This window comes from Gambusia affinis, linkage group LG21 (assembly GCF_019740435.1).
Source record: "Gambusia affinis linkage group LG21, SWU_Gaff_1.0, whole genome shotgun sequence".
Lineage (NCBI taxonomy): Eukaryota > Metazoa > Chordata > Actinopteri > Cyprinodontiformes > Poeciliidae > Gambusia > Gambusia affinis.
The window spans coordinates 9,910,516-9,982,180 of NC_057888.1; the positions used below are offsets into that span (position 1 = coordinate 9,910,516).

General features: G+C 39.3%; 4 protein-coding genes across 4 annotated transcripts; 2 read left to right on the forward strand and 2 right to left on the reverse strand.

The window, feature by feature from the left end:
- Window positions 1–6,839: 6,839 nt before the first annotated feature.
- Window positions 6,840–9,809, forward strand: LOC122824665. Its single transcript, XM_044105527.1, has 5 exons — window positions 6,840–6,935; window positions 7,197–7,503; window positions 7,627–7,966; window positions 8,489–8,737; window positions 9,688–9,809. The coding sequence occupies exons 2-5, from the start codon at window positions 7,198–7,200 to the stop codon at window positions 9,807–9,809; spliced, it is 1,017 nt and encodes a 338-aa protein (XP_043961462.1). The 5' UTR covers window positions 6,840–6,935; window position 7,197.
- Window positions 9,810–15,991: 6,182 nt separating this feature from the next.
- LOC122824574 (Golgi reassembly-stacking protein 1-like) lies at window positions 15,992–22,068 on the reverse strand. Its single transcript, XM_044105382.1, has 9 exons — window positions 21,807–22,068; window positions 21,289–21,369; window positions 20,368–20,571; window positions 20,155–20,241; window positions 19,917–20,047; window positions 18,881–19,019; window positions 18,691–18,802; window positions 17,802–17,924; window positions 15,992–17,542 (listed from the first exon to the last, which is right to left on the reverse strand). The coding sequence occupies exons 1-9, from the start codon at window positions 21,870–21,872 to the stop codon at window positions 17,289–17,291; spliced, it is 1,197 nt and encodes a 398-aa protein (XP_043961317.1). The 5' UTR covers window positions 21,873–22,068; the 3' UTR covers window positions 15,992–17,288.
- A 551-nt stretch (window positions 22,069–22,619) lies between these two features.
- On the forward strand, window positions 22,620–25,468 carry LOC122824575 (elastase-1-like). Its single transcript, XM_044105383.1, has 8 exons — window positions 22,620–22,832; window positions 22,925–23,019; window positions 23,099–23,205; window positions 23,315–23,443; window positions 24,056–24,192; window positions 24,303–24,448; window positions 25,134–25,283; window positions 25,381–25,468. Exons 1-8 carry the CDS (start codon window positions 22,799–22,801, stop codon window positions 25,390–25,392), a joined length of 810 nt encoding a protein of 269 aa, XP_043961318.1. The 5' UTR covers window positions 22,620–22,798; the 3' UTR covers window positions 25,393–25,468.
- Window positions 25,469–28,383: 2,915 nt separating this feature from the next.
- Window positions 28,384–41,211, reverse strand: csrnp1b (cysteine-serine-rich nuclear protein 1b). Its single transcript, XM_044105384.1, has 5 exons — window positions 40,844–41,211; window positions 32,969–33,168; window positions 30,797–31,056; window positions 30,409–30,705; window positions 28,384–30,288 (listed from the first exon to the last, which is right to left on the reverse strand). Exons 2-5 carry the CDS (start codon window positions 33,147–33,149, stop codon window positions 29,305–29,307), a joined length of 1,722 nt encoding a protein of 573 aa, XP_043961319.1. The 5' UTR covers window positions 33,150–33,168; window positions 40,844–41,211; the 3' UTR covers window positions 28,384–29,304.
- Window positions 41,212–71,665: the final 30,454 nt, after the last annotated feature.

Here is a 71,665-nt window from a genome sequence, read left to right on the forward strand (position 1 = left end):
CTTTATCACAGAAGACAATGCTGTCGGGGAGTAATTAACAAGAGGTAGCTCTTTTTTTGTAAATTGCGACTTCAAGACAATAGGATGTGTACCTCTGTTTGAGTCCAATGAGGAAACATAAAGGATCTTATATTTATAACTTTATATTTTCCTCTTCTGCACAGTAGATGACTTGAACTCATACGAATATCACAGGTACAAGACAGCTGTTGTGTTACGATGACTAAAAAAAAAAAAGAAAATCTTGTTTCTTATTGCTTTTTTATAGAATTAATGGGGAAAGAAAGACAGTGTGTGGATCAAAACCGAATGAGGAGTCAAATGTAACTCCTACATTCTTTTACATTGGAATTGGTAGCTGGGCAAAAAGAGGCAACAGTTTGATTGAGTTTAGAAGTCAGATGACTATCAGCTATGGCAAATTCTTCGAGTTATTTGTGTTTATAACCAAAAGAGCCAGTCACTGACCCGAGGCAAACACCAGGTGGACATCTTCTCCAGCTGCAGTTTACAAGACAGATACAAACAGATGTCGTCTACATAGATGTAATAAGCAATATCACATCAGATTATTGTATCCAGAAATCTGAATCAATAGTGTAGCTTGTTCATGCAGTTAAGTTAGTGATTCCTAAAATGCTTTAAAGACTAAAACTAGTGAATGTTGGGACTAAACTAGACATGGCAGTTGCTTTACACCAAATGGCATGTACTACTAAAAATATTGTTGTCTGTCTTTTAAAAATAACAATAATTATTATTATTACACAATGTGAATGATCCTACCTTTATATTTCAGCCACTTAATCTTGAACACTACCAAATTTTACATCCCATATGGACATAATTTCTGAGCTGGAAACATGATATTTGCTCTCACATCATTATCTGTAATTGCATGCTGCTTTAAATGTCACGACGTGACTCAATGCAACAATCAGCAGCTGGCAGCTGGTTAACTTCTGAGCACAATGTTAAATTCCCACCCACCCAACAAGCTAAATTATACTGCAGGTGGAGCACAAGATCAAATAGAATCATATGCTTTAAAAGTGAACACCTTACAGGTGCTGCTCTGCTCCTCTGACAGTGTTTGGAAATGTTGTGGTCCTTAAACCGGTGGCCCATGAAAGGAAAATAAGGGGGATGATGTGCAGAAAAACATTCGGTTAACTTTTCATAAATTTTTAGACACAAAGCAGAACCCTGTAATTACGTCCTGTGTGGCAATTTTCAGTTGCCATAGGGACACAGACAATGAAATTAATTATAGCTTAGTGTCTCACCATTTTTTTCAAGAAGGTAAAGGTGGAATACTGGGGAAAGCTGCTCTTCTAATATTTCAACACATGTCCCCATCTCCCGCCTGAATACTTGAAAGCTAATTTAGATGACAGGGAAAGATTAACATAAAGCAGAGGAATTAGTTAACCTCTTTACTGCTGCTGCTACCAAAGCTCTCCATATGGAACATGAAGGGAACATTAGGTCTCCAAGAGGGATGCAGCTTAAATCAGTGAAGCGCTCCTTTCAGTGTCTTCCTCACGTCTGTGTGACTCGTGTATCTGCAAACAGAGATGAAGAGCTGCAAAAACTCGCAGCTGTGCAGTCAGACGACACTGGATGATCACAGTGGAAAGTTGCCATCAGCGCCTTAAAAAAAAAAAAAAAAAGAGTGAGAAAAAAACGCACACCTACCCACGCAGAAATTCAAACACACACACACACATTGAGATGTAGGCAGATGCTCAGTGTTCCTCTTCAAATCATGTTTTTTGTTATTGACAGTGGGTCATCTGCTGATGATTCAGTACCAGACAAGAGATAGTCCGGCTCTCTCTGATTCACCTGATCCCCGTCTATCACTGTAAGTGGAGACACGAGTCTAGGCAGGAAGACAAACCCACCTGTCAGATCCTGTTTGCGGGTCGGTAGGTAAACAGAGTTGTCACTTTGTGTGTTTGTTTTGTCCTGACACCAATATGTGAGCTTGGCTGGTTTTGTTAGGAAAAATATAAACTATTCACACCTATTCATAAAGCAACTTAGCAGTAGCTAACTGTGTGACAGCTCTTCAGACTTAGACTAGCATGGACTTTAATTGACTAATCAGTTTAAATTTAATTTTAAGCAAATAACAGTCCTTATATGTTAAATAGCACTAAAATATAGAATTTTTCTTATCACATTCCACACCAAATGTATTTAAACATTTATGTGTCAGAGTTGCTTATAAGTCCTTTTGACTTTCAGTTAAAAGAATAGACTGGAAAATAATTTGAGAGTCTTCACTGTTCATAGGACATGAAAAGTATTTATCTCACTCTCGGACTTTCAAGCATGAACTTTAGTCAAAGTGCAAATAGCAAAAGTAGCACTTATCCATTTCCACCATTTTGTCACATTGCACGGGCAGCAGGATGACTCACGCCTGCCAGATCAACAGAGAGGTTTACTGCAGTGCCTGGGACCTTTTTGCATTACAGTCACACTCCAATGGATTCAGGGGGGATTTCAAGTGATAGATCAACACAGAGAAGCATGCAGTCTTGACATGGAAAGAATCTGATACTTGGTCTTTGAAATGTTTAGCAGATATTTGAAAACTGTGCCTTGCATAGATATCTACCCCACTTTGCTTTGATACCCTTAAATAGAATCCAGCTGCCAAATGCCTTTCAAAGCTTTGCTCAGTAAATAGTGTCCACATGTGTGTAATTTAATGATTTGTGAAGGCTTCAAAGGTTTATTAGAGAACATTAGCAAACAAACGGCCACATGGACACATTTTACAAGGCGCTGCTCAATACAAGAAATCATGAAAATGGAAAGAGTATAGCAAAAGAGGACAACAACTTTTCTGTCCACCTAAACTAACAGACCGGTAATGGAAAAGACAGAAACCATGCAGGGGACACAACAAGGATGATGATGCAAAATCCTAAATGTGGAGGAAAATGAACATCGAACAACCAACACTATAGAGCAGTGACAAGTGGTAGTGGCAGCATCATGATGTAAGGAATCAGCAGATGATTTTAATAGTGAGTTGCTATTTTAAATGGCTGGTCTGAAAAGTCCTCCAACATTGGTTTGATCAACATTGCAAATGTGTTTCTTTTAAGTATCAGAGGAACAAAATAAAACAAACAAAAAAGCAACAATGCACACCACTCTCCAAATCGATATGATTAATAATCGCAGAAAAAGTATGCGCTAAGGAGGATGTCAGTGTTGCTTTGGTCTAACAGTTTTCCACAGAGCTGCACTTATTTTGGCCAGGATTTTTTAGAGTCTCTTTTATGTGTAATCTGGTTGTTTGCATTTAAATTCCCACCCTGCATCAACCTGATTACACTCTCCATGCACACTGAGCCACGTCAACAACTCTGTAAATCTAATCTGTAAATCAAAACAATTTTCAACAGAGCGGGCAGACGGGTATTTTCTTCTCCCATCTGCACACCTCTGATAACGCCATAGCATAATTCTGCATTTTATTTATCTGAATGCACCCCGACTTCCTCTTAATTGCCCTTTCATCCTGGCATTAAACATGCTTCCAAAAACCCGATGTTCTTCACCCCTCACCATACTGCGACGGCCATAACCTGCAGGGACAGAACACACTTACACACATACACACGCTCACTCTACTCATATGACGTTGATCAGTGATTTACCGACACGGTAAGAAAGCTGTGTGGTGCCCACGCTGTCAGAATCAAGCTGTCGTCTGGTTTTGAACACAGGGCAGAACCAGAGCTGCAACTGGAAGCCAAATACTGGAGCTGTTTCTGTAAGCAGGCGATCAATCACACAGATGCAGAAGGATTTTTATGTCAGCACAAAACAAATGGCAGGTTGTTTCCAGAGCAGAGGTTGGTACGGGAGTAAATGTTTCAGATGTAGGCTGTGCAACCACATCATCCATAGGTTTTTACACAAAATTGAAGTTGATTTATTTGACTTGAAGGCAGAACTTTGTCAACATCTTGCAGCCCTCCCTGGAATATGAAGCTTGTAAAATCTATCTTTTCTCTTTATATTTGATCAGCTTGCTAATGTTTTAAAACCCCCTTAAAATCAGCAGATTTTCACTTACACAAAACGTCTCAGTCCGACTTTAAATTTGGCCTTTGAAGTCAATAAAAGATTAGATATTTATTTTTGAGACATTTTTCATGGCATTGTCAATGTGCTGAGGATAATCACGTTACCAAACCATTCCATTGTTTTTAACTTCATCCGTCAAAGCGACTGCCTTACTTTGCCCCCACATACTCTACGCTGTGACGCAGAGTTCATAAATAAATCACATAGCCAAACCTTTGACGTAACAGGACAAGCCTCATCTCCTGTTCTGGCTGTTCACTAAGCACACAGCTTCAGTGGTGGCTGTATTTGTTCAAGTGGCTTTGGGAGGTGATTGGGCACCAACTGACTCTGAACGGCATCTGCATAAAAGCGAGAAAAAAAAAAAAAGTGTTCATTGTAAAAAACAAAAAATAAAAATAAATAAATAAATAAAACTGCTGTATTTTATTTTCCAGAGAGAACAGTTTGTATTATGTAAGCTGTCTGTCAGAGAAAGCTATGCTGTATCTCACTCATGCATGTTCCTTTTTGTATGTTTTGACTCAAGAAAACCATAACCAAGCATGCCTTTCCTTTAAGGGTTGTGGTTAACCGTCAAACAAAGATAACTCTCAGAGACAGCGCCCCTTACAGGGTCCAAACCCAGAGTGGGCAGTGGTGGGCATGTCACACCAACTATGTCACAAACAGCAGGAAGGGTGCCGAGTCGCGTTTCTCCATCTACTCGCGTTCACCGTGGGAGGATGAGCCAGACCTTTATGTGTCTGCCTCATTTGCTGCTTCTTCTATCCAAAACATAACATTTTTTCCTCAACAGTCAAGACTACTTCAGTGGAAAAAAACAAAACAAGTTCGGACTTTACTAGACTGGAACAGCATGAGATTTAGTTGTACTCAAGTTAGTTTTCCTGATTTTGTTTTCGTAATCATCTAAATTCTGCTGTGACGTTGACGCGTTGTCTTAAGGAGCCGTCTTTGGGGCAAACTAAAGAAACAAAACCTCCAGATGATTTAAAAATTTAGCAATTTCCGACTGCCATGATTTGGACTGATCTGAACCGTAGCAAACCCAGAGAGCAACAGCGAGATATGACACATATGATGAAGATTGTTTTTTTCTGCAGGTTGACAGGCAACCACAGCAGCAGATGGGCCTGGACTTGACATCAGCAGGGACATCCAGACAGCAGAACACTGTCTGCTGTCTCCTCACCCCAGCTGAATGGCAATCAGTAAAGCAGGGCGCTCTACTGAACTTTCCCACTGACAGCGACTATCTGATCTATCTCTTGCTGTCTTCTCTGGAGGAAAATACTGTCAATTAGACAAGATTACTGGTCTGTTGTACAATTTACATGGCTGTGAAGAGAGAAATGTCAGAATTTTGCTATTTTATTCCAAATAAGTGCCGTGTGATTTCACATTGTTGCTGTTAATGATTTTTGCGATTGTTTGAGGGTGTTATTGAGGTTTCATTTAATCTTAGTTACACTAACTACTAGTTACACTACTGGACATAAGTTACACTATCTATCCAAGCAAAATAGATGCACTCAAACTATAGTCCATTGTAAAAAAGACTTGTCTCTTTCAGGGTCTCTATGTCGTTCTGTTCTTGTCACACTTACCTGTTACACATCATAAAAATCGGAATAGGTAAATGCAAAAAAGATATTCTCAATTCATTAATTAATGAATCAAAATTAATCAATTAAATCATTTAGTCAACCTAGCTCTATGTGAAACGTTGATGTCATTGACAGCAACAACTGCTTTTAGAGATTTGTCCAAACTTTGATTAGGCCAATTCAAACTCTGCTGCAATGCATCAGAGCAAGATGCCATTATTGCTTCCAAAGTTGAGAAACTGTTTTTGGATTCTTGGATCCGGTTTTTTGGGGGATTTTGCCAACATAACTGAATTGTGTTCAGAACTTTTCTACGTTGGAGTTACTGAGCATGTTGTTTTGATATTGATGATTAATTGTCAGCTTAACAAAGGTTCCACCAGCACTGAGCCTGTGTGTTGGGTAAATTGTATTATTGGTATTATCAAATTATTTGTTGTTCATGTAGTCTTATAGTTATATCTTTATAATGCTTTACTTATATGCTTTTACTTCATTTTAATTTTAGTATAAAGAATGTTTCTGTGTATTGAATAACTTTGATTCCTTCCTGAGGCCTTCCTGAGATAAAGCAGTGACAACCGCTTCCAGCAGAGTTTGCGGCCCGGCCGGAAACTCTGCTCTCCTTGACCTGTTAGATAGCAACAAAGCTGTCACCGTGAAGACATACAACTTGTTCTGCTCGACGCCGTGCCTGGAACAGAAGAATCTAGTGTGTAGATAACATGTGTCTAGATAGTGATTGTCATTAGCGCTGCAACTATGTGATGATTTGTTTTCCCCGCCCTTTGAGAGTTGCAGCGTCCAATGTGATAGGGATCCTAAATGCAATAAAAGAGAGGAGCAGGCATATGTGATTTCAGAGCAGTAGGAGATTGTAACTGAAAGCACATCTCTGTCTGTTCTCCTCGCGAGTACAAAGAATCCATCTCTCTTGTCTTTCTTGTGTTTAATTAATTTTTGTCTTTGATAGGTGTTTGAACCTGACATTAACTTGGTCCTTCGAGAGCCGGAGGTCAATATAGGGGAGACCGGGTATGGTTGTAACATAGGGAGAGTTGTAACAGCACCATTTACACCAATCAGGGATAAGATAGGAGTCACATGATCATTTCAGTGTTTGCCCGCTTCCTCCCCAATCCCATATTGTGATTGTCAAGGCTGGAAACAGGCACATGAAGATACTAAGGAGAAAAAACTGATTTTGAGGTAAGAAAGTAAATTTTTTGACCATGACTATATTTTGTTTGGTACTTATACTGTTGCAGATAAAACCATATGACTTACATTAGATGAAAGTGTAGTTTCTCAGGCAAAATGTGATGCATTTTCCCATGCTAATTTCAAACCACTTTGCTACTACAGCTAGCTAAACATGGCTGACAGGGTTGGGGTGGGTTGTAACACATCTTTAAAAAGTGTTACAACCATCCCCTTACATACAACCTTTTGATTTTAACAATTTTACAGAATGCCTAGGCAGTGGATACGAAAGACTGATAGAGGTGTGCCTGCAGATGTTTTAAAAAAGGCATCTAATGAGGTCACAAAGGAGAGCAAGTCAGTCAGATCAGTTGCGAAGGCGCATGGGATCTGCCATGTAACACTGAGCAGATACTGCAAATCACTGCAGAAGCTGAGAGAACAGGGGTCCAGTGATCTTCCCAATGTAGGTTATTGGAGCAGCAACAAAGTCTTCTCTGAGGTGCAGGAGGAAGCGTTGGCTGACTATTTGACTCAGGCAGCAGACCTGTATTATGGACTGACCCCACGTGAGGTAAGCATATGACTGGTTAGTCACTGGAGACAAGAGAAGAATTGAATACCAGCGTAGGTGCTAGACAAATTTAAAAACTTTTTGTGTCTATGTACTCTAATTTTCTATTCCTCTTTCTTTTAGGTCAGAAAGTTTGCATATCAACTGGCAGTAACATATAACATCAAACACCCACAGACATGGGATGAGAAGCAGATGGCAGGGCCTGACTGGTTCACATTATTTATGAAGCGGAATCCTAGCCTGTCAATAAGGAGTCCTGAGGCAACCAGCCTTACACGGGCCACAAGTTTTAACCGCCCAAATGTGGAAGGTTTTTTCAACAGCCTTGGACAGGTCATTGAGAGATACAACTTCGACGGGAGCGATATATGGAATGTAGATGAAACTGGTGTAACAACAGTCCAGTCACCAGACCGTGTTGTTGCTCGTGGTGTCAAGCAGGTGGGTGCGATGACATCAGGTGAGAGAGGTGTGCTCGTGTCAGTAGCATGCGCTGTGCAAGCGCTGGGAAATGCAATTCCTCCCTTCTTTGTATTCCCCCGTAAACGTTACAAGGAACTCTTCATTCAGAGTGGGCCAACAGGGAGTGCAGGAAGTGGTAACGCCTCAGGATGGATGCAAGAGGAAGACTTCCTCTTATTCCTTGCTCATTTTGCAAAACACACAAAGGTGAGCCCAGAGAAGAAGGTTTTACTTTTGCTGGACAATCACTGTTCACATATATCTGTTAAAGTTATTGATTTCTGCAAAGAAAAGGGAATAGTGCTACTTACCTTCCCCCCCCACTGTAGCCATAAACTTCAGCCACTGGATCGCAGTGTCTACGGCCCATTTAAGAAAATGGTGAACACCGCAAGTGATGCCTGGATGAAGATGAATCCTGCCAAGACGATGACGATATATGATATTCCAAGTATTGTGAAGACTGCTCTGCCTGCAGCTGCAACACCGAAAAACATTCAAGCTGGTTTCCAATCCACAGGTATTTGGCCCTTCAATCCTGACATTTTTGAGGAGTGTGACTATGCACCCTCACAAGTCACTGACCGTCCCGACCCAGGTACATCACTGACATCTGGAGCTTTCCAGCTGCAGTCTCCACCTACACACCTGGGGATTGCCTCCTCTCCTCCAACTCACCTGGAGACTACTACTTCTGGCTCCTCTCCAGTTAATGATGTGACCATGTCCTGTGCTCCAGATGAGCCAAGCACCTCGGTGGTGTCTCCTGGTCAGGCATTCAATCCTTTGGCTATGCGGCCATTTCCAAAAGCAGGGCCAAGAAAAACAACTGGCAGGATCAGGAAGAAAAAGAAATCTGAAATTCTCACTGACACACCAGTGAAACAAGCACTGGTGGAAGAAGAACAGAGAAGAGGAAGCAAAAATGTAAGGAAGAGTTTCTTTGCAAAGAATAAAGGCAAGCAAAAGAGGAAGGAGAGAAAGCCTGCCAAGAAAATGTTAAAAGCAAATGCTGAGGATTCTGAGACCTCAGACAATGAATATTTTTGTGTTGTCTGTATGGAGCCATTTGGCAACTCAAAGCCACAGGAAGTGTGGTTAAAATGTGCCCTATGCAGTCTCTGGGCCCACCAAGCGTGCACTCCTGGGCTACCATCATTCATTTGTCATCACTGTGACTCTGATTAAGGATACACACACATAGACACAAACACACACATTGACATTGTTTTTTGTTAGATCTACATGTTTGTTCAGTGTTCATTAAGCATACATTATACATGTTAAGGAAGTTTGTTCTAGTAGAATAATTTACACACATGCACACACACAAACAGAGTATATTTGAGTTATGGTCAGTCACAGAGAGAGAGACATTGTTCTTGTATTGTTCTTTTAATTCAGTAAACCTCTTTTTGAAGCATATCACATGGTGTGGCCTCTGTTTTTGCTTCTTTTGTCTAATTGTTACAACTTACCCCAGCAGGTGTTACAACCTACCTCGGTAGTGGGGTAGGTTGTAACAAAGGAACACCATGTATTTGACATGAACTCATGAGGTCTGTGATATTCTTGCAGAGGTTTGAATTGGTGCCATTTGTAGTAGACAAATGTGGGTATTTTGTATAAAAGTTTGAAAACTCTAGCTCAAAAATTCTGTGAGTTACAGGTGCTGGAGCAAAAAGTGTTTCAACCATACCCGGTCTCCCCTACCGGAAGGATTCCAGCAGGTATGGTGGACCCCAGTAAAGACCGTGCGCACGGCAGGTTTCCTAGTGGAAACTTATGAGAACCTGTTCAAGGGCTGGCGCTCGGCCTGCCTGCTGGGATCTGAAGGTTGAAGACTCCGAGGGAAAGACGGAGGGTGAGTGGATTCTTGGTTAAAAAGTGTGGCGAATGACTGGGGGTCATTGCGCGAATAGAAAAAGTGTGGCGAATGACTGGGGGTCATTGCGCGAATAAGAAAACCCTGTGAATTCTAGACCCTAATAGGTAAAAGATAGTGCACAAAATCCGTGAAGGACGAACGAAGTCCTTGCGCAAAATTTCGTGGAAATAGGTGGACGGAGCCTGGTGCGGTCCTGTTGTAAACAAAAAAAAATTTTTTAAATAACGTTAAATTGAGTTCTTACTAAATTGTAATTGGAAAGGATGGCGGAGTCCTGCGAGAAATAAACGCTTAAGTTCCGTGGAAAAAGGACGGCGGAGTCCTGCGAGAAACAGGCGCTTAAATTCCGTGGAAAGTGTGACTGTGAGTGTGATTGGAGGTATAAATACCACTTGGTGTTTTACCTCATATAAAACAGTAGGATTGTAACCAGCAAACCTGTCTTGGATGCAGAGGCGAAGAACCTCCCACTCGAAAGAGTAGAAGTGGAGGTTACCACTACAGGTATTTTTAATTGCTGGCCTACTGAAAAGATCTCCAGTTTTTAGGATTCCCTAGGAGTCGACAAACTGGACCAAATTTTATTTAAAAAAAAATAAAAAAAACAAAGTCAAACCCAAAGAAAATGCGCAAAGAAGGGTATGATGATGTCAAATTTTGGTTAGAATTAGCATTAAAAAGAGAAGAAGAGATCCAATTAAATCTTCAGGATTTATTATCTATGGACAGTGTAAGACCAGAAAATAACTCTTTTCATAAATGGTAGACCTGTAGATTTTCTTTGCGACACTGGTGCATGCAGAACAACATGTAGAAAAAACATTCCTGGGGACACGTAACTCTTTGGTACAAGAATATGCCTGGGTCTGATAAGAACTAAGACAGACTCAACAAGGTCACTCCAGCTAAGATCACAGTGACTTATCTATACTTGGGGACAAAACACACCGCTGTTGCAGCTGTCGCTCTCCCTGATTAATTAAAATCTTTAGACAGAACGTGGACCTCCCCGCACGTGTCTCTGTTTAAACAAAAAGGTGAACAGTGGAAGCAATTAGGTAATCTTGTTGAGGAAGGAGAAGCAGCTACCGATTGGGTGGCTACTTCCTCAAACATAGAAACTAGTGCTTCCACTGAGTTAACTAGAAAAGCATTGTTCTGGACAGCATGGGTGCAGAACGGGCAACATTTGCACCCCAAACCGCACACAGCACAGGGAAAGATAAAGTGTCTCTAGGGAATGCCTTCGCTGACAAGATGGAAAAAATAAATAAATAAATAAATAAATAAAAAAGAAAGGCAGAGGAGGGACAAATAAACGTCTTACATATGGAAAAAATCAAACTTATGAAAAAAAAATCCTAAAAGATGAAATCTATAAGTGACCTGCAAACAAACCTATCCTACCAAAAAACTTGTATAAGTGGGCTGCAATATTGAGCCATGGCGTTTCGCATGTCTCAACAGGGGGGATGGTAAGACAGATACATCAAAGTTACACTACTTATGGATTTACTTATTCAAAAAATTTTTTTTGTAGAGCCTGTTTAATTTGCACTAAACACAACCCTAATTAATAAAAATTAAAAAAGGGTACATTTAATACATTGCAAAAAGGTCATTTCATTTCAAAAGTAGCTAAAAGAAAAAAAAAAAAAAAGAAGAAGAAGACAAGCTTGGGACGCTCACTGACCTGCAGGGCAAAGCCCAGGTAAACAGGGGACTAAACTAAATAGAGGTTTAGCCGTCTGAAACTGGTGAAGATTGTCCACAACCCTGTAGTGTCTTTAGGAGCTGAACAAGTTTGCAAATTTAGCAAAATGACAAATAAATGTATTGTTTTGTTTTTATTGTTTTTGGTTTTTTTGCTGTGTTTTCATGTGGAGAAACTTTATGCAAGGAAGAACTCTTGTAGCACTACTCATGGAATGAGAGTAGGGATTCAAGTGTGTATTCCACCTCGTTCTACTACTATTGTTTCAGTCTCCTGGGTATAATAATAACTGGTTGTTAATGGTAGACCAAGCTGCAAAATGACTAAAAAATAAATAAAAAAATTGTGTAGTCTGTATGGAACCAAGGCCTCTACTTTGTGTGACTCCAGCCACCATCACAATGTTTATTAGAGGTAATGACTAAAACTAATCCTAATAGCACCTGTGTGACTTATGATTCTATATTTCCCCTTACTGCAGCAGATGACAAGAAACCTTTATTTTCTAAAGAAAATAGCTCCAGCTAACTTCACATGTGTAAATATAACAGGGACGGGAAAAGATTGGGAAATCTGTCTGAAACTATGTGTACTGCTGTACTCACTGTAAACAATGATTTTAACCCTGTTTCTCATGCAGATGTTTGGTGGTGTTGTGGTGATGACAGACTTTTTGATAGATTACCTCGAAAGGTAACAGGGTTCTGTGCATTAGTTTCTCTGTTATTACCTGTATCTGTCTATCCTATATCTGCTAAAGACCTAATTAACACTTTGTCTAGTGTTTTACCTCAACAGTGGCATCACATACAGAAACGTGAAGTGACATGGAAAAATACAGATGCTGAACCTACATACATCGATGCCATCGGTGTCCCTCATGGAGTACCTGATGAATATCGACTAGTCGACCAGGTTGCGGCTGGCTTTGAATCTACAATTTGTTGGTGGTGCACGGTAAACAAGAACGTGGACAGAATTAATTACATCCATTACAACGTACAAAGGCTGGGCAACAGGACACAGGATGGTTTCGAGGCAGTCCATGAACAGCTGGCTGCTACCTCACTGATGTCTTTTCAGAACCGCATCGCTCTTGACATGCTGTTGGCCGAGAAAGGAGGGGTATGCACAGTTTTCGGTGAAAAGCTGCTGCACCCTTTTTGCCAAACAACACAGCGGCTGATGGGAGCTTGACGAAAGCCATTGCAGGGCTCTGTACCCTGAATGGCAAAATGAAGGAACTCTCTGGAGTGGATACTTCCATGTGGGACGCATGGATGGATGCTTTTGGGAAGTACCGAAACCTTGTGTCCTCTGCCTTGGTATCAGTTGCAGTCTTTGCTGCAATTTTAACCTTGTGTGGATGTTGTTTTATTCCTTGCCTGCGTTCTCTGTTTAACTGTCTCATTACCACAGCGATTTCGCCCATGGAGGACCCCGGATGGCACAGATGTATCCTTTATTAGCCAAAGATTCTGAAAAGAATACTCTGATGAGGGTTCTCCTGACAGGTATCCAGATCCTGGCCTTTGGACTGAATGTGACCCTTGAGTGTGAGAATATTTGCGTAAAAAAAAAAAATAAATAAACTCCCAGTTGAAAATTGTTTGAAGTGGAACAAATATGTGATAAACAGGGGGGAAATGTTGGGTAAATTGTATTATTGGTATTATCAAATTATTTGTTGTTCATGTAGTCTTATAGTTATATCTTTATAATGCTTTACTTATATGCTTTTACTTCATTTTAATTTTAGTATAAAGAATGTTTCTGTGTATTGAATAACTTTGATTCCTTCCTGAGGCCTTCCTGAGATAAAGCAGTGACAACCGCTTCCAGCAGAGTTTGCGGCCCGGCCGGAAACTCTGCTCTCCTTGACCTGTTAGATAGCAACAAAGCTGTCACCGTGAAGACATACAACTTGTTCTGCTCGACGCCGTGCCTGGAACAGAAGAATCTAGTGTGTAGATAACATGTGTCTAGATAGTGATTGTCATTAGCGCTGCAACTATGTGATGATTTGTTTTCCCCGCCCTTTGAGAGTTGCAGCGTCCAATGTGATAGGGATCCTAAATGCAATAAAAGAGAGGAGCAGGCATATGTGATTTCAGAGCAGTAGGAGATTGTAACTGAAAGCACATCTCTGTCTGTTCTCCTCGCGAGTACAAAGAATCCATCTCTCTTGTCTTTCTTGTGTTTAATTAATTTTTGTCTTTGATAGGTGTTTGAACCTGACACTGTGTTTGTTGAATGATGTAGCTTTGAAAAACTATATTAGAAATACACTGTTACACAGAAAGCATTGTATTGTCCCTTTCTCACAAGCATCTGTATACCACAGCTTAACTCCACTCTACACAGTTTGGGTGGCTTTCCATTACAGTCACAACTGTGGTGGGTGGGCTTGTCATATAATTGGGTGATCCTACAGTCAGCATCTTGAGCTGTACATACAGACAAAAAGCAACAACAGAGGACATGGAAGGTATGTTGAACATTCTGTCATTGAACATTTTGATAAGCTGTTTTCAGCAACCTTGTAGCTCAGAAAATGAAGTCTCAACAGCCAGTCCCTTTCTCAAAAATGCATTCCAAATGCTTTAGGAGTATGTGAAGTTGTCACCAAAGGGTAAATCTGAGGAGAGCTGGTGTTCAATGGGAGTGAATCCAAAGCTTCTCTACAACACGAGCAAAAACGCTGTCCTTTGGAATCAACTGCAAGATATGCAAACAACCTCCAGATGAATTCAGGACCCCTCACAGCGACAGACCTTGTGCATGAATGCATCTAATTATAGCCTGTACATTGGTGGTCTGACACAGAGAAGCACTTACTCAGATCATTCCCTTTGTTGTGCATGTTGTGTGAATCTTGTATGCAAATTTAACTCTCAGCACTTCCAAATAAAGCTTCCATCTTGTCAGAGTGTCTGTGATGAGGGCGGGGAGGTGATAGAAACAGACAAAAGAAGCCTGGAAGTGTGGGGTAATTTGTCCCCTCGCATATGGAGAAAAACAAAATTTTTAACAGTTTTGTCAGGTTTATAAACTGCATATACACAAATTACTAGACAAACACTCAAAGGTGCCAATCGAGATTTAATTAACGCTGAATGTTAATCGAGCTGCTGGATGAAGGACTTCAGCTGCATTTTTCCCGTGTTTCAGCCCCCAACTGTGTTTACCCCCCTGTAGATATTCCGTTTCACGATTTGTCATGCTGCAGCGCGATGCTGAACGTTGGTGCCTGTGAGCTGAGCCTCTCAGAGGGCTGGGATAAAACCAAGCTGACGTGTGGGTTCAGCTGCGTCACACTGTCCTCTGACTGAAACAGTCTCAGAAGAAAAAAAAAAAGGAGAGCAAATGAAGGGAAGACATGCTCCTCCAGTTGTGGCCTCCTTTTTGTAGTTCCCTCCTCCCGGCTTCTCCTGGCACACAGATGCTGGCTTTTTGCTATGAACAGCTGCTTAAAACAAAGCTGTTATTAGGGTTGTCGTATCTAATGCAGGTGTATGAAAACACAGCTGAACTCTGGACTGAAAACAGATTGATTTGGTAAGTTTAAGAAGCTAATCTTCAAACATCTCACCACTGAAGTTGAGTCTTCAGACAGACTGAAAGGCAGTTCTTCGCACAAGAACTATAATCATTTTTAAAGATCCAGAAGACTCACAGATTCATCTTCCTGAGAATGCTGCTCCATCACTGGAGGAGAGAGATAAATCCATCTTCAGGCTTTCCTTACCATGATGCCCATCCCCCTCTAACTCCGTTTCAACTGAGGATCTCCTTGGTAAATAATTGAGGTACATCCCCCTCTGCTTTGGTGGAGCTTCTCAACTTGATGATTTTTCAGCTCGTGCAGCCAAAATTTGGCTCTATTCTGTTGAGACTTTGAAAAAGTTTAAAGGGACATTATTCATTTTAAGGTTACGTACTGATTGGGTTGTATGTAAAGACAGTGCTGTGTGGTTGCAGACTGCTGTACAAATTTGTGGTTGTTTGTTGTTTTTCAGATCTCTCATTTCTGCAACCAAGAACTGACCAAATAATATAATCAGCACTACATGCCTTAATTATAATCTTCAGCTTTCAAATGTACAAATTTTGTATCCAAACACTTGATTTAACAAGCAGATTTCTTTATTCTGCAGAACTGATCTAAATCTGAACATAACATTCAATGTGCTACTCCGTTCATGACATAAAAACGTGGGTCTTGATATGTCATCATTTTTCAAGCTGCAGTGGAGGAAAGTGGCATCAACCAGGACGTGTTTGCTGACCCCTGCTGTCGAGATGCATAATCTCACTCTTAAGCCTCTGTTCAAAACCTGAATTGTAAAAATTATAACTAAAGTTTGAAGGAAAATGTTTTAAAAGATCAGCCTCTTTGTTTACAGCTCATGCTTTTAGCTCTATTTCTGCAACACAAAGCAGAGTCCATGTAGATCCAAGAAGTCTGGCAGAGAGGGTCGACTTACAAGTAATAACTCTACATCAGGTTTTTGATTATAAACAAAGCAGATGCTGACTTAGTCAAAATTATTATTTTAATTCCAGATCCTAACCTGGAAAGGGATTCCTCAAAACATTGCAAACAATAAAAGTGATACTGTAGACTGTAAAAGTGGAATGATGTGTCTCTTTCCTGATTCCCCATGTAGCAGAAAAGCATCAATTAATGATCAAGTTTTACTGCATTATTACATTGACCATGCAAATATACTACTGAACATAATAGTGAGACCTTTCCTAATCCTGCCTGTATTTTCCAGGAATTAAGAAACTACTTTGTAAAACTTTTCAGGGAGATTCATAATATTTACCAGGTTCTTCCTGGAATTTCCAAGGAAAGTAAATTCATTGAAAGTTTCATGAAAGTACTTCAATAATTCTAAAAAAACCAAACTTCAAATTTCAGGAAAGTACAGACTGTAGTTTTAAATTATGTCGGAATTTTAGAAATAAATGACATCCTGCTAACTTCACCTAATGGACAGAAAAGAGTTTTTAGTTCTTTTGGGCATGCGTTGCAGTGCTTGCTCACTAACTTCTCCCAGTCTTCTTAGATTAAGAATTGTGTTTTTGCATAGATCATTAGTTCTGATGTTTCCTAGCTGGAAAAACAATGTACCTCCTGTAGAATAATGTAGCCACTTCCATTTTTTAAATTATAATTTTTTTAATATAATTAAAGATTGAAACATTATTTGACATAAAAACCTCCAGAAAAACAGGAGCAGCATCCCAAACTCTGATGTAAGCACTTGAAGGCAGAAAGTATAGTAAATGCCTGAGAATAAATAAAAAAAACAACTAATTTTCACACTTGCTCCTCCCTAATGAAAAAATAAAACCTGCATTCCACAATGCCCAAAATAAAAATCCTAGCCTTCTTCTTATGCATACAAGACAGCTTTTTTGCAACAACTCAACTAAGGCTTCATTTAGTGAAATCTTAAAACAAAGTTAAGTACATTCACAATGCTTTACTGTCCCTGTAATCCTTAACAGTCGATACAATCGTTTTCTCTTTTTTTTTATGTGCAATGCAGCATGGAACCCTGGCACTGGTAGAAATAAAAAGTGTTTCAACTTAAAAATAAGTCCAGTGATAAGAGTTTAAAATGAAAAAAATAAAAAGTAGCACTTTTCCATCACCGTGTGCTCTTAATCCTCTTTCTGCATCATTCTCTTTGCGGCTGCAGCTATTTAACTGCCTGATGGATCAGGCTCAGTCATCTCCTGTTCTAAGTGATGGCCTGAGCTGAAAGCTTCTGGGTTAGGATTCTGCATCTCTGGGATGATCCCCACGCTGTCTGTGGCGCTGTTGAGGGCAGCAGAATCCTCTGCATCCTCTCTGGGACTGCCGCTAAGATTTGCAACACTCTCTTGCAGTGCTTGATGAGTGTCTCCTTCTTCCTCCCTCTCTTGAGATAAAAGCTTTTGGTCAAACATGGAATCATCTAGAAAGGATAATCATGCATGTAGTCAAACTGTGGAAAAAGTTTAGTACGTCAACTAAAACATCAATTTTCATCCGTCTGACTATGCATAAGTATTAACAATCGGGAGTCCTTACATTAAATGTAAATGTTACGTAATGACTTGAGAGCTGGAAGCTGCTTAAACTGAGTTCTTTTTTTTTTTTTCAACCAAGACTGCATAATAAACATGTAATTGTTCCATCTAGTGGCACAATGTGATTGCGAGCGAAGTGCTTACCCAAGCTACATTGGTCACGCGTGTCATCTCCATAACTAGCAGCCATAGAGCTGTGGCCTCCGTCATTGGTGGAAACAGCTTCGGATAAATCTGAGCTTATGGCTCTAGGAGAGATGGAGGCATCTGAAAACAGCGCAAGGCAAAAGCAAATTATTTGGTGTGAAACTACGGAAAATATTGACTTGATCAGCATTTCTAATTGTAAACATACAGTGGTTTGAAGAAAAATTCTTTGCCACATTTTGCCATGTTAAAACGACCTACTGTAATATATTTTATAGGGGTTCCATGTGATAGACCAACACAAAGTAGTGTGTAATTGTAAAATGGAAAAAAAAAAGATTTTCAATAAAAAAATGTGCAGTTAGTATTCAACTGAACTCTCTTAAACAAAAATAAATAAGATCCAGTACAACAAACTTTCCTCACAAAGACGTCCACTATGCAGCGTTCTCTCTCCCACCTGTTGAACTACGCAAGGTAAATTTTTCATTTAAATACATGAAAAGCAGGTAGAGACAAATCCCAGCTATAATTAAGAATAATTTCATTTTTTAATTAAATATGTTAGCCGATATTAATGGCTAAAGTGTTTATTTACTTTTTTAAATATTTGCAGTATCCATTTTAAGAGTGGGAAGGTAGGGAGTTGCGCATGTGGTATTTGTTTGGTCATGTGACAGTGATAGTGATGCAGCACAGGATTGTGGGTGTTTAACTCAAAGCAGAAATGCAATATGGTCACTTTTGCAGAGATACATATATTGATACATATCAGTTATCAGCCATAACAGCAGTCGGATATCAATATTGGCCCAGATTGTCCTATCAGTTTATCTCTGGAAAAATTTTTGCAGATGTGAATACTTTGTCTAGGGAAGGTGGCTACCAATGTCCGCAGACTCCTGTGGAAGTGAGATTTTGCTCAAATCGAGCATAACTCTCTCAGTTACAGCTAAACCTGCTTCATTAGTTGGGCTATTTTCACTCAATAGAGGCACCTGAGGAGACAGAAACACAAACATTAAAAGTCACATCAAATGGAAAACAAAGCTATAACAGGTAAGAACAACCTGTACCTCACTCTGACCAGATGGAATCTTCACTTCTCTGGTGCTTGTATCTGCTGGATGAGGAACATTTCTGTTCTGGACATTTGGGTGAACTGGATTAGACGGGATTCTGTGCAGATACCCATAGCCAATCCCACAGCCCAAGCTGGAATAAATGTAAAAAATGGAAAGACAAGTCATGCATGTGCTTCTATACATACATAAGAAAACCCAGCCAAAATATATTCACATCTATTAAAAATATATTTAGACTTCATTTTACATTAACAAAACTATTTATTCTTACTGTAAGAGATAAGAGCTAGGAGCAAACAGCAATGAAAAACTTTTTATTTTTCTCTTTTGGCCGAGAAAGATTTCTTGGTGCCTCACTGGTTTGTAATGTAGTTAATTTTCAACTGATCAAATTTAGATCTGGACTCCACCAAAGCTGCTCAAAAACGTTGACCATCAATGTTGCTGCTTAATCAGCTTGATGGAGGTTTAGCTACAAGGTTTGGAGCTGCTGAGAGCTATGAATTTCAACATGCATGGCATCCATATTTCATCACCTTTTTCTAATGTGAAGAGGGTAACAGACCTATAATGAATAAATATATCAGTTTATGATGCAAAACATGAAATATCTTGAATATGTTTCCTCGCTAAGGTTTTCTTAGGCTAAAATTATTATGGTACTACCTTTATGTACTTATAGGTTCATGTTCAATAAATATGCATGTCAATGAGGCTTGTTTTTGTTTCAATGGAATAATGAAATATGAATCTGGCTAATCTTAAATGTTGCATTTTCATTAACTGTAACAGAAACAAAGACTTCAAAGTAGCAGTTTGGTTGTAATTAAGTAATGTACTTTAGTCAGTGAATAGAGTTACTGAAATAATTCACACTCTAATTTATTGAATAGGTCCATCTACACTATATATAAAACCTATTTCTTTGGGTTGTTTCAATACAGAAGAGTCCTATTAGTCAGCAAGCATTCTTAATTGATACAAGTCTGGTTAATTTTTTATATCAATCAAAAAGCTGATCACCCACCTTCCCTCTCCTCCCCAGGCTCCATTAGGGGTCACTACAATCTCTCTGCACTGTTCGGTCTGCGTGTTATAAACTAAGAGCTTCAAAGGCTTCCCCTCGTTGGCTTCAATTAAAGAGAAGAAATCTTCAGACTGTAAAGGTACATGAAAAATAATTGTGCAACTTGAGTTTTTTTCATTTTTAAGCTTTTCTAATGTTTCTTCTTCTTTTTTTAAAAGTAGAACAGATAAAAACCTACATCTTGTAACACTTGGTCAGCACCGACAATAAAGTCGTCATGTGCAATAAGGCCAGCGAGTGCTGCAGGGGAATTCTCCTCCACATCCTGAAAGGAAAAGGAGATTCAATGGATCCAATCATTTTAAACAAAATATGTTTGTCTTTGTAATGTTCACGGGATGGCCAGAATTGAAAAGACGAATCTCAAAAACGAGGAGTACTCCCAACCTACCAACACATGCCACACATTCTCGTTGACTCCTTCAAAGCTGCAGAAGCGAACACTGGCGCCCAGCAACCCCTGACCACCCCACATGTTACTGGGTGTCACATCCAGCTCCCTCACCCGCTGGGTTTTGGAGTTGTACACTTCAAGCCTGACTGCCTTCTCCACATTGGCCTTCAGCAGATCTCTCAGCAAGTCGCTCTCCTTATTCTGGGGGAAACAAAGGCACCACCTAAGTTAGTGCTAAAGGTAAAAAGTTACAGCTGTACAAAGGAAAAACTGGACCCAATTTATATGTAACACGGATGATACATTCCTCAATAAGTTATGAGGACCTCATCAGTAACTCATTACTTACTGATGAGTTAAGGGATGGACCTTAAACAGGCCAATTCTCAAAGAAAACCTGTTAGAAACTAAAATATTTAAGACTGAGTTGGAGATTCCAGCCGTTCAATAATACTAATACATTTCAGTGTAATTTGTTTAGCTTAGCTTTAAAGTTAGGTCTAAAGATGATGTTCACTGATGCTCTCTATCCGATTTCAATGACTTTCAGCAATCTACAAAGAACAGGGCAAAGATTTTAGTCTATTGATGTGCAAGTAGATGAAGCTACTCAAAAAATATGTATCATTGTGGTTTCACAATTAATTTACTCCAGGGCGCTGTATACAATCACCCACCTTTATTTCAAAACCATCTTCCTTCCACCATCACACATTATGCAACACTTTCTCTGTATTTCAATACACTCGAGTTTGTTGATGAACTGTATGGGAAGTTGGACGGATACTTTAAGACAGTTGGATAGTAAATATCATTATTCAAGTTCTTTTTTTCTATTTTTATCCACTGCCAATCTAATTCTATCATTGTCCAGGCTATATAGAATGTTTCTGTTGATATAATATGACATTTACTCACAAGTCTGGTGTTCCCTATGGAGAGGATGAAGTCAAAGAAAGGCTCCAGACCAGCCTTCAAAGCAGGCGAGTTTTCTTGAACCTGAAAGGTAAAACAACTCATTTGTCGTCCTCGTGTGTCTGTTTCAGATATTGCATGTGTCAGAAAAAAGAAAGTCTTTGCTGGAAGTAGCCAACACATAGCTGGATTTTCTCGGGTGTTTGCGCCTTGGCTTACTTTATTATTTATGCCAGGTCATTTTTCGGAAGTTGGCACAGAAAACAATGAAATCATATCAGGGCAAAATAACAGGTTTGGACTGGTGCCAAGTGCCACCTCATCATAACGACAGTGTTGGGCGGCGGGTAACAACAGCAAAATTAAAGAAACATCTTCAGTTTTTTAAGATAAATAAAAAATACAATACAATTAAGCATATTCAGAACGCTCTTAAAGCTAAACTGAACTGTAAACCCATTAGCAACTAAATTTGCCGTAATGACATTTATAACCTTGCACTACACGTTACAACAACGTACTCCGTGAACATGATAGCCACTGTTATTTCCACCGTCCGACAGGAGGGAGCTCTGAGGTAGTCCCATTGTCTTCAGCGGTTACAGTTCGTGTTAACTGTCAATGAGGTAGAGTTGTGATAGAGACCATTATAGGAAGACAAACAGTACACCAGGATGCAGCTAGCTAACACTACTAGTATGAGGCAGTTTAACAGCAGGTGCAACACAGAGTCAGGCAAAGCTAAAAAAGAAAGGATAGCAGATAAATCGAACTAATCTGTGCTCGTCTGCAGCGTGTACAAAGAGAGGAGAACATCTGTACTTGATTAGCCGTGACTTGAAAGGTTGCTAAGGAACGGACAACAATAGTTTCATTCATTAAAATGGTCACTGTGAAATTAGAAATGTAGACTGTGCATAAAAAGATATATATATTTTATACTATGTAAAATATATACAATAATTCGGAGCTAAATTTTGGAAGTGAACAACACAAACATACTGTGGTGTTAAATCTTGTTGACCTTACAATGGAGAACATTTTCTTTACTTTAGCTACTGCTAAAGTAAACTCTTATCTTGTTGGACCTTTTTTTGTTTGACTCACCTGTCTCACAGAGGGTTTAGCAGAATTTCTTGTAATGTGACTGGATGACATCATGTGACTTCATCTGGTCTTTTCCCAGCATATCAGAACATTGATAAAAAGAAATCAGTTCTTGTGTAAAGTAATGATACTTCTAAGTATAAAAATGCATTAATATGCAAGAACATTTGTTGTAATTTGGAGCTAAATTTTGAAAGTGAACAACACAAAAATTTCTTATTTTGTTAACCATTACAGCTACTTTATGTTGATCACCCAGTTTGTGTGTGGAACTCACCACCTTGGCTGCTGATTGGCCAGGTATCTCAACATTTGTGTAACTCAGACAAATATTTTGAAGGATTTCCCTTGTGAAACTGATATAAATACTTAGAGGCAAACTGCATTGAGTATTCAATACTACAAAATGATTTGGCTGGTGGTTCTCCTGTCCTGCTTTGGTATGCATAGACAACATTCTCTTTTGTTTTTAAACTGTGAACATTAACATTGTCACTATATCCTGCATTTATGATTGTGTGTTTTCCAAAAGGTCTGATTTGTGCGAATGAACCTTTAAACTATAAGGTAAAGAATGGAAGAGTTATAGGAGGCAGTGATGCTAAACCAAACACCTGGAAATGGCAGGTAAAGTATTAATTACGCTTCTGCTGTAAAATAAAAATCAAATACTGCATACAGATGTTCTCTCTTTGGTTTCTCTCAGATTTCTCTGCAGCTTGATCTATACAATGAAGGATCCTTCAGCCACATCTGCGGAGGCTCCATTGTTCATAGTTTCTACATCATGACAGCAGCTCACTGCATTTTAAGGTGGGAGTTTCTTACACTGGGCATCTGTAGGTCTACCATATCCTCTTTGGTGCTTGATAAATAAAGCGCATCTGATCACATTTTGTCTTTTTCTCTCTGTCTCCGTCAGCTCGGATGTCAGTCAGTACCGCGTGGTGGCTGGTGAGTACAGCCTGTTTGAATACGAAGGCAGTGAGCAGTTCACCTCTGTGGAAGAAATCATTGTCCATCCTGACTGGAATGGCGATCTGGCCAACGGGTAAGGGAGCAGCTAGCAATATTTAATCTCTCAGTTTAACCTCAAACCTGCACATATAAATGTGAGCTATGCTGCAATAATGAAAAAATGTAGTACATGAAATGAGCAGCTTCTAAATGGTATGTTAAATATTTTTTAGTTATACAAGCTCATGGGGGTAATCTACATTGTAGCCACAGCTGCCTTGGAGCAGACTGACAGAAGCAAGAATCCCAAATGGCATTCTGACATAATGGCATTTTTTCCACACTTATTCGTTTTAGTAACTTAATAAAACACTGGACATGTGCAACATAAAATATAATTGAAATAATATTAAATGTATTGGATACAAAACATTTTTAGGTAATTTTCCATTTGAACAGCCAACAGAAAATACAACTGTTGAAAAACCTTCATTTGCAACATTTAATTCACTCTGGGGTTAAGAACATATATTTGAATTGAACTGAAATTAAATTGATCAAATTAAAATTAAATAAAAAACAAACAAGCCAATAAGATAAAACTGGAATTAGTATATTTTATATTTTCTGTAGTTGCTGCTGATGTCTATTTCTTTATATATATAATTGCACTGGTAAGGCTAGTTAATTTTTCTATTTCTCTCAGCAATGACATTGCTCTATTGAAGCTGGCTAATCATATCTATGACAACGGTTATGTGGAAATCGCAAACCTTCCCTATCCGGAGCAGACGTTGCCTCATGGCTTCACCTGTTACATCACAGGCTGGGGATTAATGGACTGTGAGTACACAGATCAAATAATCATGTACAAATTACAAATGCACAAACAGCCCATAAAAATAGAAAAAAATATGTTTAAAAAAATATGTATTTTATGCTTAATAACTCAGATACTGGAAGTGTTCCTGACAAACTGCAAGTGGCTCCTTTGGATGTAGTGGAGCATGCAGTCTGCTCCCAGCCAGAGTGGTGGGGTAGCATTGCTCTTAAAACGATGGTGTGTGCTGGAGGCGATGGCGTCATATCTGGTTGCCAGGTTTGTAGACAAAGACGTGGTTTGTAAGATATATACACTAATAGTTTTACTATAGAGGGGAGCGGCAAGATCATCAATAAAACTAAAAATTTTTGTAAGGGCTACTGTTTAACATCTGGCACTTTGGTTCTCCAAATTGGAGGTGGAGCCCCACAGTGTAGGTCGTGAAACATGATATGAGGCAACCCAAGGCAAAAGCAAATTCTGTGTCACCCCAGGTGTCAAACAGCAAATCAAAAGTTCATACTGATGTCAGTATGACAGGAAAGTGCACCAGTTCATTTTTAATCTTTAATTAACCTTAAAAGTTTTGCTATAAAATTGAATTGAATAGAGATTATTGTTATCCTATTGTGGAACTGTTCCTTCTACTTTGACATGGATTTCAGGTCAACAACCAGATCAAAATAATATTCAAATCTAATTTGCGTGATGTGATTAAATATAATATTGGTTGTAGGTTTCATGTCTAGCTGAGTATTATGCCTTTATTTCCTTTTCTAAACAGCAATGCTCATATGTGTCCACTATTCGTATTTGGGGCTAAAAGTTTCTGGAAAGGATTTTGTGGGGTAGAAGCTGTAGCGTTTTGGAATCACCGGTCTGTGCAGAGTTGTGCACTTTATGAGCTAGAAGTGTATAGAGTTACTGTATGTAGTGCATATGAATGATGATAATTTCCCAGGGCGACTCTGGAGGTCCCCTGAACTGCTTAACCGATGGAGTTTGGAGGGTCCACGGTGTGGTCAGCTACGGTCCGGCCGGCATGTGCAACCAAAGCTTCAAACCAACCGTCTTCACCAGAGTTTCTTCCTTCCTTGACTGGATGTTTTCGGTAAACAACATGAAGCCACCAGAATGAAATTATATTTACCCAAATTGATGAATCCTGGATCTATTTGACTTTTTTTTCTTTGTTTTTGTTTTTTCAGGTGATGGATTAAGCTTTTTAGCTAGAAATGTGTGGACTTCTAACATGCATGTGGCATTAGCAAAATAAAAATCATCTTATGTCTCAAATTTTCAAATTCTTGAAAAACTCCAAAGTGTGTCATGTTTTCACCATACAGCACAACATCCCTCTTTATATTGCTGCAAGAGCCTGACACTCCTTTTACAGTCTTAGAAATACATTCCTTATTGAACTTATTGCATGTCCTGTTGCTGTTTTTGGCACACAACCAGAATGCTGTATAAATGTTCATTGGTTCAGGACCAACAACGTTATTATGATCCTGATCTCCTGACTTCCCAAGCTGCAGCCTGAGATGATGGAAAATTCCAAAGGATGTTTTTAAACCAAAGATCACAGGAAACTGGCGATTTTCTCTTAAATGGCAAGTAGGTGAAATGTTTTTTCTTGAGTTGTCAGGATCAAGGAAAGCTAAAAGATTTGTGCAATTTTCGCCTAGGATCCAAGCGATCCTAATTGTGACCAAATGTGAGCTAAAAGCAGTCACATACTCCCCCCGCCTGGAATTTCTGGCCATATGTTTGCGGTACTCTGGGAGACTACAGAATGACATCATATAGGGAGTTTTTCCATTTGCTTCAGACATGGAGATCTTTAACAACAGATTTTAGGGTATTGTGTGAAAAATAAATTTAAGAAAGGTGAAAGAAATTCTGAAAATGTTTAAAATGGCTTGTGCACAAAATGGCTTCTTGACCTCATAAACGATCTGCGTTATTAACTTTTATAGGTCAGGTTGACGTTCGCAGTGAAACTTGACATTTTACATCTGTTACATATTAGCGTAGTATATATTTTTTGCTTGTGGCCCCCTCGGTTATGTCTTTTTCAGCTTTGAACATCTAGAGACGAAAAGTTTTGCCCATCCTTTTTTGGAAAATAGGTCAGCCTCAGCCTTATTAGGTGTTTGTTAATATCAGGATTTAATTTTTTACCACATCTTTTCTCTTCTTGTAAACCGGGACCATATAGAATAAGTTCTGGTTGTATGTTTTTGGATTGTTGTCCTGTTTAAAAGTAAGCTTTCTCTCCAGCCACAAATCTTTTGCAGCCTCCAAAAGGTTTTCTTTCGTTCTTGTTTATTCTGAGATTAATTTATTTAGTGGTATCAAAGTAATGGGAACTTATTATACATGCACACTTTTTTTGCTAACATATATCTTCTTTTCACTTCTATAATGCACTACTTTTTGTTGGTCTGTCTCATTAAATAATTAGAAAAGACATGAAAGGTTGTAGCTGCAAAGTGAAACTATAAACAAAGTTAAAGAAGGTAAAATAATGTATCCAACACATGACAAATCACACAAACAGTTAGGCATTTACAAAAGAATGATTTTTTTATTATCATTTGGAGGGACAAGCTGTCAAAATGGCTTAGATGAAAGAAAATGTTTTTGAACAACAGATTAATGTGTGAATATGTAAAAAATAAAGCAGCTTTGTTTGCTCTGCAGGACCTTTTCAAGCAGAAATATGCACAACACAAAAAGGCAAGAAAAAGTAAGACACATTCTTTTGAAATAATAATAAACTGTACTGTAATATATTACACTGATAAACACTCACTGATGTCATTTCTTCATGAGATTGAATGGTTTTTTTACAAGAGAAATTATGTTTGCTGGCAAAGAATGGTGCCAATCTTCGTGGCATACGAACATATACAGGATGAAATTATTTTTTTTTTAAAAAGGCAAAAAGAGAATAATACATTTCCAATGTGCATTCTGCACTTAAAAAAAAAATACAATTATTCAGAAGAAGTTTTAACAAATAGGACCTGCATGCATAATTTCTAAAGGGTCCAGAAAAGGCTGTTGAAACAGCCGTGGAAAGGGCGAGGATATGTACATCAGCTCTCTAGTGTCCCTCAGCTCAAAAAAAGTCTTGCTTGATACTCAATGAGGCAACTTTTCAATTTTCAGGGTTCGGGATAAAAAACTGTATAATATATGCAGTTTTTAATCCACTAAAATACAAAAAAAGAAGAAAAAAAACAAAAAACCTTCGCATTTGTGTAATTTCTAACATATTTTAACCCAAGTCACAGACTTCCAGAAATACTCAGAGTACAATCAAATAGATTTTTTGCAATTTACGTTTTAGTGGCTTTTCTCTAAGATATTCAACCATTTGGCTGCCTATTAAAAATACTTCAGAATGCACTAACCTTCATAAGCATACATTTTCTCTATAATTCATATATTACAAAGGTCGTCTCAGATTGAAAATTATTAATTTTGCTTTCTTAATAAAATATTCAATTTGTCAGTGATTAGAATTCTTTCATCCTACATATATTAGAAAATATTAGTGTAATTTTTCTATGGTTATGTTAGAGGCAGCAATACAAATAGAACCATAATTTTCTTTATTTGTTTCAGTGATTAGGGAGATTCCACAGTTTTCAGTCCCAAAAGCTTAAACGGAAGCACTGAGCGCACACCACTGCTCTGCATGGCTCCCCTGATAAACAGGCACATCCAGTAAACTTCACGACAGCCCACGTTATTGCCAAAATGTCTTTAAATTAAATAACTCATAAAATAAAAGGCAGAATAACTTAAAACAAAGTGTTAAGAGAATAGATATTAAATACTTTCGGATGGACATGTGGTCCCATCAGTGGCGGTTCTCGAATGAGTGACGTTCTGTGCAAGCTCTTCTTTCTGCCAACCAATCAAAAGTACACAAGTCCAGCTGGATCAAATGCACTGCAGTTCTTCATAAAGCACGTAAACGAGTCACCCTAAAGACAGCAGGAAGAAGGGGGCACTCTCCCATGACTACACATGCATAAAAACAATATAAAACTTGTTCAGGGTAGAAATGTGATATTTCCTAACAGTTTCTTGAGTGCTCCCCTTTGTAATGTCACCCTGGGCAATTGCCTATATGAAACATCAAAAACCACCACTGGGTTCCGTTTCCCATAGCAATACCTTAATGTGATATTGGGAAAAAAAAAAAAAAAAAAAAAAAAAAAGGAAGATTGCACTTTAAGGTAAACAAACCACAGTGCTTTGTGAATGGAGGCTTCATCTGAAATAAATAAAACCATAAAGGAAATAATTTAAAACAAAATAGAATACAGATACAGCTTCTTTTTTTTTTTTTAAGAATATGAGCAACAATACCAGCCCATAAATAAGAAACTCCATATTTTAGCATCAAACTGTTGAATCCATCCCAAATAACCAAAACAATGCCTATGCATAAATAGTTATTTTCACAGATAAAGTGCTGATCGAGGAGCTCTGAGAGGAATTTTTTTTTTTTCCTTGTACCTTAAAAAGACCTTTTGGGATGAAGACCTCAGCTTTTCTTCGCTCAAGTCATCTCCAAAAAGGAAGGGGGGATGCAAACAGAACTACTGTACATCTCAATCTGACTCGGGTTTATGAAGGCAATCACAGCAATGGTCACCACACATTGCCTCCAAAAGCTAGAAAGCTAGAAAAAAATTGAATTCCCTGAGGTGAACATTCAGCTGTGTTGAGATTAACACCCAACCTGGAAACAGTTTTAAGGGTGATTCCTGCTCAGCGAGCGGTTGGTGGTCTTAGTTTGGTTAAAAGAGCTTTCTTAGGATTCTCTGGTTTCTATTGGCCTGGTCAAATTGATCTCTGTCCACTTTTAACCCCTAGCTGCCATCTCACACAGCAATCATCCCAAACTGCTTTGCTAACATTTTGAAGGCAAGTCTGGAATCTGAATATTTAATAGGCAAAAAAAAAAAAAAAAAAAAAAAGAAGAGGGAAATCACAGCTTCCTCATAACACATTGACATCTTATGTGCATTTTTCAGTCCTCTTCTACCCCCCACTCCCATCTCTTTCTCTGGTGGGCTTTTCCTTTCTTACATCATTCACATATTTTGTCAAACTTTCACAGACTCCATCACAGACAGTTTCATGGCTTCCTCCATCAGCTGATTGTCTGTAAATGTAGCAGGGGGCTCTGGGACGGATTCTGAGAGGCCGATCAGAGACTCCAGCAGGCAGGTCCCTGTGTCGCTTGCTGCGGGAAAACTGGGGTAGCTAGGCAGCTGAAACTGGAAATAGTTGTCCATGTGCTCGTACTCCTTCAGGGAATTATAAAGCGAGCTGGCCCCCAAGCACGGGAAGCCATCAAAGAACTCCAGGTCTGACTCCGAGGAGAGGCTTAGGTCCATGTCGTAGCTTGCTGAGCGATCAATGCTGGGAGAAGGCGTGTGCGGGACGCTGCAGCTATGGAAAATGCCGTTTCCCTGGTTGGCGTTTTCATCCAAGAGTTCTGAAATGGACGTTGCTCGATTGTCTATGTGACTGTCTGTGGATTCCAACAGTGCAGCATCTATGTTGTCATTTTCATCAGCAAAGTCCACGATGCTAAAGCTACTGAACGCCTCTGTTGTTGGCTGATGCTTCTGTTGATTTGGGCAACAAGTGTTTTTACTGTCCTTATCCTCGCTATCCCCGCTGTTCGTATCGTTGAAACTCAATATCCGGCTCAGACCTTTCTCATCGACCTCCAGCTGGCTGTGATGCTTGCACTGGCTCTCGCCTACCTCAGAGTCCTCACTCTGACCAGATGAGTCCGATGAGTCGGTCATGTCACTGCTGCAGCTGTTCTCTCCGCCTGCCATCAGTTCTGAGCTGAAAGGGAAGGAGGGCACCGCTGGTAGCTGGGTGTTTGGGTCTGTAGTGTTTTCTTCCTCCTCTTCCTCTGTGCTGGACTGCTCCTCCAGCCTCTTCTCCAGCTCCAGCTTCATTATAGTGTGGATGTAATGCGTCTGTACACGGTTAGAGTTGAACTCAATTCGGCCCTCTGTGTTGCCGCAGCCGTCTTTGGTGCAGCCACATGGGAAAGAAGAGTGATCCATCTACAAGGAGCAGAAAGAAACTGTGAAACATTTGCAACAAAAACTTTCATTTGAATTCTCTTTGGTAGCAGTTACCAGCAGGAAATTTTAGGTAATCTTTTACTGTTTTGTTGTTTTTACCTGACATTTGATGCCCGCCAGGCTGCAGCTGCACGTTTCAGGCTCGCAGAAGCCCTGGCAGTCACAACCGCAGTTCTCCCTGGAGAGCCTCAGCTCGTGCAGCTGTCTCTTCTCCTCCTTGTCAATCTTCTTCACACCAGCTGCTTTGAGCAGTGCATAACGCTTCTTAGATGGGAATGGCTGGAGGAAAGAGCCCTCGTCCAGGTTGGCACTGCTGATGTCTATGTCTTGCTCGGGGATGTCGTCTAATGTAAGCCGATCTGCCTCCTCGCATTCCTGGGTTCCGTTTTTTGTCAGCTGTAGCAGACAAAAGGAATCATGTGTATTTGCTACCACAGACAGGAGGCTGAGCCCCAGTTAGTAGATTTTAGCCAGAGGCATTTCTCACCTTCATTTTCATAGCTTCCAGCTTCTCTTCCCTAAGCCTATTGAGGAATTTTTCCCTGCGCAGGACCCGTTGTTCCGCAGCAAATTCTGCAAGAGTGTATGTACGCCGCACACTGTGGCGCTGCATCATGCCAAGGCTGCAGCCTCCTCGACTGGGAACACTGGTGAAGCCCTGGCACCGTGGGAAGAAGAACACAGTCACCTGGTCGAATGTGACGTTGCCCCGGCGTGCTCTTTTGGATTTCTTCAGGATGGATGTTGCTATGGAAGGACAAAAAGAAGAAGATTAGAACATATAAAGGGTGATCCTGCATCACTTTCTACCACTAGATGGCATTCTGCTCCACATCTTTGTGCTGATTCTCCTGGACAAATTGTAAAAGGACACCTCTGTGATTCATTGACCTGGCCTTATCATCTACCCAATTAAAAGATACTGCCAAGAGCAGTCTGACATGCGTACATCCTGTAAAGTGAAACCCAAACTGCTGGGAATCCATCCAGCTGTACACTAGCGTGCGACCAAAGGACGCCCAGCTCAGGAATTTCCCTTTTGTTAGTGGTGAGCGCGGTGGAGGAAGCACCAAGGATCACTACATGATCAGTAAAATCCCTGGGGCTTCCAGGTGGGATGGAAACCTTCTCAACTGAATCATGATCCACACATTTAAAGGTCATTAATAAGCTATACCTAGAAATAAACCACAGTGGGGGGGATGAGTGCAGAGCTGAACTTTAGTGTAAATTCCACTTATTCCATCAAGGGATTTTCAACTTTTACGTTACCTTTAAAGTTAAGCAACCTTTCCCACTGCTTAAGCTCCAGCAGCCATTTTTAATAAGAGTAGCCTATGTGTTTAAAGAAAAGTCTGGTAATCCCCTGCCCATCTGGTCCCCATTACCTTTGTTTTATGGAAGGGAACTCCATACAGAGTCCCTGTCCAAAAACAAAGAAATGTACAAAAACCAGTAGCTTTTCTGTGACTTTTTTATGACAGTTAAAGTGGAAAGTTTGGATGATTTTTTAAGTGACGTTCTTAAAAGATATTACCCATTATAGTTCTCTTGTATCTAGTAGAGAGTTGCTGTATCAAAGTGAGTTTGTAGAAAAGTGGAAAGTAATGTGAAGAGTTAGCTGGTTAGGTTGCACAATTGTGGATTGCCTATGGAAAGTTTTGCACTTTAAGACTACATGTTAGCCTTTTACTACCAGGGGATTTTGTTCCCAAAGGAGACAGTAATTCTGTCTACATTAGGTAAAGGACATATTACAGACAACTTCAAAGCACATTAAATTATTCCAATAATGTGAAAAGTTTATGTGAAAAGTGTCCTTTTGACTCAGTGTGGGCATCCAATAAACACAACAGCCTTACTGATTCGTCTGATCTGCTGCCAGGGTAATGCAGATCAACCCGAGTGCCAGGTTCAGCTTCATATCCATCCATCCCACAAAGGACAAACAGCACCCACTCTGTAGCTTCCAGATTAACTATCTTTGCGCAGTGTTCTCTAGCAAACAACTTTCTGTCCAATACAAACACCAAATCATAATAGTCAACTCAATCAGATCTTCTAAGTAGGCTTGCATGTCTGCTTCCTCCACCGCCCCCACACCTTTTCTATCCCTTCACCCAGTTTCTTCCAGCACCTGTGTTGGGTGCACGCCCAGGCTTCAGACAAGGCGCTGTGTGTTCCCAGCCTTGGCAACCTGCCATCCTTCTCTTCCTGGCTTCCTGCCCCACCATCCTGGAAACCTTGCAACCTTCTCCCCAATACACAACACAATCCCTTCTCTCCCAACTCACCACCAGTCCCCCTAAAGACTCAGTTGGGTCCAGACAGACGTAAACACCCTGAAGCTGCTCGACCTAAATCTCTGAAAGGAAAAGTGAAGCAATAGGTCTATCTGCAAGGTTCTGGGAGGAAGGTGGAAATAAAACCGAAGTGAGCCGCCCCCGTGCTTAATGTGATTAACCGTTTTGCAGCTTTAGGGCATAAAAATCATCAGAGGTGTTCATTGTAAAAGTCTGGACCCATTTCTGCAAAGTGTTTCATCGGATGCCAGTGGCATAAATTGCCAAAGGCCGTCTTGTAAAATGTTTGGGTTGCAATCAGAGTTTAAACGGATGCTGAAGACAAGCTGAGAGAATGCTTGAGAGAGAACACTCACTGTTGAAATTTGTTGCTGGGGAGCACGGGTTGCTGGGATTGGAATCCAGGGTGTCCGAGTAACAGCTCTCCCCCTCCGAGTCCCAGCCCGAGCAGGCAGAAGAGAGGGAAGAGGGCGAGGGAGACGAGTAGCATGGGTCCTCGTCCACCTCCTCAAACTTCCTCTTCAGAAGCCCAGTCATGGCGTCTAGTGTGAAGAATCTGCGTGAATAGGCAGAAAGACAAGGGTTATTAGCACATTATCCACACCACTTAATAAAAAGCCAGACGGTTTTCATCTTAAGAACAGGATGTACTGCGAGTATCTGTTATGCTTTTGTGTGCACACAAGACTTTTGCGCAGCTAGAGCAGCAAAACTGAGTTCTGTGTACTGCCATCTGAGTGTCCAGGGATCCAAGTCTCATGATGCAAATAACGGGAGCTAGCCAAGGCGCAGGAAGCAATCAATCAGTCCTTATTTGCCTAAGTCAACAATTACTAGACCCTTCACCCTCTTACAAATCCCATCAGCTCAGCATTGATTATACAGACAGACCACACAAAAGTGACCCAATCATTCAACCACCGATATTCTCTTCAAGCAGGTCAAGGCTAAGAGGAATTTGCCACTCGTCTTTTTTGTCTTCATGTGGAATTTTTACATGCACAATGATGCATGGAGGAATTTTGTTTTTTTCTTTTTTTTCGGATTGTTGGTATGCAACTCATGGGTTTCTTCACAGCTCCCATGAGAGAGTCTGCTGGCTCAGTGATAAGAACAATAAATTCTTTAAAAATAAAAAGGGAGGAGAAAAAAGGAGAAGAAAGAATGCCATTTATTCACTAATCTTCCATAATATTGCCTTGCACTGGTCAAATCTGGTTGATGTGTTTAATTCTGAACTTGGACCGGCTAATAAGTATCTCAGAACTCGAGCAATTGTAGAAAAATATCGAAGCACATTAAAAACTTGCATTATTTGCTGAGATGGCAGGGTACAACTTGTACATTTTATATTTATGCGACAAAAAGATGTCCCAGGGGTTCTCTGCCGATTCTGAAAAGGCAGTGGTGGACGCTGTGTAGTACACGTCATCATTTTCACAATCTGGGACTGAGCCTAAACTAGGAGGGGAGGAGAGAGGAAGGAAGAGAGGGGAGTGGGAAGACACCATTGGGCTCTGTTCCAGTGTGGACACTCCCAACAACTATGTGGGATGGAGAAGGAGATAATTCATCAAACTGTTTTCCCTACCATCACCCAAAAACATATATAGGACTCTGGTTGAGAGTGTGTTAAAGCACTGGTTGGGTTTCAGCTACAAGAGTGCGATGTGGAGGACAGTGAAGGGAGTGAAAGAGTAATTGAGGGATCCCTGCTTCTGTATCTGACTCAAACTGATACAGAAACATCATCAGAGACTCCTCACACGCCATCTGTCACATTTTTTTTTGTCAGAAGGCAAACAGTAGAAAAACCTCAACAGTACAAGATTGCTAAAGCAGCTTTCTGCGACAAGCAGTTGCATTGCTGAACACCTCTTAATATTATACCGTACTTCATATGACTGCTGTCATTTCATGTTGGTTTGACTATTGTCACACTAATCTGTGAAATGATCAGAAACAATATTTCTTTATGATTATCAATTGTATCTAATTTTCTGCCTGTGCAATCACTGCAGATCCTCTTCCAGCTGCTCCAGCTGGATGTGCCTCAATTTTTGGGTTATTTTCAGCTCTGTTTGCTCAAATGTTTTCACTGTAATACCTATAATTTAGCAACAAAAACTCAATTAAAAGGTAAGGTTGTGATAATTATAGAGAAGGGATCCTTTGCATTTGCAAGTGAGCTAAATTTAAGTCTTACTAGGCCAATTATTGCAGGCTCAGCAACACAAACGGCAGACCCGTCATGTCAACAAACTAATGCAAGTCGTTGCTCTTTGAAGGTGCCACAAAAAGGCGAGACAGTCGGTTTACAGGAACATCCACTCCACGTGCCTGTCTTATCTTGTATGAACACGATACAAGAGTCAACGCTCCAAGAAGGAACAGAAAAAAATAACTAAGCAGGTAGAGGAGAATAGAGTCTTTTTTCAGCATACTGCAGAGAAGAATATGCAAAATCAGTGGTCAGTGGTGACAAAGATAAAGATGCTAGAGTCAAGGGCAAAAGGCATACACTTTTGTAGTAGTAAGGGGGGATACTATTATTGTCTTTGCTGTGGTTGTCCGAAGTACCCACATGATGAATGATTCACCTTGCAATAGGTCATGCCGGCTTGCAACAACTACAAAAAAAGGCTTCCACCAAACAGTAGCTAGTGAGAACACAAGCCACTAATTTCCCCCTCTGCGAATGTGTTGGAGCACAAAATAATCTCCAAATGCCTCGTATCCAAAACGTAAGGGGCCCGGGGGGGGGGGAGTGGATTTGCCTTGAAACAATTTCCAAACACCTGGATGCAGCATCTGTTGCTTATGTGTTCACTTTATCAGACAACATGTGTGTTCCAAATGTTGCGCGGTATCAGCTCACCTCACATTTTACCATCAGTTCCACCCCCCAATTTTCTGCAAGAAAAAAAAAAAAAAAAAAGGAAAACAAAGCTATGAGGCATCCTCCAGGGAGCACATAGCGCCAGCTAAGCAAAGTCTTTTTAATTAAAAGCTGCAGTGAGACAGAAGGGGGGGAGGAGAGGGAAAGAGGTGGGTGGATGAGGAAAAGGGGGGCAGTGGTGTCAGAACTGGGTCATTGTCTCTTGACTGCAGTCTACCTGACACATTGATTTGTTAATCCTGTTCAACGGGCAGAAACAATGGCGAGAGGTTAATCCCAGCAAGGGACGGCTTGTAGTCAATCTGGAGCTTCTCAGCCGCTGCAGCCACAGAGCGAGGCCAAGAGAGCACGGATGGAGCAGGAGACCAGGAGTAAAAGAAAAAGAAAAAAACAAATCATATCTGTCTTGTAATGACTATTTTGCAAGAGGGTGGAGGGCAAGGAAGGAAACGAACAAAGATACAAAAAAAGAGGGAAATCGAGAAAAGGCAGTGCCTTTGAATGCCTACCGCTCTAAATAGAGAATGGATGGGATCGGACAGCTGAGCCAGAAAGAGGGAGCGCAGCACGTTTTCAGCGAGCACTAAATTATGCATTGCTGTCATTCCATCAAGCCACATGCGGGCAGACAGATAAAGGACGCATCCGCCGAGGTGCTCCCCCAGCCAAGTTGTCGCAGAGTTGGGGAGATAAATCTCTGGCGAGGAGATTTGTCACCAGAAGTACTACACAGCTCAAGTGAGACGCAGAACTATGTCAGTGAGACGAGATTATCTCGATACACGCACAGCTGTGTGCTGTTCGTTTGACTTTAGAACCCCTTTACCTTATCTGGAAACATAAGTTATTGTCCCCCTAAAGGACAGTGGATGACATCTGGATGCAAACAAAAGGCTCCAATGATGAGCACAACGCATATCTATGCATTTCATTCAAGCAAATTCCATACAAATTTGAAAATGGCATTTAATAACTTCAATTCTAGATCAAATTTCAGAAAAAAAGTACTTCAAAAACAACCAACTTAATCTTGGCATTTGTGGGTAAGAAAAACTTAGGGTTAAAACATTTCTCCGTGTCTAAGTTCCATACTTTTCCAGTCTCAAATTATCTGGAACCTCGGTCCAAAGTATACTGTATATTTACAGGAGATATTTCATTCGAGATGGATGGATAGAGACACTGAATAAAATCTGGAAATACAAATGTTTTCCACTCCCTTGTGTCTTTTCCCATATTTATGCAGACAGAAAATCCTGAATCAAATTCCAGACCTTTCCAGTATTTCTGCTTGTCACAATAACTCCAGTACTAGAAGCCCGTTGAACCCCTGACCCCCTTACCCTGCAGCTCAACAGGACAAGTCACAGTTGACTTTGTCCCTTGCACCGTCTGTCCAGCCCCCTTTGCAGCTGATAACAACATGGGTGGAAGCGACAAGTTGTGCTAATCTTGGCCCGCTGAGAGCATTTACATGGCACACTGACAACCTCGCAGCGTCTGAACGACTGACTGAGTGCTCATAAAATGTGATAATGATGAGCCCGTGTGTCCTTCCTGCGTGTGCGGGAGTTGTGTCTGGGCAGGTCAGCCCCCTTCTCCCACAGGGCTTCAGGGTACAACACCTCTCAGGTAACTGATCAGAGCTGCGGAAATGAAGGTGGCCCCGACTCCTGTTCCTGCCCAGCTGGGTAAATTCTGGCTCATTATTTAAAGCCCAAGCTGTCAGTCAGAAGTGCTCCACCTGCTGGAGCAAAGCAGAAAAAGCACATCTGCTGTTTTTTTTTTCTTTTTTCCCCCCCCTCTTCCTCCTCTTTGAGCCTGTTGTTCTCACTGAGGGCTCGCTGTGTGACTGTGCCACAGAAACATTCTGTTCCTCTGCTTCGCCCCGTGCACATAGCTTTTCCAAAAAGGAGAGGTGGTGGGAAGAAGGGGGAAGGATTGTACAAAACAAATAAATAATGTCATGTCTCCAATCCGCAGGAATTCCACTCTGGCAGCGCAGCTCCAGCTGTAACAGTGGGAGAAGAACACAAGCTCTATCTAACCCAGATGTGCCTTCTGCTGCTAAACGATGGAAAGTCCTGCTCACTGAGAAACATGAGCTTTTTGCTTTTCAAAAGCCACACCTGTCAGGTTGTGGGCTTGCATATGTACCTCACACATGCCCTCAAGTTTGGTGCAAATTTAAAAGGAACGGTCCAGTGATGCACACAAAGTGTATAACCATGATAGTAAACATTACGGCTGGCCGGCAACTTTTGGCAGATTATGACATAGAAGCTGAGGTATGTGAGCATTCAATTTCAAATTGATCTATTAAAAAAAAGGCAGTGTTCATTAATAAGCACATAAACAAGTTAAATGTAAATGTATCCAAATTAGGGCTTCAGACAGTTGTAATTGGTAGTCTCTGTGCCGGATATAATGACTAGTTTCAGAACTTTAACTGATACAAATCTGTTTTCTGAAGTTTTCCATTTGATTGGTTTCCTGGATGATTCACCTCTTGCAAACTGAATGAATAGTTCCATGGTTTGCTCACACAGATAATCTAAATATGCTTTGCTGCAGTTGTACAAAATAAAAGTAAGAAATTTGATTAAAGCACACAAATAAGGAGGAAGAATGGGGGGAATAAATGCTCAAAGAAAAACGTCACATCTAATGTGATTTTGAGGGATTTTACCAAGTAGTTTGACTAGTAGCTTTAAAATCTAGGGAAGACTGTTAAGGAACATGCAGACTTGAGAAAATTTCTATTGCTCTGGGTGTGTATGTGTGCAGGGAGGAAGGGAGGAGGAGGTTGTGGGTTCAGGGGTCATGCTCCAGTCTGGGACACTTGCCGTATGGAATGCTGAGAGAGGACAAAGCCAGATGGGAGCTCTCTCTGTCTCTCCCCGTCTCTCTCTCTCTCTCTCCACTGCTGCTGTGTTCAAGACTGTCAGCCGACTCCCCTCGCTCCTCTACCCATCCCGTTCCCGTCCCTCCTTCTCCTCTCTGTGCTCCCAGCACAAAAGCGGGGGGGCCCAGCGTCGCCTGAACTCAGCCTTCTTCTGCTGCTTCTCTCTCCCAGCTGGCATGGAGTGATACCAAAAGTGTGCGAGAGCTTCCTGAGGTTGTGAAACAAACAGAGAGCGGTGCACAGGAAGCGGCCATCCAGATTGTCTGATGCGCCTGACAGCTGCAGCCACCGCAAGGTTAACTGAATACAAGATAACAAGATGGACATGAGGCAGTTAGACGGTGGATGATATTTGCCTTGGTAGATTCAGGGATGCCATTAAGGGGATCCAGGGGAAGCAACAGTCACCTCTATAAATTTGTTGACCTCTTTCCACCTCTTACAATGTACATAATTTTTATGCAAGAAGTAAAAAAAAAAAAAAAGAAAGACCATTGATAAGGATTTTTTTTCTTGAGAATTTCAAAAGACTCAGTCTTGATATGCTACATCATTACAAGAATGAGTGTGAATTCCTAATGGGGCTAAATTGATGATCCAACGAGACCCAATTATGACTTTCACAATAATGCCAACTGATGCGCTTCAAAATCATAGATCTAGTGTTTTAAATGTTAGATTATTGCTAGAATGGGTTTAAGTTTTTACTGGATCTTAACCGTAAAAAAAATCAACAATTAGGAAAAGCACAGCAATTAAAAGCTCATCGGCACTAAACTTTGTGATGCATGTTGTAAAGCAACAAGAAATTAGCTTAGAGTATTAATTCTAGCTTCCACTATAGCATGTTAAATAAAAGAAATGCCAGAAGTTCTGTTATGGCTTAGTTTTGGTCACCTTTCCAAGATTATTAGTGGCCCCCTTCTGGCCACTTTTTGTAAAATTCTCTGGCTGCACCCCTGGTTAGAAGTCAGCCAGCATTTGGAAATGAGACCCATATGGAATAGAAATTGCTTGAAAATGTGGGCCCATATGGATCTGATGTGTTGTGCTGCATGAACTAAGACATATAAGGTGGCCAACCGGTGTTGTCTGCAAGAGTTGTGTTCCCGCTGTGAACCTGGGACCACTGAGTGCCCGTCCAGATGAATGTTCAAATCCATGTAGTCTACACATACTGGCAGAATACTTTCCCTCAAAGACACAGAGCTTTTGTTTCATCACTGCAATACTTTTTTTGTTAATTTAAAATATGTATATTTTATTTTTCTACAAGATGAGACAACGAATTATTTAACACGTATGTGCATTAATATCAAAAGCATGTGTCAACCAGTGCTGAACAGCAAGGACTAGAAACCTTTCTTGTAAACAAAGGATCATTCAGACCAAGTCAAAAAAACATGATTCCAAAAATGATCCGGGTGAGGTCGCACTAGAGACGATTTAAACTATCTCTGATATACATATGGCTCAGATAGCATTCGGGAGAACAATAAGCGACATGAAAAAAACCAAACAAAAAAAAAAGGACAACAAAACACATCCACCACATGTAAGCTGATCATCTGCAAATTAACTCACACATTCAGAAATAACTGCTTGTTGTCATGCAAAACTGTTAGTTCAGACAAGAAAGTGCTCATTGAACGTCCACCTGCCACAGATCATTCACTTTAAAAGAAATAATATCCTAATCAAATTAATCAAAAATCAATGATCAAATCTACTCTGCACATGCGCAAACAAAGTGCCCCCCCTCCCCTCCAACCACCACCCCTCTCTGACCCGATCATTCCTCGTGATTAATGCTAATTCTAATGACAGCAGCCCTGTCAGCTGGGCGCTCACATGTAGTGCCTTCAGGAGTCGCTCTCGTTACAAGAAGCGCACCAGCACCACCGAGGTGAACAACTCCACACACACACACACACACACCACACAGAGACTCAATACACAAAGCCAACCTCATCAACAGTTCATATAAATGAAGCCACGAGCACAAAATATGCTATATAGTTGCGTTCAACCACTAAATGAGAACTGTAGAGTTTATATGAACCAGAATAAGAGCATAAAGAAAGCAAATGAATGAATCCGATTGGCTGGAATCGCGACTCGGTCAACTTAGTATTTTTAAAATCTTTGCCGCTACCTTTGCTTGTTAATTGTTGCGTCGATAAAAACAAAAATATGTTGCTAGATTATAACTCACTTTAACAGATTAAGTGTCCAAGCGTGTCACAACAATAAATCGCCAACTTGAGCGACAGTCGTTCTTTTAAGACATGCAGCAAAGACAAAAACCCTTAAAATTAACCAGTCACAATGGTTCCCTTACGCAAACCATGTGGAAATACTTGAAACCGATAAAAACATTCAAACAGAATAAACAGATAATTTACACCGCTCAGTAGCCATACTCACCAATTTAAGTATCCGATCACCATTGGGAATCAAAGAAGGACTGGATAATCAATAGATGGGGAGAGTAATCCGAATAAGCACAAGAAATAAAATATGTGAATTTAGAAAAAAAAAAAAAAAAAAGGAGGAACAAAAATAACAGTGCGCGAATCCCCGCATATATGTATGTATAAATTTGTGTGTATGTATAGACAGCTCTCGCTGCTATTGTCTCCTGGGCTCCGCACCAGCCGAAGCGCTTCCCTTGTCTGAAGCAGACTGCCGAGAAGCGCAGCCTTTTTCGTCAGTGGAAAACTCCCTCCTGGCGTCTGGTCTGACGCAGGCGGTGACACAGGGAGACTGCCCACGCTGCTTCCTGCCTGGCTGCCTGTCCTCCCGTGTTACTGTACCCCGATTACCTACGTGAGAAAATGAAAGAGCCATGTATATTGCTTCATTTTGCTGCACACAAACCACACCAGAGGATTGTTTTTATGGGGGGTAGGATATCTTAATAGGCAGGCAGCATTGTGTGGCTGATTTGCAGTTAAATATTGAGTATGAAGCCGTGACTCTAGTGGTGAGTTTGTACAATCATTTACAGATTTACAGCTAAATTATCTTTAAAGACTGATGCGATTACTCAGCAGAATACTCTCCACTCCATTTGATACGTGAGTTGCTAAATTATTATTGGTGTGGCCAATGGCTACATTTCAGGGAAAACACTGACTAAGCTGTCTGAGAGTATGACTCACGTTCTTTTTAGTCGGCGCGCACAACTGAAGACTTGTTTTTTTTTCAGGGGAAACGCAATCGTTTACCATTACAAACAGGAATTGAACATTTTAGGGGAAACAAAGTGCTTTAACAAGAATTGAAATTTTAAATAAGTGAAGAAATTTACATTGAAAGCAAGACATACTTTGTAAAAATAACATTTGGATTTATGGAATAAGTGTTAAAATGCACATTTGAAACATATTTTTTTTAAAATTACTTGACAGGTAATGTTTTAGTTCGTGAACTAAAAAGGTTTTCCAACTGATGGGCAAAAGTTGATCAGTTTTACAATACCTTCCATTGTTTCTTTGCCAAATATCTTATGAAAAGTATCAGAAAAAGCATGTGCATGTGACCAAAAGTGTAACTTTAATTTATAAGCAAGAAGGTTTTGTTTTATTTCCTAGAAAGTTGTATATTTGGATACATGAGGTTTTCTTCTGACAGTGTCAGTATGATTCTAGAGCTGAGAAGAATAAAAACCACATGCTGACAACATAGTTTTGTTCCATTTATCCTCCTTATGTCCCCAAACATAACTAAAAAAATGTGAGTAAATTCGTTTTTTTAACTTTACTTTTAATTGATCACTGTCTGGTGACTTTTAATTAGCTACCCCTCCCTTTCTTTGCTCTAAATGTAATGTGACAATGAAGTTTATTACTCAAAGCCACTCTTTAAATCAAGTAAGACAAGAAAAGAAGATGTCATTCTCCATGATATTTTCATGCTTTTCTGTACATATCTCCCATGAATGACAAACAGTAAAACCATTAAAACTGCAAACACACTCTAATAAATAACCAATATGGTTAAATCTGCATCATCCTTTGCTTTTGTTTTTGTCTTTGAGCATATTTCCTGTTGTCAAACTGGTTAAGTGATTTTTTTTTTTATTCCACAGGTTATGCTATAAACAGAACTGAGTGTGAGAAGTTGAATTGAACTCAACTTTCCTAAAAGGTGGTTAATCATAGTTAATTCATGGCTTAACAAAAGAAAACTGTCACGCAAGAACTATATTTTAATTATTTGTATGACTACCTAAAACATGCAAGGGTGACAAAACAAAGCAAAGTCTCGAATAAAAAAGTCAGCAACTTTTTTACAGCATTGCAAACATAAAAGCAATTTAAAATTGCAAAAACATAGACTTTTAAAAAGAAATTTTGAAATTTGTTTCAAAGACAGGAAACAATGCTGCTTGTTTGTCATATAAGGGACTGACAAACAAGCAGCCAGTCTTCTGTAACGTCATAACGTGATGACGATACAGTAAGCCAGCATTTGTGCTTTCGTTCTTGCTCGTCCTTCCTCATTATTCAGAAGGGCGTCAAACGGGGCTGATGCCTATTATTGAGTGAGAGGCAGAGTACACCCAGGTACAGGTCAGAGGTTTATCACAGGGCAACACAGGAACACACGAGGACAAACATCAATGAGTGCACATGCTCACAACTGAGGACAATTTAGACAAACCAGTTCACCTCACAGTCATGTTTCTGGACTGTGGGGGGAAGCTGGAGTACCTGGAAAGAACCCACACAAGCAAAAACTCCTTGTTTTAAAGAGCCAGGCCAGGATTCAAACACAGGACTTTTTTTGCTGCAAGATAACTGTGCTACTAGCCAGATTTTGCAACGAGATAAATAGATAAAGCGAGCGAAAGAGAGAGAGAGAAAGAGAGAGAGAAAATTTCCACACAGTCTAGTTAGTTGGGTTTCTCAGCATTAGCTGATTTTCAGCGTTTACTTGGAAGAGCTGCTTATAGGTCATTGAACTTGACATGTTAGCTAAAGAGTCAATTAAAGAAACACATATTTCCTGAGTGTGATTTAACAAAATTTTACTTCAAATCCTGAATATGTCTGAATCTACTATTTCCACTTACAGTTCTAAAGCCATTGTTTTGGACAACTGTAATTCACAGTTGTGTTGTTCAAAAATGTTCATTAATGCACACATAACTCTACTAATGCACAATAGTAGTTTATTTGTTAAACACTTTCTGTAACAAATAAATACATATAGACAACACCGTACTGGACTGTAAAGCACTTTGAAATGCCTTGCTGCTGAAATGTGCTATACAAATAAAGTTTGATTTGTTTTGATTTGATTTGATTTAAAGTACATCTGTAGATCAACAGCAGTTTGCATATTTGGCATTCTACAGTGTTGTAACATACCGACGTGATCCATTTGCAACGCTTTCTGTGGAAATGACAGCGTCACGCATCCATCCCTCCTCTGATGTGCTCCTCCCAGGTATTTTTGACTGACTCTTTCTCAGCTGGACCTAAAAACACCCAGCAATCTAGGTGCCAAAATCAATAGAGAGGTTTTTGCTCTGAGATGTGGGGAGATGTCTCCCAAAGTTGTGTTCTTGGCCTCTTGCTAATTGCTCCCTGCTAATAAGGGAACCTTTTTCTCAACAACTTGTTGAGCCTGAGGGTTTCCTTGTTTAGGGCGTCACCCTCAGAGGCAAAATAAGCACCAAAGCTGAGTAAGAGCAGAAACAGCCCCCGACAGGGAGCGACAGTGTTTGAAGTGCCTTTACAAATTAATAAGCGGCACAGTATTATCACACAACAGGATGCAAGCATGTTTCACTGGATGTCAGCTGTTTTCTTTGGTAGTTTCACTGGAAACATAAATCAGCGTTTATGCAGGTTTCTGTGGTAATCGATAGGTCAGGTAGAGTTCACGGCTCATCTGGAAATGTATTTTTTAACAAATAAAAGTGGGCAAAAGTGACGTACAATGCTAAAAAAGGCATAATACTAACTTTATTCTGAATATATGTTATATATTATCTAAAAATAGATAAGCTGTGTTTTTCAAAAGGTTGACAAAAGTCAGAATGATGGAAATTATCTTTAATATTTTATCAGCTGATGATAATTATAATGCCATGAGAAAAATAAATAAACCCTCAGAACTTCTGTAGTTTTTTTCTCAACTCAACAATTTTACTAGGATTTTATGTGAAAGACGTGAAAGAAGGAGATATTTAGTGCTTTAACTACTTCAAATCCATAGGGCATTTAAAAACATGTATTGTATCTAATGATACTCCATGTGATTTCTATTTACTCGGCTCAGACTCCACGTGTTGATAATGATACTTGTCTGAGTGGCTGTTTTGTGTTTTCATGTGTCCGAGGTGTGCCACAGAGAGTAGATGAGGGTGTGTGACGGAGTCTGTGTGTCCAGACAGACTCCACCCCAGCCTCGCTTTCCTGTCGCCCGGCAACCCTTTAAGACACAACAATGAACCATCCACAGCCCGAAGGAAGAAGCCGACAGTCACATGAACAGCGGCAGTCACAGCCGCTGCTGAGGAATTTTGCTCTCCTTACCAAAAAAAAAAAAAGTACCCTAATAATCAGCAATGTTAACAATTAGTTCTCTGTCCCGGAGACCTTGGAGACATTCTTACTCACTTGGCCTCTTCTGTGGTTCACTGCAGTGCAACGCCTAATTATAGCAGCAGAGTTGGCAAACACCGGATCACCGGCACAAGTTCGACAATGTTGTTTCAACAGGCTCACGTTATGTAACCGTCAGATCTGGGCAGCATTAAAGAACTCATGAGTTTCTGTGATGAAGCATCCTTCATAAACTTCTCATAGTACTCCTGCCTTTCATGCTGCCCCTTTGAAGTCCCTTTGTCAGGCCCATCAATTGCTCTTTTTGACAAACAAGGAAAAGTTGTAGGCAATGTTGAGTCTCACACATGTTTACCTCTCTCTTCTGAGGAAAAAAAAAAAAAAAAAAAGGAGCCAAGCGAGTGTGCATGCCTGATGGGGGATGGTAGTGCCAAAGCCGCTGTGAATCAGGCCTGAATACATTAGGGCCACTCTCTTTAAAAGTGTGCCAAAGAGTTCATAAGACGCCCCTCAAAGAGCGCAATAATGGGCTTCAATGCTTTCCATCTGCAGAGGGAGAAAGAACTGCGACTACACGTGCTGCGCATAGTAGCCTCAACAGCCAAGCGGTTTATGGCCATCGGAGGCATCATAAAACTGATTGTTGCATTAAGATGTGGACATTAAATGGAGAAGCTAAAATTCATAATTTGATGTAAACAAAATCAGAGAGAGCCACTGAACAAACAAAGTGCTCTGCCAAGAGATTGTATTCTTGAACCTTTTCACATTTTGTGTCAAAGTCAGAGCTGAGTGTGGGAATGAACATCACAACCCAATTAAGTGTGTTCTAGTTGCATGTCAAAAACGGATTTGGAACGCGAAGTGACATGTTCACTAGTACCACATGTGCCAGTGGTTTAATGTGATACAAGAAGTCAGAAGGGATAATAAATTGTTTAAACCTGATACTTTTAATACCGTTTGGATACCTGGTAACAATAGATTACAGGAATGTGGGCCACATCAGCACCAGAATCAGAATTATTGGCCAACATTGTGTGCACAATCTGAATTTGACATAAGTTTTCAAGCATTCACTTTGTACAGACACTAAGTATAACAATAAAAAATGAGAGAAAGTTAAAATGAGAACAAAAACAACAGCTTGTACATGCCGTTTATTAATCCAAAGAAGAGAAAAAAAAGATAGATTGCTGAAGCTATTAGAAAATCTTTTTAAATACACAAAGGTCTGTGATTGTAATGTGAGAAAATGAGAGAAAGTGCAATGGGTATAAATACATTTGTTCCCCAGAGAATGGCCAGCCCAGATGAGGCAGTCGTACGATGTTTTCGGTGGTGTTGTGGTGGTGGTCAGGCGGAGCAGACGGTCACAACAGGATTTGGGGGAGGCAGCTTGCTGATTGATGGCTCCAGCTGTCCCTGAGGAGAGGAGCGCAGGCAGACAGCTGGTCACCTGTAGCCCCAGACATGAGCACGATGGAGGCCCATGGCATTGTGTTTCACTGCAGAGGCTAACCAGTGCAATGCGGAGTTCAGGCCGCTGTTTGTCACAGTCATGAAAACAAGCCAGAGGAAAACAAGCTAGAGGCTACTTTATTGGATTTCAAACTCGAAAAGCATCCCGACACTTCAGTCTTTTGTTAACAAGACATTCTAAGGAGAAGATATGCATCTAATCACCCACTTGTGCCCCTAAGTCCTCCAATTTTGCCTGAAATTATGAGGTGGAATTTAGGAGTAATTGCAGAAGTGACAAGAAAGGCATGAAATAAAACACAAAGATGAGCTTGCTTAGGAACAGGGATTAATCCAGAAGAGAGAAAATGAAAAAAAAAAAAAAAAAAAAAAGCACCCTCCCCCCTCTCTGAGACCAGCAGCCAATCAGCATGTGGAGGAGCTGGTTTACTTAGAGACCAAAGAATCTGTGTGGTGATATGACATCATCAGCTGCCCAATAAAAGGACAGGTCACTTTTTCTTCCCTTCGTCTTTTCCCCACCTGTGACAATAAGCAGAAATCCCAAAATATGTTACATACATATTTTAAATTTTTTATTTATCTTAATACAAATATAGGATTCTCGTAGGAGTACATTCCAATGTTACTTTCAATAATTGTCTTCTAGTTAAAACCTCATTCATTGGGTCTCTGTTGTTCAGCACTGAGACAGGCACGATTCGCATATTAAGCATCTTCCCTCCACTGTCTTCTTTTTGTTTTGTCACCGTGACAAAAAATGTTCCGTCTTGAATGCTTCCATTCATCCACTGACAAACAAGCACTATGTTTGGGTTCCCCTCACCACATACTATATGGCTTCTCTCCACTGGGCTATGTGTGTTTAGCTTCAGGGTCTAAAAAAATGCTGCCAGTTTCTTTTTATTTTTCAACTTGGCAGCATCACATGAGTGTCTGACTAATGCACTATGGATTGTCTCTGAGGATACTTGTTCTATGTTTTATTCATTGGCATGGTGTGCTATAGACTACCCCTGACAAAATCCTATTGATTTTCTTATAGGCAATTAAAAGAAGGGCCATACTCAGAACATTGACAGTTTGGAGTGCCATTATATCTGGTTCATAACTGCTTAAATTAAACAACAGGGAAGCAATAAATAGCAGGTCCCGGTAGTTAATAATCTGCTTCTTGTCTCTGTATCGTTTTCACCTACATAGCACGACATTTATGGCGGCTGTTCTAATATTAACTTACAGTATTAGGACTGAGTATTTTTCAAGGTTCTTTATTTTGACTCCCATCCTTGCTACTGCATGTGGTGTCAAGTTAAATGCCTTTTTAAGCTTTTCTCCTTCAGTATATGTAGACAAGTTTAGAGAACCTGCTGATTTCTGCTTCCTAACTCATGAAGATCTCTAAAGTGAATGACATGTTGTCTTGGCGCTCAATTTGATAGGTGTCTTAGAAACATGGGCTTCTATGTCATATCATTTGAATAGTCCAAATACTTTAGAAGTATAATTATTAATACAAGACACTTTCTAGACAACTTAAAAATAATTATTCTTTAACCTTGTAATCTTCCGTGCCCCACTAATTACATGTTTTCAAAAATGTTCTATTTAAGAACACATTTAATTTGAGGACTTTTTAAACATGCATATGAAATAATATTTTGTCATCACCAAGAATCCCAATGAATGTAGAAGGTGCTATATTTTATTTTTATTTTATCAATCCTGCCAGAAGAGAATTGACAGGAGGAGGAGTTGTGAATGATGACATTGAGTTTCTATGCTGTTTTAGAATTGTAATCTGAATTGAATGAATTTTTCTCATAAAATGCATATACATATCTACATGTAGCCAAAATGTCAAAGCTGTGTAGGCGGATATAAAAAAGATGTTGTAAAATCTTTTTTTATGTAGAAAAAAATCTCTGTTGTTACGAGATGTAGCATAAATGAATTGTTATTCTACTCGAGCCAAACAAACGCATAAATTACTATGAGACTTTATGGTGTTTGAGCAAATCATTTTGGAAGAATGTGTCTCTGTATTTGTTGAGATCATTATAATTTAAGCTGAAGGAGAGTGGAGTGCACTTGCGGCTGAAGGTCATTTACAGAAAGCCTGAAGCCCATTCCATACAAGAAATATAGTAGTTTTATCCACTTTAAGCCACTCATCCCACTTTTTGGGGGTAATTATGAACAACTAGTCTAAAATAGGAAACAAAATGAAGGATGAGGACCAAACCTAATAGAATACACCTAAGAATGAAGGACAAAAACCTTTTAAAAACCTAATACAAGAAATAGATGATTCACTTTCTAACCTGTTTGTCTACTGTGTGACAAGTTTTCATCTAATTTCTACTGAAGTTTGTTGATCTTTCCCAAAATGCGATATTTGATAGTTTTCACAAATTCAACCAAACAGATGTGGTTGAACAGAATGTTCTCCTTAGTTAATTTATCCACTTTATGCCAAGTTTTCAGCTGATTATTCTTAGGAATCCAGAATGGTATTTAATGTATGCAAAACAATGTTGTCTTTGACATTATTGTTTGATCGATTAAGCAAAATGGGAACATGCTATGTGTCTGTATAGCGGTAACGAAGCACCTAAAGACACTCTGAAATGGGTTCTTTACTAAGGTGTCCTTTATGTGCCGACACAAGACTTATTCCTCCCTTGGGTTTAAGTCCCTTTTCCTCACTTGAATAATTCATACATCATTGTTGAGTGGCTTCACAAATCGGAAAATCAATTACTTTGAAAAAAACGGAACAAAGGATGGATTGAAAACACATTAAAACTCAAAGGAAAACTCTAGGAGGCATTCAGAAAATTGTGAAAATGACCAGTCAGAGATAATCTGGTGGCCCCAAAGCAAAATATAAAACTGGAAAAATTCCTCAAGAGATTTTGATTGTGTTTGCTACATGGCACATGTTACTTTTTCAATCTTTCTGTTTCATATGTGGTTTAGATGCAGTGTATCTTCTTTGCTCCCTATACAAAATCTGGAAAGAATCTTTGGAAGGACAAAACTATGAAAAGGTGACATTTTAACTTATTGGATATCTGCTTGCTTTATTATAAAAATCTGATCTATTTTTTCATCAGCACTTTAGTACCATTGACTTGAGTACTACTATAATGCCCTTTTTGAAGCCAATACTAAATACTAAATCTTTCTTCCCATAAATGAGTGAGTCTTTTATTTTGTCATGTTATTACCACGGAGATTACATGCAGTGTTTCTGGTTGCCCCAGTGATACCCACATTTTCTGGAAAGCAGGTATGAAACAGAGAGAAAGGTACAAATAGTTCAGGTACATGTGAGTAAATGGAAAACCTCAAAATAATCAGTAGAAACTCCGGTTTAGAAGATCAGAGGAATTTTCCCAACAAAGGATTACTTGTTCCTTTTTCTTTGCAATAGTTTCCACGCTCACTTTAGTCTGATATATAATGCTTCTGTTGCTACTGAAAGGTCTAATCATAACTGACAGCCCCTTTCAATCACTTGCCTCGGCAGTATCTTGAGTGATGAGTCACAGGACAGAGTTAAACCTTCTTTTCACATGAGCCCTTCAAACAACCCACTTCATCACTGAGAAGCTGTGATCGTTGTAGACCTCTAAGCTGTCATCGTATGCTCCTAAATGGTTGTGAAACCACTGTCAGTCTGTGCTTTGAGCAGCAGTGTTGTTGGAACACATGCCTTCCAGAATTTACTACTCTTGATGGCTCTCTGCATTGCCCAGGAAATCAATACATGGCAGCTTTGTGCTTTATGACTGCACAACATTTCTACAAGACAGTGCAGGAAAGAGCACTGAGATATTAGGTGAGATGAGAGTCAGACAACAAAAGTGAAACCCTACCTCGGCCTATTTTGCTTTTGACTGCAGCACTTCCTCATTGCTGTGTTTACATGCAGCTCACGTGCTTTCAAAGAAAGACGGAGGAAAAAAAAATTCTTCTGAAACAGATACCATAATATTAAGAATGATTAAAATCATAAGCAGAGATGAATAGGATATGGGATTTCGATAAAATCCTAATTCAGTTGAAGTTCTCATTGAGTCTCAAATGATCATTTTTAGAATTTTAGAGATATTAAGCTTCTTCTGCTTCGTCATTATTGCAGTTTATTTCTGTGTGCCGGAAAAACAAAACCGATTTCTGAACAACTGGAGATGAGATTCTACCCTACTGTAGTGGAAACCCCTTTCCGTCACACTCTTGATGTCACAAGGAGAGGGAAATCACACGCTGCCGTGTTTCCCGTTACAAACTTAGCACTTCCGTCTTTCAGTTTTTCATTGTGTGTGTTGAAATTTCAAAGCACACAGCCTGCTGCAAAGCGGCAATGCTGAGAAAAAAGAAAGCTAGCTTACTGGAGTTGCAGAAATTTATATCCTGTGTGTATTTAGAGGAAACTTTGACCTTACACTCACAGCTAATCCCTTGATAAAGCTTCCAACAGGAACTTCCTCAGAAGATAAAATGTAATAAACAAAATTGTTAATGGTTTTGCTTGCAGAAAAGTATCTGGAAACTCTTTTGGCTTTGCCTTACACAACATGTTGAATCTAAATGTGAACTCATGCAATATATTAGTTGCAAAGGACAGATTTTGTGCAGCATTTGGTGTGTTGTCATGTTTCAAGTGCCATGCAATCACACTCTGCATGCCAATAACTTATTTGCCCAGTTGCATGGATTCTGATCGCCCACACTTGATATAAATTTTAGCCATAGAGATTCAAAAAATTCGCAGAGTGGTGAGAACATGATGTTGATGACCGAACTCAAAAGCATTAAAAGTTTCACTGTGGTCAACACTGCATTTAATCCTTAAACCATACAATAAGATGTTTCTTTGAGAATTGATTAGAAGTAACCTGAACTGCTGGTGAAATCTCCATAATATTAAAGATTTAATAACTTCAGAATGTTGTGCAGAGGAGTTTTCTCTGAACGCTTGTCAATAAATTATAGGATTTTCTTGTAGAATATCCTATAATTTTCTCAAAAAGCTTTGAGATTTTTGAAATAACCCCCTGGTTAATGTAAATTTAGACTGAAGTATTAAATTCAATTCTGAAATTCTGATTGTTTGTTTGAATCCTAGATTTCAGATTCAGGTTTCATCATAGGTTTGAAATCTAGGATGTGAAAACAACCACTGACAAAAGATAACATTATCCACTGTGATTATTTTTGACATGTAGTCCCTCTCTAGCCTAAAGAATGTCCTTTGGAAAAAAATATTAATACTTTTATTATGGCAAAATTATTTGTCCTGCACTTTTCCCAAATGTAGTCTATAAGAAAATTTTTGTGTTTTTGGATTGCATTGGGGACTCTCTTTCATAATTTAATCATTGGCTGTTATAATGTTGGTAGTAAGAGACCTGTAACTATTGAACAAAATTATATCTTTCATCATTTTACTTAATGTTTTTGAACTTGTAACTCATCAGTCAGTTGGGAAACTCCCTATTTCACCAGTAAATAGTGTGTAAAGTAGGATGACATTAGCAAGAATATATACAGAATTTTCTGTGCATTTTGTGGTTGTAACAAACTTTCTATAGAATGGTATATAATTCACCCATCAGACTGATATTTATGTATATATTTTGACATGCTATATCAATGGTACAACAACTTCTATATGTGATATTAATTAATCAGATTAATTAGCAAACTCTAAAAATGCATCTAGATTTGATCCAAAAACTGCATTTGAACATATAGCTGTCCTACTAATCCACTCACACCTGAAACTAACCTGACTAACCTTACAGAAGAGTTATAGAAATCTGATTCAATACTGGCCACATCTGAGCCACTCAGCTGCTGATAACAACTCAACTTAATAAATTTCAGACCTTTCCCACACACACGTGTAATGAACTCTTTATTAACACCTGTTTTTGACTGTGTTGTACCCTAAAGTGTGACCATGCCATGTGTTCACATAGGCAATCAAATTGGCTCTAACTTGTTAAAATTTCATCTTTTTTTGTCCAGCAGTAGTTGCTGTCATTAAAAAATAATAACATAGCTTTTGAGGAGGGACTTAAATTTATTTTTTATGCAAGCAGGACAATGGGTTGGTGGTAATGTGGGAACTGCAGGGGATGCGTAAGTTGGGGCTACATAGGCTCAGGGAATCAGCATCACAGCAAGTTGTTGTTACCACAGCTACAGGGACATGCAGGCCAACTGCAGGTGCCCAAACAACAATGGGGGAGGCCCATTTGAGCCTTTGGGAAAAGGGAGAAAATTAAAATTAGCAGCATAATGACATGGGTAAACTAAGCTCTGAGACATTTAGTGCCTTGTTTGTTTGTTGGTGGCTTTTTTTATGAATTATAGGAAGACATTACTTTCAGTAATGAAAAAAAAAAGCATTACGAGTTTTATGATGACCAATTACAGAAAAAAAGTAAAGACAGTAAAGCTTAAATTGTTTATTGTGTAACTTATCTTTTCTTTTTTTCCTCTACCCTTCATCGTGACACATAGCCTAGAGACACACTTCCCCCCTCTGAGTACAACTACTGGACTAGCCGGTACTGAATGGCCTCAGAATGTGAGAAAGGGACAAGTAGCAGTGTTTGCTGAGCACTACTGTCCACACATCCGTTCCCACAATGGCCCCATTGAGGGTGGGCCCAGGTTAAAGCCCATTTAAAAGGCTTGTTTAACACTGAGAAGAGGGGGCCACATACCCAAACCGCAGGGAAGAGGAGGCCGGGAGGGTGGGGGATTGAGGCTCCTCATCGTCCACTCCCTCATTTTCTCCAGTGCTTTTCTTTTTCTCTCTCTTTTTTTTCTCTCTGTTTTTCCTCCGTGTGTTCAGAAAAACATGCTTTGCTCATGGTGTCTGGGTGAACCACATGTGAAGGTAACAGAGTGTTCTGAGCAGAGGACAGGGGCCAAAAAAAACCAGGGGTGAAAAATAGGTGGGAGTATAAGTAAGACTGAATAGTTCTTGGAGGAAAAAAAAAAAAAGAAGCATGGATGGGTAGAGGAAAGGAAAGAGAGTATAGGACAGCGATGGAAATTCTCCCCCCACTCCCCTGCACCCTCCCTCCTTCCCGCCTTTCTCATGTGAAGGACAAGCCTGGCGGGGCTGAGGTCTCAACCAGTGATTGTGTACGGCGCCTCGCGGTGCCTCACACAGGAACCCCATTAATCACTGGAGCAGGTCTCTCACTCCTGGACACAAAGACCCCACACGCCGACTCGTCTGCGTACACTCGCGCATGAAAACATGCGCGCACAATGACTGCTCGCATATCTGCCTTGGTAACACGAGAGAAAGAACAACAGGGGTAAAAGAAATCGAAGGAGACTCCGAAATGTAGTCACAGAAGTACACATAATTATCTCTAAAATGCTTTGGCAGCACTCAGTAGAGAGAACTGAGAAAGGAATGCCAAACAGTTTGGAGCCAGACCAAGACGGCAGACTTGAATTGCTTAGCATTTAGTCATGGAGGAAACTAGTTTCTTCAGAAACTGTTGATGCCACATATTAAGGCATTTAAAATGCACTAATATCACTGTGCTAGGAAGACATGTGAATTTTAAAGGCATGGATCAGATTTAAATAAGAATCATATTGATGCATGCAAAAAAGGCAGAGACCAGGTACCAAGGCATGTTATCCATCCATAGCCTATATGGATGGTTGTCATTGCAGGGTTGTGGAAGGAGTGGTGCCCATCTCCAGCTGTCAATGCACAAGAGGAAGAGTGTGTTGTTGACACATCGCCAGTTCATCACAGGGCATAACAGACAGACACATGGCTATTTGAGAGTAATAAAGTGAGTTTTTGGACTGTGGGAGAAAAAAGGAATACCCAGAAAGTCTCTGGTTCATGATTTCAACCACTGATTCCAATCCTGGTTTGTCAGTTCATCTTTGATGATGAGTTCCATGTCTTTGTAGTGAGCCAAAGATTAGATTGATGGAAAGTAGATCTTCTGAGCTCAGACTTTCTATAAGATTCAAACTGGAACTCTTGGTGTGTCATAATCTTAATATTTCTTCCAATCAGATTTCAATCAATTTACATTTTATAATTGTTGCTTTTCATTGATAAAATGTTAGATCATGTTGAACAATTTTGTTTTAAATCTTTGGGGTAATATCACGACTCTTTACAAAAGCGCCTCATACCAGGAGAATGATACTGTCATCCAGCCAATGCATAGTGCAAAGGCTTGAAGAAAATACGCATATTTTCCCACAAGTCAAAAAGACGATGTGTTCCAGGTCATTTGGTAGAGAAATTCCTGCAGCATGTCTATTTTCATCGGCTGCCCCAGAGCTTCATATGTGCAGAGTCCATCTCCAGCAGGAGCCGAGGAAAGGACACATCTGAGGTCACCTCCTATACTAAACTAAGGCTCCAGGCTCCTCTTAGCGGAAACATGCAACAAAACATATCCACAAAATATGTTGCTGTGCAGTTAAAAAAATGCACTCCCACATCTCAATCATCTAGTATGCTTCAAGCTTTGATGGCTGCAAAGATTTGCTGCGTTAAAACTGCACAGATGCTTATTCTCACCTGTGCATCTGCAAGCATAAAAAAAACTAACAAAAAAGAAAAACACAAGAACAAGAAACCGGATTGATTGATAGCACAATTTGTGGGGTGAGATAGGAGGAGCAGTAAAATGCAGAGTTGTCTGGCATACGAAGAGACAATCATCAGTGTGGAAATGTGTGTGTATGCATGTGTGCGTGTTCGTTTTTTCAGACCTAATCCCAACCCCAGCCACTGTAATTTACTGCCCCATCGGTAACCAGCCATGGACGGGGAATCAGATGGGGAAGAGCAAGAAGGAGAAGGCAAGAGCCAGCGGCAGGCTGAGGGTCAATGGCTGTATCGAGTACATAAACCCCCCATGTAATGAGCAATATTTGTGTACCAGGAGGAAGGTCATCTGGGTGAAATAGCAAGGGAGTTGTACAGCACATGCAAGCATGGGGGGGAATCCATTCACCAAGAGCTCAAATGCAGTGAAACAATTTATTGACATGTTAATTATGATTAATTTATTGACGGAATGTTTTAATTGTTTGTCTGATTTGTACTGCAGCAAATCTAGGATCTTAATGAGACTAATCTAGATAAGCAAAGATGAAACTGGCAACAGAAGTCCAGGAGGACTGCTTGTTTCTTCTTGAAAGCAGCCGTTAGCTGTCATGAGCAGTAGAGAGAATCATTATACTAATTATGTTGCAACATAATCAATGCATATTAGGTGATGAAGCAGATTATTCTTATCTCAAATCATGTGCACAACAAGAAGAAAAATGCAAATGAAGGTTGACGCACTGAGCTGACTGCCCATAGCGCTTATAAACACTTCTGCTTGGTGTGTGAGGTTACTTAGATTAAAAGAATGCAAACACATACGCAAAGTGAATCCTATCAGAGCTCAGCAGCTGACCTCAGCGTCTGTAAACAAATATTTTGTCTTTAGAAGGAGTCAGAGAGTGTTTTTAGTTTATGGAAATCCTGAGGCTTTCTGTGGAGATTAGGGTCCCAATGATGTGCTTGAGATTTGATGTGGGCTGTGGCCACTTTAATCATCTCAGCCCTTCTGTGACGTCACACTGTTCCAGCAGACCCTACATATGTAATATATGGAGCCTTCCAGCACTGTGTCCTCTCTATATTCATCCCCCGGTGACAAGATCACCAGCTGGGATTGGATCAGCGAAAGTGATGGGACTCAGCGATGCTGAATGACGGATTGTGTTTCATTGTGATTAAGCGCGGCGAGACGAGCTCATCATTGTGTGATGTATCACACCTGCAGGTACTGTTAATCATCTAAGCAACACACAGTTTCTATCTGTCGTCAACAGCTGGTCTGAACACATAGTCATGAATCCATCAGTAACGGTATCAGCATTGTGGGGTATTTTCATGTTAATGACAGTAGCTCCACTGATGAGGAGGGATTACACAGCAGGACTGGGTGTAATTGCGAGCAAGTTGAGAGTAGACTGATATGTAATAATGTGCTAATGGCAACTTGATAATCCAGTTGACCCAACAATATGTCTCTTTAAAGTGCGTTGCAAAATTATCTACTCCTCTTTTTCACATTTTTGTTACTATGCAAAAACAAAATTATATCTATTGAACTGTGGATTTATGTTAAAGGACAATATAGGGCATGTTAGCAAAGTGGTTGAAAAAAAGAAGAAGAAGAAATGTAGTACATGGGATGAACTCAATGCATTTTACACTAGAGCAACAATCACCCATTCACACTCTCAAACGCACACATTTATACATTTATATGCAGCACATCAGTGTGAGGAAGCTGGAATTGAACCTGCAACCTTCCGCTTGAAAGACAACTTCTCTACCTACCAAGTCATTCAGTTTTCAGGGACTTTCAAGTCTATATCAAACTGTAGCTCTAACGGTATGTGTAAGGTCATTGTCCTACTGGATGGTAAACTTTAACCCCAGTCTTAGGCTTTAGCATCCACTAACAGATTTTCTTTTGGGATTGCCCTCTATTTACCTTAGTTCATCTTCTGATCAACTCAGACCAGCTTCTCTGTCTTTCTTAAAGAAAATGCCCAGACCATAATACTGCCATCCCCATGTTACACTGTGAGAAATATGTATTTAAGGTGATGTACTTTCCATAAACTTTAGATATGGCCTCATGTAATTATATTTTATGTTTTGTCTGCCCCCAACTTGGCTTGTGGAAAACTTTATATGGCTTACATGGCTTTCTCTCAACAATGACTTTCTTTTTTCTACTCCTGTAAAAAGGCAAAATTAGAGAAGTGTGTTACTTCCAATTTCCTTGTTAAAAAACCTACATGAATTCAAGCTGTTGATCTGCTTTTATGACAGACAATTAGGGAAGTCTGCAAATGTTATGTGTTCATATATGACATAAGAATCAGAATTAGCATACATTTTATCAAGTGGATGTAAATTTTGTTTTCTAGAAGAAAGAAGCTCCTGACCCACGTCCAATCTGCTAAATTCAACAACAGTGGCTTTAGACAAGAGGGGGTATTACAGAATAACATGTTTCCTTTCTGTCTGATTAATGCATCAGTGACAGATGCTGAGGGGATTACCTCTAGATTAGTATCCTTTCGACAGAGCCTGTTTTCCTCTGCCACGTTGCCTTTTCAATGGTCCTTTTTAAGAAACAAACAGAATCGGCTTTCCTTGTTTTTCTTCTTGCGTGGTTATTGTTGCTCTTTAGCTCAGAAGTTCAAAAGATTTTTTTCACTGTCATAAATTGACCACTGGTCCACACTTGTTGACTACAAATTGAAACAACAAACTTGCTGAGACAAGCTTTGAAGTAAAACAAAAGACTTGTTTCCCTTCTGGTTTGGATGTTCCTGGATTCTTGCTCTAGAGGCTGAGTCATCATTTCACCTTAAACAACCAGCATCATTAGTCTTTCAGAGCGGATCACAGCAGGAGCCATGAAGTTGTGTTTTTAATGCTGAATGTGGTAATGGCATAAACTGCTTTTGGGCTAATGGTGATGCATGTTTTTGCCAAATCAGATCAAGCTGTCAGTGACAAGTCCTTTCCTTCATTGTTGAGACCTACACTCAAGCCCTAATGAAGTGAATGTTAGCCACTTAAAGGAACCAGGGTGTGTCTCTTCCCCTCTAACCTAAGTAACACCACTTTTCCCAGTTCGGCCTGAAATTGCATTCACAAGCAGATGTCTCTGGCAGGGCCTGCCAGATAATGACAAAGGATTTAATCGGCTGATTCTCACACCGCCTGCCCAGCATGTTTGTCTACCCTCTTTAGCCTCAATTTATGGGCTCTGCAGAGCTGAGATAGATTGACTGCTGGAGTATAAGCCTTTGAGGAATAAAGAAGAGCTCTAATCTGTGAAGAATAATTCAAATATGAGGCAGTGATTTGGGATTGATGGAAATGCAAATTTGCTAAAATGTGATGGAATGATCTTTTTTAATATATGTAATTTCATAATCTGTCAATCTGTTTTCCTGAAACAAGGATTGCACATTTTGCAGCACCTACAGTGCATGTTTTAATCATTAACCTCGTCATGATTTGATCCTAAAGATAGCTATTGTAGAAAGAAACACAGATATATTGAATTGAATTATTTGCAAACACTGTTAATTGGTTTGGAAGAGTGAAATGCAGTTCATGTAACCAGTACATAACCAGCCAATATGGTTAGAAAACCACAATTATATACATTTTATATATTTCCATTTGTTAAAAAACTATTTTAATAAGTTGTATAAGTTAAAACATCTTTCAATGACTTTTAATATTTTGTAAATGCAATTTTATTTGACTTATTAGACACCCCAATATGGTTCAGTAGCTTTAGAAAATATGATCTGTGGTTGTTTTGGGGTTTTCTGAAGAAAGCTAGAAAACTAAATGTAAAAAGAGCTTTTACATAACTTATCTGTTCCCCACATTAGTTGCTGTAGCAACAGAAACACTGGGCCCCTTTGGCTGAGGAATGTACATATGATACGTAATTGTGGCTTCAAGAACTGTAACATGGATAGATAACTCTTTGTAGACTTCACTGGCTAGATGACAAGATTGATACCACTGGATACTGATACCAGCAGAGGGAATTTTGTAACAATTGCCAAGAGAATTAAAACGGAAAACAGCGGGATCAACAGAGAAGTACAAAAGCGAGTGTGGAGCGTCAAGAGTCATTTCCTGGATCTGACCCTTGTGGCTTTTAAGATCCGTCTGTTCCGTTATAAGATTACCGACAGCTTTAGTTGATTCTGCTTGGAAAAAAAATTGCATGAACATGATTGTTTGGTCCAATAAACTTGGATAAAGTTGGAACCAAAACCAACAGCACACAGGTTTCAATATTTATGTTTTAAAACAAAGGAAAACTACATTCATCAAGTATTTTCAGGAAACCTATTTGTACACAGTTTTGTGAAAATAATAATTTGTGTTGACCTAATTCTTTACTAAACCAAATTGTGTCAAAGTGTCATCAAAGCTTTATCCTCAGGTAGCTCTTCATTTTCTGAATGAAACATCTATTAGAAAATTAAATAGCTCTTAAATCCAAATGAGTAAAGCATACAATTTTTGCTTTGTTACCAGTGCTCTTATAATGATGCTTCTGACATCTTTTGACACTGCTCAACAATGTTTTTTGACTTAAAGTTGTCCAGTTGTAGACTGAAAGTGAAGCACATGTATTTTTCTGTAAAACAAAATATTCTAGTCTCTTTTCTGTTTGTTTGGCTTGTTAGCTGTAAATGGTGACATAAAAGGATAAAATTACTCTTATAGCAAACCGTCTTTCACATTCCTTCTGCATGATTTGTATCAGGAGTTAGTTTACAAAATGATTGTTACTTGTACTCGTTATGCTTGTATATGCAAGTCAGGCATATTAGATTTTGAACTCGTGTACTGAGAAAGATCAAAATAAAATTTTAATTCCTACTTCTAGAAAGCTGGATTTGTCGACTTCTTGCAAACAAATAGAAAAAATTAAACTTTGTGCTTCAGTATCTTGTGTCATGGATTACTTTTTTTTAATTCTTTTTTTTTACAAACTTAAAAATTGAAGTGCCACTGTATTGCTGTTAAAATGCCAGACACAATAAACTTTTTTTCACTGCTCCGCCCCAATGAACAAATACTTTTAAAATAAGATCAAATCCAAAACATACAGCTAATTTTATAGATATTGTCTGCATGCAAACTAAAAAATCTGCCTTTTTGGCACGCATATTCTCAGTTCAGCAGCTGAGTTTTGGCTGCATCTCAATAACAGTAAGCCTACACAAATGTCATGAAAACAACCTGGTATTTTGGCTGTGATCATTTGTCAGTCAAATGAAGCCAAGGGGAAACACTGATCTTGTATCTAGCACAGAGGAAATCTGCAGGAACTCTGTCCTTTTTCCCTTTTTGCTCCATCAAACACACGCTGAAATTTATATTAAAATTACCTTCTTTCACTATGTTAATAAAGGAAGCAAACATTATGTGACAAACGTCTAGACAAACAGGATTATGCTTTTGTTAAAAATAAACACGCAATCTCCAGAAGAAGAAAACAACACGGAAAGGAGTAAAATATACAGAACAAAGCCCATCACACATGATAACCTGCAATTTGAAGTCAAAACATTGATTTTTTTTTTTGAGGGGGTTTATTTCTAAAATGAATAAAATTTTTCTCTAAACACAAGGACGCTTTGAGCACACACTTTTTTTTTGAAGTGGATGGTTTGTGTACCAATCCTGGCAGACTATCATTGTGTGCTTTTTAATGGAGAGTCCTGGAGTTTTGCGGATCACCCAAAATAACACAGTGTGTTTGTCATTTCGGGATAATATAGCTGACTGGCAATGAAGAACAGGACAGCGAAGCAACAATTAGGGAGCTGTTCTCTCCGGCTCGTGAACAGAACACGAGGGGAGGTCGCTGTTTTCATTTGGCTAGCGCTGTTCAGCCACAGTGCAATAATCAACCACCGAACTGTAAAGCAACAAGCACCAGAAGGTTGAAATCACATGTATAGTGTTTATTCCAGGACGGAAAATTTGGATCGGAATCGGAGATTTGCATTTATGACAAGTATTTATGGTCTTAACTGTGTTGATGTAGATTTCCATTTATGATGAAAGGTGACACTTTCCGCCAGAGTGTGTGTGACGAGGAAAGAATCCTGACAATCCTTTTCTTTGTTTGCAGTAAACTACAGTACTCACCTGTGACTGCAGTGGCATTGGCTGCTATCCAGAGGTGTGTGGAGGCTTGTGTGTACTGTGTGTACATGTGGGTCTTTTTGCATTTGTGACTGCGTACGAGAGACAGAGAGCGGGCCAGTCAGGCGCCTGTGCATCGGTTTGCCTTTTTCCACGCAGTCTGGGCCCCAGAGGAGGATTTGCAGACCAGATAGGATTAGGCTCCTTCTCTTTACACAACAGTGATGAGGATAAGGAGTCTGCAGAGCTCCAAAGCCCCATTAATACAGCCGCACAAACCACATAGATGAGTACCTTAAACAGCTGAGCCCAGTCTCTCCATCTTCAGCTAGTAATGATCTGATGGTACACCAGCGGTCAAATTTATGTAGACGTAGAAATCCAGGATGGAAATTATACAGAATGCATTATCAGAGGTGCTTTTGCGTCACATCATGGCCAGGTTTCATCACACACATCTCATTGATTTGAAGATGAAAAGCGTTCTGGTTCATACACTACTGTGAAAAAGTATTAACCTCCCCACCCCAACTCACAATGTCTTTTTTCTTAGCTTTTTTTTATTCTACTGAACTGATAAAGTTTGTTAAATAAATATTAATATCTAAGATAATCAGAATAAATACAATGAGAATGACTCAAAGTCAAGAAAGAGACACAGAGGTCTATCTCACACTGACCAAAAATACCTAATTTAATAGAAAATCATTTGTCATCGCTAGCATGTGATTATGGGACTAAATGATTATAATGTTTGGTTCATTTAATCAACATGTGGCTTCTGCAGCTTCCTCAAACACAACATACAGTATAGCCTGTTATTTTATCACTGAGTCCAGCACTCATGCATGAACCTGCCTCCAACACCTGCATGCCTGTCAGTCACTGTAGTTATTATGCATTTCAAGCGCACAGCTTCCACATCCAACAACAACTTATTTTTCAAAAGAAAGGTACGTTATTGGTGAGCTGTCTAAATAAGCCCTTTTCACAGGAACACTTCCTGGAGCAGGTTACATAAGTGTGGGGTCTTCTGTGGCCTTTGAGGGTTCAAAGAGCTCTAATCTCATTAAGGCAAGCCACTTATTGCTGAGTTCAGTCTAACTGCAAACTGATCTCAGATCAGACCTTTCATTCAGGCAAGACACAATGTAATTGTCATGTTGTTTCACTTTGATGTATACTGCTCCACTCAACTGTTCTGGTAATCCTCAAAGGAATCAGCTATTATTCACTTCACCAGTACTCTAAAAAAATTGCTTTTCATAAGAGACTGCCATTAAGCCGTGGTTCATCTTGTCCTGCTCCTCTAAGCATTAGCCTCATCTTTCTAATCTTATCCTGATGTGTTTATTGCGTATCTCCTTTATTTGCTGCCTCCTGCCGAGCTTATAGCTCTCCCCACAATCTCACAGCCTCATCTTAATCAGCAGCTGATTGGAATACAATATTGGACTGGAAGTTACATAACAAAACATACCATTGCTTGTTCACAGGTTTAATGGTACTTACACACAACAAACACCATACCATTCCAGCTGTGAAAGTGTCATTTCTATGGGTGATAATTAAAAAAAATAAAAAAAGATAAATGCCAGGATTGTTGTAGTTTCATCTGACTTTACCTATCCATTGGAAAAACGTTCGGGCATAGCATGTGGTTCTCTTTGGTAAAAAGGTTGGACCAATTGAAACAAAATGATGATGTGTTGGCACATTCCAGTTCAACCCTGATCAGATCGAGTTTACATCAAGTTGAAAAAGTGTTGAACTTCTGACCCTTATTTGGCTGAACGTATTTGCAATGAGAATAATAATAAAAAATCCCCCTAATGATCCCATTAGCCCAAGCATAAATTGTAGGTTAATTGGTTGTAGAGACTCAGTTAGAAAAGCACAGTGGATCAGTGGTTAGCACAGCTTTGCAGCCAGGGCTGGAGTCTTTCTGAATGGATTTTGGATAATTTCCCTATGTCCTCTGGGTACACTTATCTGACATGAGAAGGCAGAAGGTTTGAATATTGGATGTCTCTTTTTATGAATTTTGCATATTCATCCCTTTACGTATTTGTTTTGTTTTTATTTTTTATTTTACTACATTAGCCTACTTTGCAATAAAGCTAGCCTAATTGGGTGACTAAAGGTTCTTAAACTAAACAACCCAAAAAAGTCAAAAACTGAGCCATTACATCCGTACACAATGAGCGGTAGCTTACATCAGCAATGTTTACTGAGGTCACAAAACTTTCATTTTCAGCAATAAAGCTATAACTGTTGACTCTGTTGGAGCATATGCATTGTGTGACTTGTGTAGAGGCTCTACAAAGTACATGGATGCAAACTTCTGCTTTTTATCAGTTTTGGGCCAAGGCAAGAGGACAGGCGGCTCAGAGAATAAATAAAACTACCTTTTTTTAGCCCAAAAACTTGTCAATATTTCATGCTGTTTATGATAGCAGAAAGTTTAAAGTCAAAGCAGCAGGAGGACAAAACTTAGCAATTAGTGCTACTCGTTTTTCTAGCAGTCTCTATAACTAACAGCTTCACTGGCAAATGGGCTAAGTTATTCGCCACACCATATAAGTTTTATAACAACACTATATTAGCTTGCAGCATCACCAACATGTCCAACTGCTTTCAAATATATTGCTGTAGAAATGGTCAAAACAAAAAGATGTCAGTCAGTTACACTTGGTCTGTACTGGCAGCTCTAAATAACCTCTTTTATTTAGAGCTTTGTTGAACCTGCAGTTTCATGCATGTCAGCTTGAAGCAGCATTTATTTTGTGAACAAACAAATCTAAATAAAGAAATGCATGCAATTTGGATTTTGACTGAATTATTTGTTGTTATTGTCTTTAGTTTAATGGATGTTAAATATTAGTAACTTGTCCAGGTCCTTCAACTGCCTGACATCAGTCTTTACTAAATCCATTTGTATGACGCCTAATCCAAGATTTCATACCATGAAATTACTTTTTGGTTGCAGAATGCTGATGTGCAGTATTTTACTCGATTTAGCCAGGAGGCTGACATGCAGCCAGTTAGACAGCACTCTGTCGAGATAACTGTAACTCTCCCAGGATGTTTTGCCATTTGAGATTAGGAAAAAACAGCCAACTCTTAGGAAAAAAAAGGACATTAACAACCAGAGATGCGCTCAGGACTTAATTTCTACACCTCCTAAGTCTCTATCAGCATGTTTAGAGCTGATAAGGAGGCTCAGCTCAGAATCCAGAAGAAGCAGAGAGAGTGAGAGGGTGTTGCTCTGAAGAAAAACAAAAAGCGGCAGGTCATAAAGAACCATGTTTCCGACACCGCAGACTGTGTCTCCTTTTTTACTGAGTCTCTAATACAGAGGTGGAGCTGTGTCTTTGCGAGTGGGGTTACATCACGGTCATGGACATTTTCAGATAGAAGAACATCAAGTCAAAACAATGACTTGCACAAAAGTCCAAAGCTGAGAGCTCATTAAATCTCACAGCTGTGGGGAGATAAGGGGGGAGGGGGGCTGTAAATTATCACAAAAGGGAGGTAACTTTCCCTGTCTGTTCTCTGTGTGCAGATCTGTAGATGGTACAGAAGAGAGAAGGAGGGGAGGGAGGGAAGCAGCTCTATTTAGCATGAGAAGCTTCCTGTGCGTGGGCCTCATGGCGCCGAGCGGGGGACAGGATCCACAGTCCAACTCGCTGTCTCCACAGAACACCCTTTTGCTACAAAACACACACCCTCTGGCTCGGATTCTGATCTCAATTTCCTGCCTGTAATTCTGGCTGCTGGTCAGAGAAAAGCAACTTCCTAAGAGCAGAGATAACCAAACAATGTTACGCTCCATAGATCACTTGGGAAAATTTCCCATGGTTTTGAAATGAAATTGATTTTTTATTTCCGTTTGAGAATTTGCAAGTTTCACAAATAAGGGTAAATTCTTTTTCATAAGTCTTCTCTAAGTAGCTGACAGGCTCACTTTGCAGCATAGAGTGAATCCAAGTGGACATAATAGCTGCCCACAAAATTCCAGATTTTTAAAAACGCTTTCGCTTTATATTGTGTCTAATCAATTTTTTTATTATTATTATTTTAAGTAAGGGTCCATGAGGATTCCACGTCTTGCCTTTTTTTAACATTTGTCCAGTTTACCTTTCAAAAGTTTTCCAAATCTATTTTGTACACAGCTCATTTTATGTAATAATAAATCTGAATCTGATCAGAATCAGTTCTGGATTCTAGTTTAGCCATTCCAGAACTTTGTTTTTCTTTTGATTAAAAAAATAAAAAGCCTCTTCATCGTCAGCTTTCTTGCAGAAAAGGGAAGGTTTTGGACACTCATTCAAACTTTGAAGATCAGTGAGATTGATTTTCGAAGATCTTGACAAGAACCTACCAAGCGTGATGCTGCCACCAGTGTGGGCTTGGTGTTCTTTTGGAGATGTGTGATTCCTTTTCTGTTCAAATTTTGTTTCAGTTCATAGCACATGTTCCAAAATGTTTGTTTGTTTTCTAAAAAAAATGAGAGACCCAGGCCAAGGAATGTACTTTGTTAAAATGTCTTGCAACCATACTCCTGAGATTACATGAGATTGAAGTCACATGAACATAAGTAGCACTTTGCGTCTCTGTCTGGTCTTTTCAGCATTTTTGGAGAAATATAAAGTTTTTGTACTGTCCTTGTTACTCCATATTTGACTGGCAACAGCCTTCGCTGCACCATGGTGTGAGAACACTGTGTACATAATCATTAGTAAAGTTGAGTTTTTGAAACAGCTAAAGAGCTTTCAAAAAAGTAAAAGGTAAATGTTGTGATTTTCTTAGGAGAATATCTGCAAGCATGCAGAATTAATTTTATGATAATTAAAATGCTCCCATCTGTGTTTATTGAATATTTACAAGTAAAAATGACGTTTCGAAAACAATTCACAGGAATCAAGCCTTTTTTTTCAATGACAGTTGCAAGCTTTGTATTTGTTGAGTTTGTCAGTTCGTAGTTCTGTTGATGATCAACGTTTTGAAGAGAAGCAGCCGCAGACTGCTCAGACTGGTAGACTGTTTTACAGCATATCATTGTAAATACACAGATTAAGAGGAGGATGCAAGTTCTTGAAAATCTTCCGGTCAGATAATTAACGGTGACATGTCTATTCTTTCATCTTCAAGGTCTTTTGGTATCCAGTCTGTCAGTATAACAGAGAATTGTCATGCATACAAAATTTTCGTATTATTTTTATATCTCTGGAGGAATTATGTTCCACTCTTTGGAGAATTGTTGTAAGTCAGCCATATTGGAGAGTTTTTGAGCAATAATACTCTGTTCAAGGTCATGCTACACCAGTCAGAATTAGGTCTAGACTTTTACTTTTTTTTTTTTTTTTTTTTTTGTGGACTTTTTGGTGTGCTATTGACAATTGTGCTACTGCATAAGCCAAGTATGCTTGAGCTTTATGTCACAAACTAAAATCTGAACATTCTCCTTTAGGATCAGTTCTGGATTTTCTGTAGGTTCCGTTTTCAGACTGCATCTTGTCAGAAGGGCTCTATTTAACTGATTTCTCCATTCCATTCTTCAACATTTTGATAGAATATGGGCATGGTGTGGTGAGGAAAGTTAAACTCACCTGTCTAAAAATAATTAATAACAATACCTTCATTGCTTAGGAAAGGGTTTAAGCAGGGTTAGGCCCCTTAGGGAAGGGCCCATCAATGGGTTAATTAATGGGTTACTTAATTAACCCATAAAATCATAATTTGAAAATTGCTTTTTTGTTAACTCAGGTTTATTTCAATTTCATTTGTTATTAATTGTTCATAATTGTTTATAATTTTGGGTTACTAACAGAAATCCAACAGATATATGTCCAGTTATTAAAAAAATGAAACACACTATTTCACAGTATTTTAAGAAGGGGTTCATACTATAGGTATTCAAAAGCAAAGTTAGCATTTTTTCTGTAAATAATATTTTTTTTATGTTCTTTTGCATTTAGAAGGGAAAACGACATATACATCTTCTTTCAAAGTGTGAAAGGAAGTGTGATCCACTTAATCCAGAGGAGGGATGGTGTGAATTCTTCTGTGAGAAATGTGTTAGTGACATTTCATTACACATAAAGATGAGAGCAAGTGTTTCCCACAATGTGTAAATCGTGTAATGTAATACACAGCACCAAGCATTTATTAATGACAGGCAACAGATTGCAAATCTCTAATTAGCTTAAGATCTTAACAATAATAGACATCTTATTGAAGAGAGTCTTATAATTAAAGCCTGTGTCCACATCTTTTAATGCAAAACTTTATGTCCTCTGTGCTGCTATATGGTGGCCATGGCTGCCAAAAACAATTCCCTAATTCACAGAAATCACATGGCTCAGAGGATGTTCCTTATTACAGAGCATGTGCAAACCAAGCTGACCCATGTTAGCCCTGAAGGGATAAGAGCGCATCGACATTAGACAGGACGAAGTTTTGCTGTTCTCACCTAGGTTGAGAAAAAAGAAAAACAAAGCATGCAGGAATTTCTAAATTAGTTCCATTCTGATTACTGTACGATTACTGAGGTCATACAGTAATGGGGAGAGCAGGATTGGAAGAGCTGAAAATAGTTTTAAGAACTCATAAAAAATATTTAAGAACAAGTTGGATTACTGGATTTGGGCGGTTTACGTTTTTGGAAAAAAAAATAAAAAATCTAATTTTCAACAATGTTTTCTAATTTGAATAAGAATAACATAAAACTTTTGCCATTGTATTTTAATACCATGTCTGTTCCATAAGATGCATGACTCCATAAATAAATAAAATACGCATGACCATCTAATGCTGTTAATAAACATGTAACTTTAACTTCATAGCTCCATTGCATGAAAAAGTTGTGAATAAATTTGTGAAATTTATGAAAAAACAATCACATTTCCAGTTTGATTGTAAAATTGCATGCATCTATCCACATTATTATAAAAACTGTGAACATTTGAGAATGTAAAATTACAGGTTTTGCCATAACTAATATGTAGGAACCCTATTATGTATTCTTAGCTCTGCTTTTACAGATAAATAGTGAGCGGTACTGATAAAGGCTTTTCAAGGCAAATTATTTATCATGCATGAAAACAACCTGACAGTTTGTTTTGCTTTATCTTTTTTTGTGTGTGTCAAGGCTTTCTGCACAACATTCTATTAATTTTCCTCCATTTGAAATACAAAGTGACTAAAACACAGGCATGACTGAAACGTGATAGTTCAAATAAACAGATCAGAAACATGAAAAGTTTATTTAGGCTGTTGTGGAAAGAAGTCTGAGGTGAGACAACCACACAAAAACGGACCTGTGCAACCTCTTATCAGCGAGATTGTAGAGTAAAACAAAACTAAAAGTAACGGGTTGAACTTATTTCCAAATATTATGTTCCTCCGATAATAAAGACGCCATTTATTTCAGCCAAATGAACAGTTTCGCAGCCAAGAACAAGGACAGTGTAGCATATTGATTCCTGCAAATGCTTATCAATGTTCTCTTAAAATGTAGGTCAAAAAGGCTGCAGACTCGCTCAAGTGCAGCTCCAGTCAGATATTTAGGTCACACCCCAATTACAGAGAGGCAGAGAGAGAAGCTTTGCAAGAGAGATATATATTTATGGAATGAAGCCATTCCTTCTGAATATTATTTTGTAGTTATTTTGAGGCCGAGCCCTGGCAGGGGCTTAAAGCAACAAGCAGCGGCGGCAGAGAGATGACAGCTCGGGTGATTGAGTTTGAAAGTGGACATGTCTAGCCTCTATGCTAATGCTCTGGCTCCGAGACAGTCTTCTGGCTGGCAGAGAGCGTTTGGGAACAAGCGACATGAAAGCGAAGTTGTCAATTTATACCTCGTGCTGCTTCGTGGGCTCTATTGTTCTCTTTCGCTAGACAGTTTCTCTCGTGCATTTGCATATTGTCACCGCCGCTAAGACATGATTCACATCAAAACAAATCTTTGAATCCGTCTCACATCCCAAAACTCACTGTGAGGTTTCGCAAGAAGCAAAAATAATGCTGGCGAACCTATTTCGTCTTTCTGAGGGAAGTCTTGGGAGAGTAAGCAGGCTGAATGTAAAGTCAATACCGTCTTACACAAGCTCTGCATGGGGTCTGCGGCGGATCAGTCCTGAGAGCCGCTCTCAGCCAGGGGTTTCTGATGGGAGGGCTCATTTCAAATTCTGGAATTCACTAAAGAATTTAGAATAAGATGCCATCAGTGTGTCCTTTTAATAAGACATACTCTTGACATTTTAAACAGGGGGAAAAACATTATCGAGCCAAAATGTCAAATTATTCAAGAGGATGCTAATTCAAAATGCTAAGAATAGTGTGACAGATTTAATGTATTATTAAAAAAAATGAATTTCGCCCTTTGTTTTGGCAGTGTTTCTGAGTTGTATCCTTTTTACTGCTGGTTTGGTTATGGTAAAATATGAAATAGCTTACATAAACCATTAAATGCGTGATCTATACATGCAAGCTTGTAATATCCAAGTGGTATTCCTCAAATGTTGAAACTGACATTTACACATTTAGCTGAGTTTGCTAAGTAGCAGTTTCTCTACAACTGGAGAAATTAAAGTCAGCAGGACAATGCAACTTATGATTTTCCCGTGTTAAGAACAGGAATTTAACATGAAGCTTGGAACATTTGTTGTTCTTCTAGTCCAGCAAAACATCACTGCCGAGATGGAGCCGGCCTCTTTGGTGTCTCATCAGTGGAAACATTCCTAAGCAAACATTTTGCCGGAGCTTAGCAAGAACCTGTTTGGTGGGAATACTACACTGCTAGAAAATATTGCTAAGCACATGGCAGGTGTACGCACGGCTACTTATGTAAATATCTTCTAGCAACTTTGTGGAGCTTCAAAGAGAAGTTTTAATTTGCTTCATCTTCACCTGAATTTTCACAAGTGTTGAAATGTAAAAGATTTTGTTTTTGAAATGGTAAAGTTGAGTTATTTTTTCATTAGTGGTTTCAGAAACAGGCTCAGGGGAAATCCCTAAAGTTTTAATGATCAACTTTGTTTCCGTTCAGCTGTTACTGTCCTAGTCAGAGTTCCAGAAATGAAACTAAACAGCTCTTTCCGCGTTTCAGATCTTGCTGCCATCCAACTTGTGCTACAAATCCTCACAACTGAGCTTACAGAAAAAAACAAAAAACAAAAAAAAAAACATTTTATGTATTTGCTAGAAAACATGTGTTTGGGTGTATAACTTCACCATCAACAAAATAAATCAGGATCCAACCAGAAAAACTAACGTTTTTACCAATAAAAAAAGCAGACTTGTCTGAGCTGGTCAGAGAGGACTGATCAACCTGTTGAGATATTGCATACAAGTATGTTCTTCTAGGAATATTCATTTATTCTTTATTCTATATCCTTAATCTATATTCATCTAAAGTTTCTTGAAGATCTTTAAGTTTTCCATCATACACCTTTAATCTCTAGACACCCAAAACCCATAAACCCAAAAAGACCAGTCGCAACTTCCAGGGTTTTGTCCAGACCCCTGAATTTTGTCTCAAGACAAGACACAAAGGTTGGCCAGCTGCCAGAGTAAAAATGTAGATTTATGCTACACAGTCTACATCAGATGAAATGAGTCACTATTTTCCATTCTGTTGCTTTGTGTCTAGTGTTGAAAGATGACGGATCAAGCAGGTTCACAAGCCGGGTTTCCGTTTCCTCTCTCCCAATTACTCTTGGATTAAAATATACAATAAAACTTGGCCACAAAATTCCTTTCTAGATTGATAATCTCTCTACATTTTAGATTTTGTCTTTAAAAAAGCCTCTCCTTTCATTTTTAATTGAAAAAGAGGAATTATTGCTGTTACAGTAGTTTTGGTAACCTTTTAATCTATTTGCATTTGGTAATCCTGAGAGAAAAGAAGACACATTTAGTGGCTTTGCCAATAGTATCTCTTAAATCTTCTCTAAATTATTGCTGTTGTTTTGACTGTGACGCTAGAACTATATAAGGCTTTCATCTAAGCCCGCTGGCCAGAAGAAACGGTTTGTTTTGTTTGACAAAACAAACAACAGAAGCTTAGCAACGGCATTAACATGACAAAAATTACAAATAAAACAGGCGAGAAAAACTGTTCAAAATTCAAAATAATGTCATATGGATTTTGTGTTGTCTTGTGCTACTTATTTGTATGACATTGTACAGTTTATGTAATAGACTCATGATTGCATGGCTTACGTCATCTTGACACACTCACAAGCGTATACTTCGGGATCTGATTTTTGCTAAATGGAATGTGTGATGTCAGCATGCAAATGAAGGACAAAACTATCCACTGCCTCAAAGTCAGTGAGAAGTCAACAATATGACATGGTGGGGTTTTCCAAGCAAAGACAACCGTGT

Bases quoted from the DNA above. Each gene is read 5' to 3' on its own strand.
- LOC122824574 (XM_044105382.1), bottom strand. From the start codon at position 21,872: ATGGGACTACCTCAGAGCTCCCTCCTGTCGGACGGTGGAAATAACAGT. The intron at 19,020-19,916 runs GTGGGTGATCAG...CATTTATTCCAG, and splicing joins GCCTGGGGAGGAGAGGGAAG to CTTGGGCTGTGGGATTGGCT. The intron at 17,543-17,801 runs GTAAGCACTTCG...TATCCTTTCTAG, and splicing joins GCGTGACCAATGTAGCTTGG to ATGATTCCATGTTTGACCAA.
- LOC122824665 (XM_044105527.1), top strand. From the start codon at position 7,198: ATGCCTAGGCAGTGGATACGAAAGACTGATAGAGGTGTGCCTGCAGAT. The intron at 7,504-7,626 runs GTAAGCATATGA...TCTTTCTTTTAG, and splicing joins ATGGACTGACCCCACGTGAG to GTCAGAAAGTTTGCATATCA. The intron at 8,738-9,687 runs GTCAGGCATTCA...CCCTACCGGAAG, and splicing joins CACCTCGGTGGTGTCTCCTG to GATTCCAGCAGGTATGGTGG.
- LOC122824575 (XM_044105383.1), top strand. From the start codon at position 22,799: ATGATTTGGCTGGTGGTTCTCCTGTCCTGCTTTG. The intron at 22,833-22,924 runs GTATGCATAGAC...GTTTTCCAAAAG, and splicing joins GGTTCTCCTGTCCTGCTTTG to GTCTGATTTGTGCGAATGAA. The intron at 23,206-23,314 runs GTGGGAGTTTCT...TGTCTCCGTCAG, and splicing joins GCAGCTCACTGCATTTTAAG to CTCGGATGTCAGTCAGTACC.
- csrnp1b (XM_044105384.1), bottom strand. From the start codon at position 33,149: ATGACTGGGCTTCTGAAGAGGAAGTTTGAGGAGGTGGACGAGGACCCA. The intron at 31,057-32,968 runs GTGAGTGTTCTC...GTCCTTCCATAG, and splicing joins CCCAGCAACAAATTTCAACA to CAACATCCATCCTGAAGAAA. The intron at 30,706-30,796 runs GTGAGAAATGCC...TGTCTGCTACAG, and splicing joins TGGAAGCTATGAAAATGAAG to CTGACAAAAAACGGAACCCA.